The following is a 71,002-nucleotide window of genomic DNA, read 5'->3' as shown; positions in this document are numbered from 1 at the left end:
GGAGAAGAAACTCTGATTCTCAACCTCCGTTGCCTGGTGGGATATCTGGCTCCTTTTGGCTCTGCCTCTCATTCCCTTGCTCCCATATCTCTGCTGAGATACCCTTGCACAAACGTTGCTTTTGAAATCTAGACCACCACACCCACTGTTTTCCTAGCATTTAGATAATCAGTAGAGAAGGGACTAGGACAGGCCAAGGGTGTCGAGATGCAAAAGATACTAGCGCACCCAGCATATCCCTCAACTGCCCTGACTAAATCAAGACATCCTGTTTTTAGGTGACATGCTCTCGTGCAGGTCATATGACCGGCATGGGCGTGTGGCCCAGAAGACACGCTCCCGGTTTTTGGCTGCAACAAGGAGAGAGTATTTCAGCAACATGATAAATGTGCTGAGTGCTGACAGTAAGAGCTGTTCGGCAGTGGAATTTGCTACCAAGGAGTGTGGTGGAGTCTCCTTCTTTGGAGGTCTTTAAGCAGAGGCTTGACAGGCATATGTCAAGAATGCTTTGGTGGTGTTTCCTGCTTGGCAGGGGGTTGGACTGGATGACCCTTGTGGTCTCTTCCAACTCTATGATTCTAGTGCTGACATTCCCTCTCTGGAACAGCCACTAACAGGGGCGGGAGCTCCTGCACATTTGGCCGCTTCTAGCCAGGTCAAGGCATTTCCAGACAATGGTGATGTCTGCCTATTTCCTATTTCTGCCTCTTCAGCTCTCGGGATTGGACTTTGCCAATATCTGAAGGTGGATGTTTGGCAGGGTATTGCATAGAAGTTATTTTATTATTAATTAAGTGTGTGTACTGCCCTATACCTGCAGGTCTCAAGGTGGTTCACAAGATAAAATCACGATATAAGAACACAAAATACATAATTGAAACAAAAACAAAAACAACTCAGTAACTTCCTCCCTCCAACACATTTTAAGTTATAGCATCTGGGGAAGAGAACCAAAATGACAGCCTGCTACAAGAGCTGCAACAGGCACCCCATAGCCATCAACCTGTTTTCTCCTGCTCCAGAGGGCAGACCCTGGGCCAATGGATTCAAATTACAAGATAGGAGATTCCGACTAATCACCAAGAACAACCTTCTGGTGGTAAGAGCCAGATTCCAGAGACAGTGGAATGGACTGTGGGGTGGAACACTGGGGCAGACAAGTCACAACAGTTCCTAGAGTGTCCACTAGGAGGGGCTCACCTGGGGGAACACCTGACTAAGTTCCTATTCCTCCAGATATGCAGATGAGATGGATTAGCTGGGAGACAAAAGCCCCTAGCCAGCAGCCATTCTCTCTCTTAGCCTTCTCTCCTTCAACGGGAACACATCTCCAGAGAATCTCCAGTTAGGATGGTTATCCCTCTTGGCTTGCTGCCAAGAGAGAGACCACTTTACTAAGTAGTCTCCACATGTACCGGTACATATCTGTAACTTTTCTACGTAAGCCTGGCTTTCTGAGATTACGCTGTTAACTCAGGATGTCATGTGAGTAAACTCTATCTTATTTTAATACTATTGTGTCATGTATTTCTTTTAAAAGGGACAAAGGGGATTTGCCAGGAAGTATAATATTGAAGTATAATATTGTTGCAGAGGTTCTAACAAGCCTAACGCTCACGCTTTGCTGCGCACAAAAGGGGAATGTCACTCTGCTGATAGTGGAAGCTTGCTAACACAAACTTGGATAGGATCTATCTAATAATATATCCTAATCCACATCCCTAACATTCCCACATGGACTCCTTTGGAAGGTGGCGGCTTCTTCATTGGATGCTTTTAAGCAGATGTTGGATGGCCATCTGTCAGGGATTCTTTGGTTGCGATTCTTGCATTGCAGGAGGTTGGGCCAGGTGACCCTTGGGGGACCTTTCCAACCAGGGCCGTTTTTATCCGGGGCGGCAAGAGGTGCAGGGCACCCGGGCACCAAATTCGGGTGTGTTTGTGTGTGTGCCAAATGTATACCTACTGTATACCGGTCCCTCGATTGGCGGCAGTGAAAAGCAATGGAGCAAAAGCCCCAGCCCCCCCCCATTGCTCTGTTACTCTGTAGCGTAAAATATTCCCAACAAGTCAGGAAACAAAAGCAGTCTTTCTGCTGTGTCGTTGTTATAGGTGATCGATTTCTCCCCTAAAAAAAGGTCAACAACTTTGGCTCCCCCCCTCCCAAAAAAGCTCAATAAAAGTTAATTTGGGGGCGCTGGGTGGATCTATGCACACTGGCCGCACATATGCTAAAGACGGCCCCTGTTTCCAACTATTGCTCCCTCCATGTTCGTCATGACTCGCAGAGTTTGGGCATGAGAAAAGGCATCGTACTGACTTTGCAGCAGGCCAAATCTGTACAGGAGAGAGTCCTCTGACACATGTGGACGTCCCAGGGGCAGGGCAGGATATGGATGCTGGTAGAACTTGCAGTTCTGGAACAGCCCTGCTGCAAAATTATTTTCCTGGGAGAAACAGTTGAACTGAAAACCTCACCACGGTCTCTCTCCGCATCCCATTTCTCTCTCCAGCGCTTGCGGGGTGGGAGGGTGGGGGTGGGGAGAATGTCACTTGTTTATTGATGTTCCAGGTCTTAACACATTGGCTGGAAAGTCCTGGGCGCTCTGCCAGCACAGAGCAAATAATAATGAATAAGAATGTCACTGATTTCAGCCGAGAACAAACGAATTCTCAGAACCACTCAGAGTCCTGAGGAGGGAGCCCGGACTCATTACTGGTGACATTGAAACCTCCTTTGATAGCTATATGGCATTTTGAGTCATTTTCTCGCTCTCCATCCCTATGGGTTTGGCCATTAAACGGGGTACCATTCCTTTTTCTTGTGGTAGTTGCAAAACTTTGGAAGCCAGAGAGATTTTCTAGGAGGCAGACTAGGGGTGTGGAATATTATTCCACCCCCACCATCCCTGTTTCATTAATCTATTTGTTTTTGTTTTTATAGATCTCTCACATTTATTTCATAATCACTTAATCTCATAATCACTTAAATAATATTTATTTCATTACTCGTGCCAATTGTCTTTTGACCAGCAATTCGGCCAACTCCTGTGGCAGATACTAACAGACTAGTTTTCTACCCCTTCATGGATCAATGCCTTGTCGTGGCGAAGGGGCTTGAATAACTCAGAGAAGCTATGAGCTATGCCATGCAGGGCCACCCAAGATGGACAGGTCATAGTGGAGAGTTTTGACTAAACGTGATCCACCTGGAGAAGGAACTGGCAAGCCACTCCAGTATCCCTGCCAAGAAAACTCCATGGACAAAGACAACAGGCATATAAAAGTTATGACGCTGGAAGATGAGCCCCTCAGGTCGGAAGGCGTCCAACATGCTACTGAGGAAGAGCGGAGGACAAGTACAAGTAGATTCCGAGCTGATGAAGGGGCTGGGCCAAAGCTGAAAGGTCGCTCAGTTGCGGATATGCCTGGAAGCGAAAGGAAAGTCCGATGCTGTAAAGAAAAATATTGCATAGGACCAAACTGCGGGAGGCAGTGCAAGACAGGAGTGCCTGGCGTGCTCTGGTCCATGGGGTCATGAAGAGTCGGACACGACTAAATGACTAAACAACAACAACAAATATTTCTGTGGGTGATCCTGGCAGTTGCCATTTTATTTCCCCCATAATTCCATGGAAGTTGCATTGTTCTGGGGCATTCTGGGGAGTGGGGGGGGTGGCAGTCTGCACTAGCAGCTGCCTTATTTCAAACAGCTGCCATTTCCCCCCCCAGGAATTTCCCAGAATGCACGACAAGTTGCGCCATTATGCAGAAACAGAAACTCTGGAGCTGCTGACAGGCAAATGCAGCCCTTGCACACTCCTAGAAGCAGCATGGTGTTGTGGTCAGAGTGTCTGGGACCTGGGAGACCAGGGTTTGAATCCCCACTTAGCCATGAAGCTCAGTCGGTGACCTTGGGCCATTCAATGCCTCTCAGCCTGACCTACCAGGGTTGTTGTGGGGATTAAAGGCAGAAGGGGTGAACCATGTATGCCACCTTGAGTTCCCTGGAAAAAAACGTGGGTTATAAATGCAGTACTGTATAATAAATAAATGAGATGAATGACAAATGAGTGTGGAAAAGACATGGGCCTCTCCTATCACTTTCTCCAGGAATGGGAAAGCAGCTAGGGTGGTGCTGCTGAAGGGGAAGGCAGAGAAGAGAGTTAAGCAGCCTTTCTCTTGCTGTTCTTATCCTTGGAAGCCTATTTATGCATTGCCAGCATATGGTCAAGTCTGGCCCTTCGAGGGGCACTTTATAACAGAATATTTCACAAAAACAGCTGGTGTCTGATGTGTAACCATTTTTTTCAATTTTTTTTTTGAAATAGCTCAATATAGCAAAATCATTTTTTAGGGCATTCCGTATGCTTTTGGGGGAGGGGGAAGTCTCTCATATGAACAAATCTGGCCCACCTCACCTCCATGAGCCACATGGCACCTGTGCCTGTCTGCCTGACAGATCTGAAGACTCCTCAGAGGTGCAAATAAGGAATGGAATGATGCAGAGGGGTGAATTCCTGTTTTGCACTAAAGCAGTGTTTCTCAACCTTTTTTGGGCCACGGCACACTTGTTCCGTGAAAAAAATCACGAGGCACACCACCATTAAAAAAGTTAAAAAAAATTAACTCTGTGCCGCCCTATATTATAATTATGACTGTAAGAAACACTTGCCAAATATTGCTTTCCGGCGGGTGAGTGCTGTGTATTGGCGGCCGCCAGGCTCGTTTGCATTGAGCTTTGGGAAAGAGGAGGAGAAATATTGCTTTCCGGCGGGTCAGCGCTGTTTATTGGCAGCCGCCAGGCACGTGACAATGCAAATCGCCCTTCTCGTCGCCGCACGTCGCGGCACACCAGCCAGCGTCTCGCGGCACACTAGTGTGCCGCGGAACAGCGGTTGAGAAACGCTGCACTAAAGCATGGAACATTGTATGGTGAAAGGTGCAAAAAAAGGTCAGGAGGTGACAGCAGCCTGGCTTATGAAGCTACAAGAGACAAAGAAGTCAATAAACATAGATACTATTTATTTAGAGCATTTGTACCTTGTTCTTCAGCCAAAAAAAGACTCCCAGATTGGCATACATACAATCAGTTGAAACAAAGCAGTCCCTGACTGCAAGGCTGCAGTCTAAAAAGTAATAGTTATGAACCTGACTGTCCATACGTGGACACCACAGTTATTTGGGTAGCATTGATCACTTAGAAAAACAAAAATGGGGGAGGAGGAAGATAAACTCTCTTGCAACTTTGTAAAAAAAAGCTTCCAATGCCTGATCACCTAGAGGCCATTTTCACTCACCACAGGTGACCAGACAAGTGAATGTTTACAAAGAAGCCTAATTAGGACTCTTAAGATATATTATTATGCCTGTGCTGCTAAGGTCCCTTTAGCTGCCATTTACACCTCCTTGAAAGCTATTAGTGCCCCACTAGCAGTCTCTCTTTCTCTTCCAAAGTAGAGCTGAAGGACTGAAATCTAAAAGCTTTGCAAGCACCCCATGGCTCCCTTCAAAGAGCTATTTTGTGTGCTTTTTGTCTCTGGAAAATTTAGGGTAGCTTTTATAAAGTTTCCTTTGAAGAAGAGAGCATAGGAGGCTTCCCCTGTGTGTTTGCAATAGCATGCCTGTTTAGAAATGCACACATTGAGCAGGCATTATAAGAGGCACAGAAGCAAGCACACAGACAGACAAGGGGAGGACAGGACATCAGCATTAGGCCACAAATTCTGAAACCAATTCCCTGCAGGCAAAAAGCCTGAACATGCTCTCTCTTTCAACTCCCTTTTTTGCACACACATTTGCTGTTTAGACAAATGTGGTTTTGGTCTTCACCCGACCAGTTGTCTCCCATCAACAGCCTGGATTGGTCTGATTCAGCAGAGTTATTATGTGTTTATGAATTTCCATGAGCTTGGAATCACAGAAGATGAAGTAGATATAACTTTCAGAGGAAAGAAAAAGGCTAGCGCAACTAAGACCAGTAGAGAAACCTTTCTTGAAACAGGAATGTATCTGTGAAATTGCTCTCTCATCCGACAATGGAATCAATTTTCATGGCTCCAGAGCAGTTATAAATGGAGTTTGCTGTCAGATTAAACACCTTTGCTCCAACATTTAATGAAGAACAGGCTTGGTTTACTGCTCTGCATACACCTGAGCTATGGATATTATTTCTTAAATAAGCAAGGCCAGGGGGAAAATCATCCACATAGATTAAATTTAAACTTCATACAGAAGAGCTAAAATATATTGATTTTCTCATAAAGGCCACATAGATGAGAATCCTCCCCAGTTACTGAACAAAGCTAGGCTAAGATTGCTCGGCTGAAAAGCGTATAGTATTTTACTCAAGCTGTGAAGAACTTGCCCCCTTGAGGGCTGAATTAATTTCGGCCAGAGGTTTTTAAAAGAACAAATGGAGAAAAAGAAAGAAAATAGAAGAAACGGGGGTGGGAGGGGGAGAGAAGAGTATGAAGCCTTCACATCATCTGCTCTGGAAACTGGGGCATCCTAAGTGAAAGTATCAAAAAGTAACCTTTAGCTTCCTCTGCAACCTCCTATGGAAAAGGTTGTTTAGAGGGGGGAGGGGTACTCCATCTGGTGGAAAGCAGAAATACGGTAAGAGGCATGCAAACCTCTTTTTGTGCAAAATGCCCCCCTGAGTTTTTGCCTTTTACACCTGACTAAAATGTTTGGCAGTCGGTCCCCAACAAGGATGTTAGCTCTGCTCTGCAAGCAGGTCCCAGGTTCAATCCCAGGTAGGGATGGGAGAGACCCTTGCCTGAAATCCGGGAGAGTTGCTGCCAGTCAGTGTAGACAATACAGAACTATAAGGACTAATGGTCTGACTCAGTATAAGACAGCGTCCTGCATATTCCTGTGTTCATTTCAGGGGGGTGATGGGCCTTTTATTCACTTTTTACTGTGCTCGGTAGAGCAGATAATTTGTGCTGTGCTGTTTAATTTCCACGCTGGAATTCATTTATGCACAATAGCCCAAATGCAGATGTTTGGATGTGAATAACAGAATAAAGAATTTTAGAGTCGGAATGGTGGCTACTGTTCAGCTGTAGGACTCTTCAAACCAATACAAATTGCATGCTTCCTGGGGGAATTTCTGATGTGATCTAGAGCAGTGTTTCTCAACCTTTTTTGGGCCACGGCACACTTGTTCCGTGAAAAAAATCACGAGGCACACCACCATTAAAATGGTTAAAAAATTTAACTCTGTGCCGCCCTATATTATAATTATGACTGTAAGAAACACTTGCCAAATACAGTATTGCTTTCCGGCGGGTTAGTGTTGTGTATTGGCGGCCGCCAGGCTCGTTTGCACTGAGCTTTGGGAAAGAGGAGAAATATTGCCTTCCGGCGGGTAAGTGCTGTATATTGGCGGCCGCCAGGCATGTGACAATGCAAATCGCTCGTCGCGGCACGTCGCGGCACACCAGCCAGTGTCTCGCGGCACACTAGTGTGCCACGGAACAGTGGTTGAGAAACGCTGATCTAGAGGGCAAGGCTAGTAAGGCTGCTTACCAGCCCTTTCACAGTCTGGTGTCCACTGAATGATAATAATAATAATAATGATAATAATTGTTGTTGTTTAGTTGTTTAGTCATGTCCGACTCTTCGTGACCCCATGGACCATAGCACGCCAGGCACTCCTGTCTTCCACTGCCTCCCGCAGTTTGGTCAAACTCATGTTCATAGCTTCGAGAACACTGTCCAACTATCTCATCCTCTGTCGTCCCCTTCTCCTAGTGCCCTCATAATAATAATGATAATAATGATAATAATAATTTTATTATTTATACCCCGCCATCTGGCTGGGTTTCCCCAGCCACTCTTGAGGAAAACAGGGCCCAATTGGCATTTACACATTTGTAAGGATGCAATCTTGTGCACGTTTACCTAGGAGTAAACCCACTGAGACACACTGATGGTAGCTTGCATACATGCAGAAGGTTCCAGGTTCAATTTCTGGCCTCTCCAGACGAAATAACTGGATGCAAAAGATCCTGGAGAGAGATGCTGCCAGTCAGTGTACAGTACTGATTAGATGAATATTTAGGGTGGTATTCTGCTAAGTCATAGGCCTATTCCAGTCTATGGATCTAACTTAATCATGTTATGTAATTTCTACTCTGAGCAAAACTTAGATGTCTACCATCCACAGCCTTGATATTGTGCAAGGCAGCTTATGTTATTAGCTCAGAAGGTTTGGAAAGAGGGCTAGGCAAATTCACAGAGGATGAATCCCCGGCAGCTAATAACCATGATAGCTAAATGAACCTCCATGTTGAGACGCAGTGTACCTTGATCCAGATGCTGGGGATGAATAATAGCAGGGAAGGGCTGTTGCTATTCCTGTCCTACTTTGTAAGCTTGGCAGAGATATCTGACTTGCAACTGATCACAGTGGATAATTTTTTTTTAAAAAAAAGAAATCATAAAAAACGGATTTTTAAAAATTTAAATCAGATTTTTAAAATAAAATGCCTTTGGAGGAAAAATCTTTCTAAAGATAGTTGTCTATTTAAGTTACATTATAGTCCAAAGGCTATTCATCAGGTAATAAGAATTTGTTTTAAGTTTTTAAAGTGTGCAGTCTGTTGTTTTTTTAAATCGTTTAACCACACCAGTTAACAAACATGGATACGTATGCTATAATGTTATTGTTTCAGTTAAATAAATTGTTTAAGTTGTTATTAAGGAAATGCTTATTTTTCTCCTGCCAATAAAGTACAGCAGAAAAGTTGTCCAAATATAAACAATAATTTCATAATTATCTATGTATTTCTAATAGTATAACGAAATCAGTAATTTTTGATATAACTGTAAAAACTACTCTGAAAAATATTCCGAAAATGAAACCTTCATCTGGTTGTAAATATTAAGATTATACCAGCAAGAATGATTCTTTCTGTAAAAAAATTATTTATATCAAGTCTTACTGACTAGTGATTTAAATCGTGATTTAAATCGATTTGATTTAAATCAAATCCACCCAGCAACTGATGGAAACAAAATAAGACTAAAAGATGGATTGGTTCATCAATCTCTCTGTTTCCTTATTTATTCATTTTTATGCAGGGGTCAGCAAACTTTTTCAGCAGGGGGCCGGTCCACTGTCCCTCAGACCTTGTGGGGAGCCGGGCTATATTTTGAAAAAAAAAAATGAACGAATTCCTATGCCCCACAAATAACCCAGAGATGCATTTTAAATAAAAGCACACATTCTGCTCATGTAAAAACATCAGGCAGGCCCCACAAATAACCCAGAGATGCATTTTAAATAAAAGGACAGTCTACTCATGTAAAAACATGCTGATTCCCGGACCGTCCGCGGGCCGGATTTAGAAGGTGATTGGGCCGCATCTGGCCCCCGGGTCTTAGTTTGGGAACCCCTGATATAAACTAAGCTTATACTGCCCTTAAATAAATTGTGCATTCACTGTTCCTGGCATTGCCTGTATAGGCACCTCAAGGTATGAATCCGCTTTCTAGTGAGATAGGTCACTGGTTCACCTAGAGTAGATTCTGGGCATCTTGTCTACATCGACTGCTCACAGCTCTCCTGTGTTTTGTTTCATGTGGAAGGGCCCTTCCCATCACATGATACTTTTAAACTGGAGCTACTAGGGATCAAGCAAAGCATTCCACCATTAAGATGCAGCCCCACCTCTACAAAGGCTGCCAGGCTTTTCCAGGATACAACTGCTGCCACAAACATTCCAGATATAATGTAACGGTAACTGCCTGCCCTACAAACTGGCAATTCATAATTCTGTATCAATCACACAAGCGGATCAAGAGGCAAAGCATATTTAAACATTCCCCAAATCGACATGTTATTGAAATGAGCTCAAAACTGAAGCCTTTTTAATGCTCTTTCTGAACATCATATGAATTCATGCCTGGCCATCCATATATACTTTATGAAAGGATTCATGCGCACCATACATTAAAAGCACTGTGATACCCACTTTAACAGTCACAGCTGTGAACCATAGTTTCTTAAGGGTGTTGAGTTTCTAAGAGACCCCTATTTCTCTCACAGAACTCCAATTCCCAGAGTGGTTTAACAATCCCTCTTCCCATGGTACTCTGGGAATTGCAGCTCCATGAGGGGGATAAAGGTAAAGGGACCCCTGACCACTAGGTCCAGTCGTGACCGACTCTGGGGTTATTGGCCAAGGGAGCCAGCGTACAGCTTCCAGGTCACGTGGCCAGCATGACAAAGCCGCTTCTGGCGAACCAGAGCAGCACACGGAAACATCATTTACTTTCCCGCTGTAGTGGTACCTATTATCTACTTGCACTTTGACATGCTTTCGAACTGCTAGGTTGGCAGGAGCTGGGACCGAGCAACGGGAGCTCACCCCGTCATGGGGATTCGAACGAACCGCCAACCTTCTGATCGGCAAGCCCTAGGCTCTGTGGTTTAACCCACAGCGCCACCCGCGTCCCTAATAATGCTACAGCTCCCTTGATGCCTTTTTTTGCCAGGGGGGAGGGGGCGGTGAGCCATGGCTGTTATAGTGGCACCGTCATGTTTAAAATATATGTGTGGTGCTGGTGTGTTGTGTAGATTTCTAACATTTTTTAAAAAAAATACTTTTCAGCAGAATGGCTCAAAAATACCAAACAGCTGGGAGTGTCTCAGGAAAAACTGGAGATTCTGAGCACAAAACGTTTGGTTTAATTTGTGACTGCACATACAAAGATGTGATGCAGCAAACAGGCAGGCCTGGAATCAGATCTGGGAGGATTATACTCTTACCTTTGTTTGCAACAGTGTTGAACAACTTTTCAGAACTGGAGTCAGAGACCTAAAAAACAACAATTGAAAAGAAATACACATTAGATTGTTAAGTCAAGTATATACCAACATAAAGGTAGTGGGGGGGATATTTATTGTTTTACACTTCAAGGGCACAAAAAAGAGATTTTAAGTCGCAGACAGAAATAAATTATGGTGGAGGAGAGTGAAATATGAATCTCAAACCCTAAATGCCCAGAAGATGGTGCTATTTGGCCATTTCTTAATTCCTACAGTAGATCTGGCAGTGTTTTATGGGGTTCAGAGAGAGAACGCTCAATATTTCTGCCGGTCTGTTTTTAATTGTTGCGTATTCAAATCAGCAGCAGCATGCACGCACGCACAAACATATATTGTGTGTGTGTGTTTGTGTGTACTTTCTCAATACAATACGAACTCTAAGCAATTACAAACCACATTGCAATTCGAGAGAGATACTGTACGGCAATAATCATTTGTATCCCGTTCCATCCAAGCAGACCTGAGAAGGCATACATGAAGACAGACTCTCTGAAGTAGGTTAGACAGAGGCATGTTTAGCCTGCTCACAACTGAGCGCAGGATTTAAATTTCCACGCCGATGATAATCTGATCTCACAAACAACCACAACGGGGCCTCCATACAAACTCCTTGACTTCCTTTAAGACATCTTAGGCCAAGGATAGGAAAGCAGTGGCCTTCCCATCTCTGCCTTACTACCTGTTCATTAACCAGACTTGGAACATTTCAGAGCATCTGCACACTTCACATCGCTGTGCGCACCCATCGCTACTGTGGGATGTTTTATCAGACCAAGCCGCAGACGGTTGCCACCGTCTCAATTATACATTAATCTTGGTCAAAATAAGCAGGATTTTAAAAAAACCCATTTTCTCAATTGAATTGATAACCGCTATACTATGGCGCGTGTTTCTTCACCATGATGCCAAATTTGAAATAAAATGCGTACGGTTTTAATCAGCCATTCCGGAGCTTTGTTTACAAGAGAGCTCACTTGCTGCTCGACATTATACAAGCAGACTGGAAGCCACCTGAACACTAATCTCACCTCTTAAATCTCTCTAAAGACTTCCTGAAAAGCAACCCCCCCCCCAATAATAAGAGAAAAGCAGCCTCCATTGAGCAAATCTATGCAAATTGACACCCAAATGTACACGTTTTAGGATACTTTGCCAAACGACAAGCATCCAGCTAATTTGTTAGCACAGTCTTCCCCAACCTGGTGCTCAGCAAATGTTTTGACGATAATTCCCAGCAGCTTCAGCCACCACCAGCATCGCTGACCATTAGCCATGTTGCTTTGGGACTGGCAAGAGTTGGAATCCAGACAGCACATTGACTGTCATAGTGCAATCCTATGCATGTTTTTTGAAAGCGAGTCCCACTCTCTTCAGCAGAATACAGCGTACACACCAAACGGCAGGCTCCCACAGTTGTAGCCACAGGAATATAGCCTCTCTTTCTAACCAGTCTTGTAATTAACAATTGCCTTCTCATTTGAACCCTCTTATTTCACTCATGGAACACGTTTACTAATGCAAAATATATCAGGTAGTAGTATATTGCGGGGCTCAGATTTAACAGCTTCTGCGGCCGCCAGATTACGTTCCAGAGCCCTTGATTCACAAGCATAGCTACAGTCAAGATCCACCATCTTTTATGTGTCCTCTCCTCCTAGTGGTGCAGCAATAAAATTGCTAGCACATTTGCAAAGCTTAAGCAGGGCCTGGTATGGTTTCAAATTACATGGCGGTCAGGTGTTGAGAAATGTAACTCTACAATAAAAATATTTATATACCGCTGTATCATTTAACATCACAAATACAGCATAAATCATGTAGAATAATTAACACACCATCAATAACACAATTATAAAATATAAAAAAACTATTAACAAACTAAACAATAAGCAAAACAGCAATTAAAAAATAAGCTAAATATCACAATTACAGCAAAAGTGCGCTTTCCACTTTTTTTTGCTGCAAGCTGCTTTTAGCTTTTTGTGCATCAAAATTTATGTCAAGGAGATAAACAGCTAGGTGATTTTGCATATAAAAATAAAACAATAACAACAATATTATTACATTATTACATTACATTATTATATTACATTATTATATTAAAACAATAACAATATTATTATATTACTATACTATATTGAATATCAACATATCATTATAAAAATGCTGTTGTAATAAAATGTGCAGGTGATATTAAAATATCAATTAAAACCAACACCAATATAAGGTAACTACTGTATCAGTATCGACCAATAGGGATATTTCAATATGAATATTACAAAAATAAGCAAAACAAAATAAAACAACAATATATTGTTATATGACTATACTATATTGAATATCAACATATCATCATAAAAATGCTGTCGTCGTAATAAAATGTGCAGTTGCCAAACATTAAAATATCAATTAACACCAACACCAATATAAGGTAACTATCAATATCGACCAATAGGGATATGTCAATTTGAATATTACAAAATAAGCAAAACAGAGAATAGAAATATGCCAACCATCGCCAATGACAGCAAAAGTGCGCTTTTTCCGCTGCTGCTTTGGGCGCGGTAACTTTCCGGGTGTGTGGGAAAGCGGCATACAGTACTAATAAATGAAGCGCCAAATAATAATAATAATAATAATAATAATAATAATAATAATAAGGATGACGATGAATTAAGTAAAAAAAAAAAAACAACCCAGCGGCACTGCCCTGTTTCCCTCCCCGGCTTCCTTCCCTCTCCGAGCGGCACCGCCTCCCTGCCTTCCCGCCCTCAGAATCTCCCCGAAGAGCGGCTGGCGCGACCGAGGCCCAGCGAGGCTCCCGCCGCCTGAGGAGAAGCAGCCGCGAGCCCGCCTACCTGAGGCCGCCCCTCCGCGAGGGAGGCGGAGCAGGACCGGCTAGGCCCGGCCTCCTCGCCGCCCTCTTCTCGCTCGCCGCCCGCCGCGTCTTCTCCTCCTCAGCCGCCATCATGGCCGCCGCGGCCGCTTCTTCTTCGTCGTCGGCCTCGTCGTCGGCCTCCGGGGCCTCGGCTCCGTCGGGCTCCAGCACGGCGGGCTCCGGGGGTGGCGGAGGCAGCGCTTCGGGCCTGACGGCTTCTCTGACGGGCACCATGAACAGGAAGAAGAAGCCCTTCTTGGGGATGCCCGCGCCGCTGGGCTACGTGCCGGGCCTGGGCCGAGGGTGAGTGGGCCGAGGCCGGGTGCTGGAGTTGGGCAGCGGCCCCGGGAAGTGGGGGAGGAGGCGGCGGCCCGGCTTCCTCCTCGAGGCCTCTTCGAGTGGGCCCTCCTCGGGTCAGGCGTTTCCCTCCCCCCCCCCTTGCAGCGTTTCTTTGCTCGCCTCTAAGGTGCCCACGTTGCACATGGAGGGTGCCGCCCCCTGACCATACGCAGAGTGCCTTCTCCGCAGAGCAAGGCGCGTGTGTTTGCGTGGGGCCTTTAAAAGGCTTCAAGGGCCCGACGCCTAGAGCATGTGCAGAGTTCTTTTTGCCTTCCGATTCCTGCATTGCAGGGGGCTGTACTAGATGACCCTCAAGGATCCCTTCCAACTCTGTGATTCTGTAATAGGAAACGGCACGCTTCCCTGAATAGTACTCTTTTTTTCCATTTTTTAAAATTGGCAAGTTAGGAAAGAAAAGGAAACAATGAAAACATGCTGTGAAGTGCCCTGAGATCTATGGATGAAGGGCGGTGTACAAATTTAATAAATAATAATAATAATAAACTCACCCTATGGCTTTATTATTACTGTATTATTATTATTATTATTATTATTACTACTATTATTAATGTATATGCCTTTCATTTCTTGGAAAGTCTATTTATTGATGTATATTTTACATTTTTGCGTTTATAACCCTGCTTTTGGGAGACGGGTATTGTGTCTCCTCTTCCCCCACAAAGCTCAGATACCCTATGCATCCTAGGAAGCTTTTTTTAACACTGACTCAGCTAACTCCATTGTGCCCCAGTGCAGGAAAATGTTCAAAAACAAAGCCATGTGCTTTGTGTCAGAGGACGGTGACTCAGGTCTGCTTCCCTGGATAAGTTTTTGTTTGAAAATCCATATTGGATATCTATATTTTTAAATATTATCCAGACCTTGGTTGCAATGAAAAGTACCACAGCAGCAAAAGTCAGTAGATTTCTTGGTTTATATTCAGCCTTAGACACATTTTTGGTTTTCTAAAAACAAAAACAAACTTGGTCTGGGCACTTAAAGCTGCATCAGTGGCCCATGGGAAGCCGGGTTTGAGCACTGCAGTGCTGTCGCTACTTGTGATTCCCAGCAATTGGCATTCAGAAGTACTGTATGCCTGTATAGGATGGCCATCTGTTATGGATGCTTGAGATGAGATTCCTGCATTGCAGGGGGTTAGACTAGATGGCCCTTGGGGGTCCCTTCCAACTCTACAGTTCTGTGATTCTATGGGTGCCAATATTGTGCAGGTTAAGACACTCACTGGAGACCTTCAGTATTTTATATTCAGTGTATGTACGCACTTGCAAGATGTCCTAGTGTGATTAAAAAAAGGTGATAAAAGTTCAAACAATTTCATATGAGGCACACTGGTAACCTTGGAAAGTAAAGATTAGCTTTTAAAATTTGCAGGTGTTTTGCTGCCTGAGCATCCAGGGACCGTTCTCCCTTGCTACAGTTGAGGGGTTATTGGCAATCCTGGGTTTAGGAAGGACTTTGAGCGGGTTTCTGAATTTGAAGGACTGGTGCCCAGTCCTGTGCCCCAATTCCCTCATACTGAACTGGCTGCTTTCTTCCATCTAGTGCTACAGGTTTCACTACTCGCTCGGACATTGGCCCTGCTCGGGATGCAAATGACCCTGTGGATGACCGCCATGCTCCACCAGGGAAGAGGACTGTTGGGGATCAGATGAAGAAAAACCAGGCTGCGGATGATGACGACGAAGATCTGAACGACACCAATTACGATGAGGTGATGCGTCTGTGGCCTTAACTGTCCTGACTGACGTTGATGGCAATGTACATTGTGCTCAGACCATTGCCCCATTTAGCTTGTCTATTCTTACTGGCTGTGGTTCTGTGGGGTGTGGTTAGTGGTTAACGGGGTTATGCAGTTAACACTACCTTTTTGTCATTCACAGTTCAATGGATATGCTGGAAGTCTGTTCTCCAGTGGACCTTATGAAAAGGATGACGAGGAAGCTGATGCGATTTACGCTGCTTTGGATAAAAGGATGGATGAAAGGAGAAAAGAGAGAAGGTAGGAGGTGATTTTTTCCCTCCAACATTGAGAGAGATGCTGGTTGTATCTGGGGCCTCTGCACTGGAACCTTGCCTGTTGCTTCTCTGCTTATATGTTTGGCCTGAACCTGGGGTCCTGAAGTATTAAAAGCACTTGCTATCTCCCTTTTAGAAATAGGAATGGGTGCCTGCATGGTTGACGCCTGTGCCTTTTTAATTTTTTTAGAGAACAGCGTGAGAAAGAAGAGATTGAAAAGTACCGAATGGAACGGCCAAAAATTCAGCAGCAGTTCTCAGATCTGAAAGTAAGGAAAGAAAAATGTGTGTTCTCCAAAGGTGAAACCAGAAAATTATGGTGGGGAGGAGGGGAGTCAGAAAAATGTTTGTGTAGTGTGTGTGTTGGATATCAATTATTAAATCAATGTGTACCAGTGAATAACATAGGACTTCAGCTAGGGAGACTAGGTTCAAGTACTGCCTTGGTCTGACTCTCCAGACCGCTTGGAGTGTCTGTTCTTCATTTGCACATCAGGAATAACTTTTCAAGAAGTTGTGGATGAAAAAGAGGGAGAAATCAAAACTCTGTATTTCAGTGACACACTGATTTCAACTATGGCACTGTAATTGTGTTGTCTGCATTTTTTGTAGAGAAAACTAGCTGAGGTCACTGAGGAAGAGTGGCTTAGTATCCCTGAAGTTGGTGATGCAAGGAACAAACGCCAAAGGAATCCACGTTATGAGAAACTGACCCCTGTTCCTGACAGTTTCTTTGCAAAGCACTTGCAGTCAGGCGAGAATCATACATCTGTGGATCCCCGGCAAACGGTGAGAAAGGGGAAGAAAATACAGGTCCACCCGAGAGAGGTTTCTTTTGTAACATAGTTTTGTTCATTTTCATCTTTAAACTTTAACTTTGTTGCATTGAGATCTGTCTTTGTTTACGTTAGAGCATATGACATACAACAATTACATAAAATAAAAGATAAAACAACAATAGACACTCGGACAAACATTTCCGAGTATATTAACAAAGTTGCGTCAAGGTGCCTATACCAAAGTTATTACAATTATTACAGATAGGAAATGTAATGTTTTATTGCTTAGATTGGTGACCATAAGTAAAAAGCATTTTGTCTCAATAACAATTAGAATTTATAGGGAGGGGGGGAAGGAAAAAAATTAAAATACGTACTTCATGCACAGCTGTGCTGTAAACTGTGGGTACTGTTCCATCACATGGCTCATTATTTGTGTAATCATTAAAGTCACACCAGACTGCATAAAAATTGTCAGAGCAACTTTGGAGTTAACGCCTATGAACATTCCTCTGCTGATGGGAATGGAAAGGAAGTGGCTGCTGCAAGTCAGGGACATTATTTGCATTGAATTCTTATTTCCATCTATCCCTGTGAACCCAATATTTTAATCTAGACACTGTCTGGGTTTGGGCAACCTCTGAAGGGAGGAGAGCCAATTTCCTTCAAATCCTCAGTGTGATCAGAAGGTTCATGTGCTGCAGCTTTTGCAGGCCTACCTTTTTGGACTTCAGGTAGGGGATTGTTTATTTGTATGCTCCCCTGAATGAAAAAAATCCCCATACTGTTGGCCCAGTTCTGTGGAATGATCTTTCCCAAGAGGTTCATCAATGTTCCTCTGTTTTCATACTGCTCATCTGTCTTGAAAGGCTATTTGCTAGTTTGGAGGTAGGAACATTTCCTGGATAGTTTTACCATTTTGTTTGTTTCTGCTTTTCTAGATGTGTCTTATGGTGAGTTTTTATTACATTCTATAAATTACATTCCATAAATAGCAATGAGCCACCTTGAGTGATTGTGGGAAGGCTTTGTGTGGAATCAGTGTTGCTTCTAAGTGGATATCGTGGTTCCAACTTCCTGTCTGGTATATAAGGATAAGCTTAGAAAGTTCGCTAAGCCTTCAGTCAAATTATCTTTAATATGTAGCTAATTGGCTAGTTTCTGCTAGGGCAGCAAAATATGTCTGTGTAAAAGCTAGTTTCCAACATTCTGTCATGTTTTAGCCTTCACCCCAGTGATATGTCCCGGTGTCCTGCTTTACTTTCTCTAGTACAAGTGACTAGCTGCTATTCACTTTTAGGGAGAAAACTAAAGCCCTGATCATGGAGGCATTATTATAGTGACAGCAAAGCTTCCTGTTCCCCTTGCTGACCATCATTTTGTAGTGAGCCCTGGCAGTGTATAATCCTGTACACAACCCACTTACCACAACGATGAGAGTCCCCTCCCCTCCCACTAAAACTGATGGCTAATATTATGGTGGAGACTTGGGTGTTCTTTTTGCACTAGAGACTTTAAATTATATGGTTTGCCCCTTCCTTTTTTTATTAAAAAAACAGCAATTTGGTGGTCTGAATACTCCCTTTCCTGGGGGCTTAAACACACCTTATCCAGGAGGAATGACACCTGGGCTGATGACTCCTGGGACAGGTGAGCTGGACATGAGGAAGATTGGACAAGCTAGGAACACCTTGATGGACATGCGACTCAGCCAGGTAAGCATCAAGGAACAAAGCGGATTTTTGTTGCTTATTGAACCTGACGAACAAAATTGGGCCTTAGAACTGTCAGCTTTGGCATCCAGAAAAGTGAGCGCTTGCCATTGGGGTTATTTTTCAGGGTTATTCTCCCCACCCCACCCCCAAATATAGGGTTGTTAGAACAAAGAGTGTATGGGTTTTCCCCCCAATTCTGCACAACAAAGTGATCTTATTTTCTGAGTTTCTCTGTGAAAGAGCATTAGTAGCATTTAGTTTTTTAAAGTCTGTTTGTGTGCATGTTAAGTGAGGCTTGAGTGATAAAATTTAATGACGCTGGCTACAAAAGCTGGGCCTGCTGAAGAGGCCAGAGACCATCTTGGCAGTAGATTCTGGAAGACATGCTCCCTGCCTTGCTGGCTTTTCCCTTCCTGGCTTGGGAGGGCAGGGCCTTGATTGACTCCAGCTACAAAAGCTGTTGAAAACTCCCTTGGGCTGTGTTATTGTCTAGAGTGTTTTGTTTGGGTTTTTGTTGTTGTTAATGATACTAATTTTTGCACCTTTGTTTTTAGATCTTATTATAATTTATGCAGAAATCATTTCAGTTTGGTTGTGTGCTTTTTGATGTGTTTAATTTGTTTATGGTTTTTGTTATGTTTGTGATTGTGTAAATCTTGCCATGTTGTAAGCCGCCCTGAGCATGGTTTTAACTATGGAAAGATGCCATACAGATAAAATGATGATGGTGATCAAACACTTGATTAATCACTGGGTTTACATCTCCAGGTGTCTGACTCTGTGAGTGGCCAAACGGTGGTGGATCCCAAGGGCTACCTCACCGATTTGAATTCCATGATTCCCACACACGGTGGAGATATCAAGTAAGTCAGCGGGTGCACTGATTTGGCTATTAGATTTTCTCGTCACAAGAGCTGGGTTGGTGAAACTGTGGCCCTCCAGCTAGATGTTTTTGAACTACAGCTCCCATCTGCCCCAGACAGCATAGCTAATGATCAGGAATGATGGGACCTGTATCCCAGCAACATCGGGAGGGCCATAGATTCCCCACCCTTGGTGTAAGAAGGCCCCATTGCTTTGAGTGATCTGCACATGGTTCAGGGCCCAGCCTTTCCTTGTGACACAGAATGCACTAAGGTGGGAGGTACCAAACAGAACATCAACCCCCCTTCCTATTTCCAAAAGCAGGGATGCAAAGGACTGTGTGTCCCATAGGTCCTGTTTGGTCTTTGCTTAATGGGGCAGAGTTGACTAAAGTGGGATGTGCAGGTTTCCCAGAAGTTGGTGCCAGTGCATAGGCAGACACAGAATGCACACTCTCAAGTTGCCTCTACCTGGTTTGCCTCCAAGAGAGCATCTTTGACTCTTACAGATTGACAAATCAGCCAGATAATAATACATGCAAACATAGACCAGTTTGCTTCAATCCACACCCATGCCTCTTTCTCCTATAGCTCCTTGTCTTTGTTCTCGCAGGCAATTTTTAAAAATCTATCCATTCCACCATCTTCCAGACTCTGCTTGCCAGCTCGTTTCCTTTGTTCCTTTGCTTCATTCCTGTAACCTTCCCCACAAACCGTGGGCCTTGTTCTGTCCTCGCCATTTACTTTTATACCTTTGCCATATGATGACATTTTATTACCCAGGAGAAGTCTGTAGTGTTGGTGAATTGGTGTGATGCAGCAGCATGCTAAGTTACTCTCGGTGCATTTTCTCCCCTTGCCAGTGACATCAAGAAAGCACGTTTGCTTCTGAAGTCTGTGCGGGAGACTAACCCTCACCACCCGCCAGCCTGGATTGCTTCTGCGCGCTTGGAAGAGGTGACTGGAAAACTGCAGGTGGCACGAAACCTTATCATGAAAGGGACAGAAATGTGTCCCAAGGTGAGCATTTCATTTTCCAGGACTCCTTAAGTACCTGCGCTGGTTTCTTGTCACTTTGCACACAAAATAAATTCTCTATTGCTTAAATTGCAATCCAGTGTCTCTTCCTCCTGGTTTCCACAGAGTGAAGACGTCTGGTTGGAAGCTGCCCGCTTACAGCCGGGGGATACTGCTAAGGCTGTGGTGGCCCAGGCCGTTCGCCATCTTCCACAGTCAGTCCGGATTTACATCAGAGCAGCAGAGCTGGAGACGGACATCCGAGCAAAGAAGCGTGTCCTTCGGAAAGGTGAGAGAGAGAGAGAGAGAGAGAGAGAGAGAGAGAGAGAGAGAGAGAGAGAGAGAGAGAGAGCTGCCTTTGAAGTACTGCAGGGTGCTCCCTTTGAAGACAAGTTTGGAAATTACGTTTAGTTCAGGGTGCAGCTGCTGGGCTATTAACTAGGACTGAGCAAGGGGATTGCATCTCACAGTATTTAAACACATGCCTTGGCTCCTGGTCTGTTTCCCAGCTCACCTCAAAAAGTGTTGGACGGAAAAGTACTTGCCTTTTTAAAAGTTATGCCCTGGCTCCTTGTTAGACTGTTTTTACCCCACACAACACTGCTCAGTCACCAAGACCATTGGCTGGAGGCTCTCCTCTGTTTCCTCCTCTCTTTGGAAGTATGTTGGGTGCCAGGTAGGGAGAGGACCTTTTTGGTTGTGGTACCTTTTGAATTCCATCTCTGAGATAGCTCACCTGACACCTGCTTTAATTTTTTTGATGCCAGGTGACTCTCCTGATTCATTGTTCTTTCATCTGCTGGCTCTTTTTTGTCTTGGTGGTTTGATAGAAGGCCGCTTGGAAGTAAGGGATGGAAACAGGCAGGCAATAATGTACAACCTAGATGGCCCCTTAAACAAGATAGTCACGCAGAGTCTATTAAAAAAAAAGCTGTCATTATTGCAGCTGGGGATCCACAAATAGTCCTGGTTCAATACCATCTTTGTCCCCTCAGGGTGGTAGGATGATGGTGGTTGTGGGGTGTCTGATATCTGCTACTCGGCGCGGCTCGTATCCAAAGCCAAGGGTGCCGCCTGCCCCATGGGACTTGGGAGGAAGGCATGAGCTTGCTTCTGCTGCACTGAACTTTGCTGGAAGCAACTATAGTGGGTGAACGTGTAGCCCTCTGGTTATAGATAGGCGCTTGAAAGGAGAATATACAAAGACCAAACTTTTAAAACTTTTGTAATTAGTTAACATATACACTCCTATTTTCTACCAGAAAATGTTGGACTAAGTATTTACATAGAACACTAGTAAATTCTTACTTTTCACCCCAAAGGCAGTGGGGGAGGAGAACCTCAAGTTGTATTTTACTCCCTCTAAATATTGTGCTGAACCTTAGGCTTCCATTGTTCTCAGGAGTTAACAGAGTCTTATGAAATGCTAACCTTTCTGCTTGAAGCTGCTTTTCCGTATTCTATAAGTTGCTCTTCAGTGGCTTGGAGAAATTAGAAATGACCTAGCCACATGGGTTGGACCTGCTTATATAGGTCTTTTATCCCCAAAACTGGCACCTCGTCTCCATGTGGAGTGCTCACCTGTGGTTGAAAGGCCATCTGGTTAGGCCAGGCATAGGCAGCCTTGGCTCTCCAGATGTTTTGGAACTACAACTCCCATGATCCCTGACCACTGGCCCTGTTAGCTAGGGATAATGGGAGTTGTAGTTCCAAAACATCTGGAGAGCCAAGGTTGCCTATGTCTGGGTTGTTGTTGTTGTTTAGTTGTTTAGTCGTGTCCGACTCTTCGTGACCCCATGGACCATAGCACGCCAGGCACTCCTGTCTTGCACTGTCTCCCGCAGTTTGGTCAAACTCATGTTCGTAGCTTCGAGAACACTGTCCAACCATCTTGTCCTCTGTCGTCCCCTTCTCCTTGTGCCCTCCATCTTTCCCAACATCAGGGTCTTTTCCAAGGATTCTTCTCTTCTCATGAGGTGGCCAAAGTATTGGAGCCTCAGCTTCACGATCTGTCCTTCCAGGGAGCACTCAGGGCTGATTTCCTTAAGAATGGATAGGTTTGATCTTCTTGCAGTCCATGGGACTCTCAAGAGTCTCCTCCAGCACCATAATTCAAAAGCATCCATTCTTTGGCGATCAGCCTTCTTTATGGTCCAGCTCTCACTTCCATACATCACTACTGGGAAAACCATAGCTTTAACTATACGGACCTTTGTCGGCAAGGTGATGTCTCTGCTTTTTAAGATGCTGTCTAGGTTTGTCATTGCTTTTCTCCCAAGAAGCAGGCGTCTTTTAATTTCGTGACTGCTGTCACCATCTGCAGTGATCAAGGAGCCCAAGAAAGTAAAATCTCTCACTGCCTCCATTTCTTCCCCTTCTATTTGCCAGGAGGTGATGGGACCAGTGGCCATGATCTTGGTTTTTTTGATGTTGAGCTTCAGACCATATTTTGCGCTCTCCTCTTTCACCCTCATTAAAAGGTTCTTTAATTCCTCCTCGCTTTCTGCCATCAAGGTTGTGTCATCTGCATATCTGAGGTTGTTGATATTTCTTCCAGCAATCTTAATTCCGGCTTGGGATTCATCTAGTCCAGCCTTTCGCATGATGAATTCTGCATATAAGTTAAATAAGCAGGGAGACAATATACAACCTTGTCATACTCCTTTCCCAATTTTGAACCAATCAGTTGTTCCATATCCAGTTCTAACTGTAGCTTCTTGTCCCACATAGAGATTTCTCAGGAGACAGATGAGGTGATCAGGCACTCCCATTTCTTTAAGAACTTGCCATGGCCTAACCCATGTCTGGGTTAGGCCATGTAAATGTCAGCCTAGCCGTGCGATGAGTTACTCAAAAGCGGGTGCTTTGTGTCTTGATGGCCGGTGAGAGTAGTACGGTAAATGTGGTCTCTGGATCGGGTATTCATTTTGTGTTTGCTGGGCGTATGTGATAAAGCCACAGTATGTGAGGTGTTCTTCCTGATGTGTGGGAATTGAATCCTCTCCCTGCAAGAACATGCCGGTTCCTGCTGGGTAGTGTTTCAGAACATCAGGGCCTGTCATCAGGCATTTAGGGAAGTGCTTGGATTGAACCCCCTGCTGAGACTATAAACATGATAAGGGACAGCGAACATCCAACTAGTCAGAATGTTGTCGCAGTAAATTTCCAGGAAGCATCCTCTGCTGCCTCAGTTATCTTTTGTGGGCTGCTGTAGGTGTAATTAAAGAGCCAGCACCAGCTCGATGTTTTTTGAGAAGGTTTTGTTTCTTAGTGCATCAAGGCACCGACTGGTTTTTGCAGCTCTTCTGCCTCCTAAAGGCTTTTTCTGTCACATCTGTGAAAGTTGTGATGAGTGACCCACTTCGAAAAGCGTAGTCGAGATCGGAAGGTTCAGAAACCCAAGCAAGACCAATTTCCGTAAAGGCATACAAGAAACTTTATTAAAAGCCAAAGTCTGTAAAAAGGAAAAGCTTCAAACTATTACACAAATTAAGACTGCTCTGAGGCTAAAAAATAACAAAACTATATTATCTAGTTAGCTGACACTTGCACATAAATCTTAGTAGGCTGAGGCAAAATACCTTCTAAGGTCCGAACAGGCGCTGACCTTCCATGATGAGAGAACTACTTATGCTCGCCACCCAATCCTGGTTTTAAGGGAAGGCTGACTATGGGCGTACACCCTTTCCGCCCAAATAAATCAGCACCTGCTCCCATCATGTGTCTGTGATTACTGTTCGATACTGGCATTGAGGCCTTAATGAGAGACAGCTGTGTTTAAGCTCATTATTCTAGCATTTCTAACGAATTCCCACACAACCCGCATGCTAGTCTTAAAAGGGAGAATATCACCACACACCAGTTATAAGGAAATGAAAGATACCCCATTTTCTTCTTCTTTTAATGGTCTTACTTTGAGGTTAAGCAGCAAGTGATCTAGCTCTGAATTGTGCCCAGCCCTTTCCCCATCCACCTTCAATCCCTATGTAACTAGGTGACCTGGAAGGGGGCAGAGTGCACAGAGTTGGAACACATTTTGAGATTACACACTTGCTGCACGTGGCAGCTGGCTGGGTTGGAAGTGGTGGGTGGTTCTCGTGATGTTTTTAACCTGGGTGCTACAGAAATGAGTTCAGCATAGAGGATTATGTTCCACCTTTCTGCCTCCCAGACAAGGATGGGGCAAGTGGCATGCCCAGTGTAAGGACTTGAGCTTGCAACAGCTCTTTGAACTGGTGACCGGAATACCTCTTGAGTTCTATAAAAGATGCCAGATTAGGCCTGTTTGCTGGTTCTGACCAGCTGGACTTGGTCTTTCCATATTGTCTCACCCTGAGGCTCAGCAGAGTCAAATCCCTCTAGTTAACCAAGCTTTCTTCCCAGCTTCTGGTTGTCTTTCCTTCCTGGGAAAAGACGGTTTTTTTATTCTAAGGATTGACATCTAATTTGCGGAATTACGTAGTATTGGGATTGGTCTTAAACTAAAGACCCCTTGATCCAAGTGCTTGTTCAGCCAGTAAGCTCACTTGGTGCTTTTTCTTTGCCCATAACTATCTCACAGGGTGGTTGATATGATAACTGTCCTATTTATAGGTAGGTAGCCGTGTTGGTCTGAGTCGAAGCAAAATAAAAAAATTCCTTCAGTAGCACCTTAAAGACCAACTAAGTTTATATTTTGGTATGAGCTTTCGTGTGCATGCACACTTCTTCACTATCTGAAGATAGTGAAGAAGTGTGCATGCACACGAAAGCTCATACCAAAATATAAACTTAGTTGGTCTTTAAGGTGCTACTGAAGGAATTGTCCTATTTATGCCACCCTGGATTTCTATTGAGGAAGGGTTGGGCATTTAATAGGTAATAATCAAAGTTGTGGGCCATCCTTCCCCCACCATGAGCATAATTAACAATACATCCATCACCACAATTAGTGTAATTAATGCATCCATGCCTCTGCATTCAAAGTCGCATCCAGTGTCTCATGGGGCTGTAATGACATGAGTTAGTGACCGTTGCTGTAGACGGCAGCCCCGCATCTCTTTCTCTCCTCTCTCCCTTGGCAACTTTCAGCAATGTAAAAAAGAGTGATGAGACATCTTCGTTTTGAAAGTTTCCCTGCCTCAGCTTGCTTCAATGAGTTCTGTTTATTGGAGCAAGAGAAGTTACGGTTGTCCCATGTGTTTGTATGCATTGCTAAACATCACCGTAGGAGGGCAAGGGGGGACATAGAGCCACTCCCCCCTCCCACAACTAAAATGTGTACACGTAGTATGTCATTTTACATGAAGAAGATACAGATTTGTGGAAGCTGAAAGTTTTAGTCCCAAGGTCTCGTGATTTTTTTTGTCTGGCTTTGGTTGCCAAGACCTGGTTCTGCCTACACAGCTGAAGTGCTCAGCAGCAATTGGGGGGAAGGAGTGTTCTGGTTTGATAGTTTTATAGTTAAGGTGCCCAGGACATTATGACAATGCAACAGCCAAGTCACTCCCGCCAGCCTTCTTCCCAACCTTATGAGCTGGGTGGTGGTGAGCGGGGATTGCCATGGAATTATGGGGACGGTTTTCTCCCTCTCCTCCCCCACCCCACCAGAAGCTCCATGGGTGGAGGGAAGCATTGCTGTTTATCCTGCTCCCTAAATGGGGTAGCACATTCACCGAGGCAAGCAAAAGGGTGGAAACCCTGTTCAGGCAGATTGGGATTTTGCCCATAAAACAGTTGCATTCGGTTTTCTAGGTTATCCACATGCAGGAAGAAAGAGGACTCTCTTTGTTGCCACCTTGGGCATGAGGTTCTACAGTAGTGTTTGAAATTCCCATTGTTCTAGGCGCATTTTGTGATAGGGAATTTCAATAGCACGAGCAGTTTCTGAGCTCTGGGTGCAGTACTGCGTCTAAGATTTCAGATTAAAACTGCAGAGTGGAAGGAAAGGAAGACCTTTTTCTGCTTCCCTACTTCCGTGTACTTTCTGAAGACTGGAGAAGAGACCCTTTTAAGAATGTTAGGGTGGGCAGGCAGGGGAAGGACTACTCCATGTGAAAATTGAACATAATATTTTAGCTGCGGTTCATTCATTTTCAGCTTTGTATTCTTGTTATAAAAAGCGTGCCTAGATGTTCTGATGTTGTGCCCATAACCTAGGTTTAAGGTACCATTTAGCTCTTAGCTTTCATATCTTAGTTTCTAACACTGTTCTGCAGGTCTGCCTTTAGAGTCTCTTTTCATAAACAGAGGGAGAGACTGCTCCGGGTTGCTGAAGAAGAAAATCCTTGGGCTCAGCAGCCTTTTCTTTATTAAAGCCAGGCCTTAGCATTTTAAGGAAACTTTTCCAAAACAATCTGTTTTAGGAGCACGGTATTGATTGTTTTTTGGAAGAGTGTCCTTTAAAACTGCCCACAACTATTTTCAAAAGCAGCTAGTTGTGTGGGTCCATTTAGAGAAATGTTCCAAACAGGAAGTGAGAGGAAAAAAATAATGCCTTTTATTAGAACCAGCCCAAATTCACAATGTGCTGTTGAGCGTTTCAAGTTGTACAGAACTTCTTCCTCAAGCAGGATGTTAAGGCCAAAAAGAAAAGTAAGGGCGACAAGAGATTTAAGTATTCATTTGGTCACAGAGGAAGCCTCTGCAGGGTTATTAGGTTAAGATTTGATGTTTTTGCAAAAAAAAAGGGGGGGCCTCAAGATGATGCTTGCTAAGGTTAACAGTTGAGCTGTCATTCAAATCTGCCTCTTGCACTATTTGATGCTGTAATAACTTTGCTGTCTAAATGTAAGAAAGCTGGAGATGGAATTTTAGAAAACGTCAAAGCTACAGAATAAATAGAAGCTAAATACTGTGTTTCCTCCCCGTTAGGGCAAGTTGCCCTTTTTTAGGACAGCATATTCCCACCTCCCAAATCTAGTATGCCACTGACAGTTTTGATTTTAGTCATCATTGGCAGTTCACCTGCACTCTTCAGAAGTTTTGCCCCTTGTGGTGAATCTGCAAGCAATGCTTTAGTGATCGTTTCCAGGTCATCAGCCTACTTTGGATGCGACTCCTTCAACCTAACTTATCTTTTGTTTTCCTTTTACTATTTTCTAGCACTGGAGCATGTTCCGAACTCTGTCCGCTTGTGGAAAGCAGCTGTGGAGCTGGAAGAGCCAGAGGATGCCAGGATAATGCTCAGCCGAGCTGTGGAATGCTGCCCCACCAGCGTGGAAGTAAGCTGGCAGATCCCCCCCATTCACCGCTTCAGGCTGTGCTCTGGGTGGTCCTGTAATAAGACTGGGATGAAAAATCTCAGATGACAACTCTGGAATTTGAGGGCGGGGAAGACAGTGGCCCCCCAAATGAAAATCAACTGGGTGTGGGTTTTTTTTGCCACTCCCCAGTTTTGCAGTGGGAAGTACAATGGATAGGTTTCCCCACCTCTAAAACTCATATGAGAACTGAATGGGAGATCAACTTACAGGGCTACTGGAAAGAGTTATTTTTTGCTACCACTGCAAGTTAGGGGCTTAGACATAGCTGAACTGAAGCATGCGCACCCATTATTTTAGAGTGCTTCAGTTCGGCTATGGTGCATCATTAAAATCAAGTCTAAGCCCGTAATAACATAAATACAATCCTGGTGATTTCTCATCTATATGGATCTGATTTCCAAATGTAAAAGGGCAGGGGGAGGAGGAATAACAGAATCATAGAATTGTAGAGTTGGAAGGGTCTTTAGTCTAACCCCCTCTAACACATGGCTCCTCCATCCAATTCAAAACCATACCAGACTCGCTTAGCTTTGCAGATGTGCTTGCTGCAGCTTCCCCGCCCCCCCCCCCGAATATGCTTCAGTCATACCATCCTCTTGCAAAAAAGTTAAATGAGCGGTAATCTGTAAATCTGAACTTCTAAAACAGAGCTTGATTTTCAAATGCTTATTGTGCTATTGCAGACTTAATACAGGCAATCTCTTAACCATGCCATAAGAGTGGTGCAACAGGCTCTGGTTTGGCTTGTGATTCCTCCCATGTTTTCCTTTTCTAGTGCAAATTCCCCTGGAGACCTTGGCTCTGGTTAAGTATCACGTCAGCACCAGGGTTACTCACAGTAACTCCAACCAGTGTTTGAAGCTGCTTAGCAAGCTTTGGTTATGACAGTGGAATGTAGCAAAACACCCAATTAGTCTCCTTTGGGTATGTTCTGGTAGTTGAGTGATTGATGGATTTTTATATTTCTTTTCCTGTCCTTGAGATGTTATGTGAGATTTTGCTGGAGATAGACTACTGGTAGTTAGTTAGCTGGGGTGTGAATAATTTTTGGGCTTTTTCTTGCTGTTTTTATAAATTCCATTTTTTATTTCACTTTTGGCTATTCTTGTTGTCATGAGTTGTGGCACCTTTTACTTCCCCCCAACCCTCTCTCCTGACTTCAGACAGAGGGATGGGAATAGCAACACCCAGTCACGTAGCTGTGAAACTTAGACAAAACAAACTATGCTGCCACCATCCTTCCCACGCTTGCACCTGGGACGAGAGACCGAAGGGAAATCTCTCTACCATTTACTTAGGCTGCAAGGCTCCTAGTCTCCTCTTTAAGAAGCAGACAGAAATTCAAGTGGTTTGGTTTTCTGTAACTGAAACCCAGGCCCACTCTTGTGCAGCCCATGGAAGGTTTAACTTCCCAAAGTGTAGTACACAACCCTGGTCCACTATTACTGTGGCACCAGACTTTAAAAGCGGTAAGCGACCAAATGGCTTAAGGGACTGAACCAGTTCTCCCCCCTAGACAAAGCACATAAGATCCAACGATATTCCTTTTCCAGGATTTATTTAAAATATAAAAATTAAAATAATGGTGCACATTTCTTAAGAAAGTTACAAGCATAGAAAATAATAACAAAAGCATACAATTGATCTAACTAAAATACATATGTCAGTAGATAGTACTGTACTGTATCATGTTGCAAGGTTTCAGGCAGACAAGGCCCACGGCCCCCTCCTTCTCACAGCTTCATAGGCTCCGGCAGGTTGGCAAAGTGCAAAGTTCTGTTCTTGGAGGTCCCCTATTTATCCCAAAATACCCCACAAGGGGTTCCGGAATTAAACCAATGAAAATATTACAACAATTAGCACCCACCAATGATCTTAGGTGTGAGGCATAACTCTCAGCTGTCAGAAGTTAGGTACCTTAATTGGATATTGGAATATCTAAGGGCGACTCCCCTATTCTTCCCAGCCTAATTGATGGAAAGCAGACTCTCAGGTGAAAGAGAGTTTCTTGATCTATTGTCCTCCTCCCATTACATGCCACAAGCCAGACCATTCGGATGTAAATCCGGGCAATAGATAACACTTGGGACCCTTTTTACAACCAGAGGCAATTAACACATTCCCTAACACAGGCATCCCCAAACTTCGGCCCTCCAGATGTTTTGGACTACAATTCCCATCATCCCTGACCACTGGTCCTCTTAGGTAGGGGTCATGGGAGTTGTAGGCCAAAACATCTGGAGGGCCGCAGTTTGGGGATGCCTGCCATAACACATTCCCTATAGACAGCTATATGGAAGGGAGTGGAGAAGGTACAGACTGGTGTTTTTAGAAGCCCAGTATGCCTTGCTCTCTCCCAGCATGCATGGTTACAGAACCAAGGAACCAAAGTTGTCTACTCTACAATTCCTATTCTATAATTCATGTACCGATTATCATGACACTTGTCATCCATTATTTATTTTTTTAAAAGGGGGAGAGAGAAAGAACAGACTTTGGAGAATCAACTGCTGTTACATCTGCATGGTGATAAGTTCTGTTGCCTTAATGACAATCCTTTTTGCCCTTGCAATACAGCTGTGGCTTGCCCTAGCGAGGCTGGAAACATACGAGAACGCCCGCAAAGTCTTGAACAAGGCCCGTGAGAACATTCCGACGGACAGGCACATCTGGATCACAGCTGCCAAACTTGAGGAGGCCAACGGGAACACTCAGATGGTGGAGAAGATCATTGACCGAGCCATCACCTCGTTAAGGGCTAACGGGGTGGAAATAAACCGAGAGCAGTGGATTCAGGTACAGTCATACCTTGGTTTACATCTGCTGCGGTTTGAGTACTTTCAGTTTGAGTACTCCACGGACCCGGAATTGTTTACTTCCAGGTTCCGCAGCGTGCGCATGTGCAGAAGCAATTTGCGTTGTTCGCGCATACGCAGAAGCGCTCTATCGGCGCTTCACACACACGCGCTATCGCCGCTCCGTTTAAGCAAATGGCTCCCCAGAACCAATTCTTAAATTCTTAAATAGGGTACTTAAATCAAGGTACCACTGTACTGCTTGGGATTGTCTCTTTGGAAACCCTATTTAAGAATGACCTCGTTTTTCACTGTAACATGTGCTCAAGGTGGATGCTATGGGTATAGCTCAAGGGACATTCAGAAGATCTCACCATGGGTCTGAGTGTGTCCCATTTTGTCTACGAAAGCTCAGACAGGAATAAATGTGTCGGCCCTTAAGGTATTCCAGACTGGCATCTGCCAAAGATGGATAGAGTGGGAAAAAAGGCAGGAGAAATCCCAGATGTTTACCAGGAGTAATTGTGGTGAGATACAAGGAGTGCAGTGGAAGACGAGAGGTAGATTTTTAAAATAAATAAATAGGCTTTAATCCTATCTACACTTACCTGGGAAGGAAGCCCCATTGAATACAGCAGGATTTATCGTATTTTTAAAAATATTTTTTATTTAAACTTTTCAAGATACAATACTATAAAAACTGACTCTTGCTTCACTGTCAAGTCCCGAATTTCCCTTGCCCGGCATGAATTGTAGTGATGTTGCTTCTAGGATGCCGAGGAGTGTGATAAAGCTGGGAGCGTGGCGACGTGCCAGGCAATCATGAGAGCCGTGATTGGGATCGGGATTGAGGAAGAGGACCGGAAGCACACCTGGATGGAAGATGCCGACAGTGTAAGTTCAGATCCCAAGTGCAAAAGTTTGCTAACCCTGGTGTTCTGATGTGTGCAAAAGCTCTGGTCCACAGCTGCATTTTGTGGAACTTGACTGCGTAACCTGGTGTGAATATGTTTAAGAAATGTTTCTTATTTCTTAACCTAGAGGGCTCTTTGGTTATGCATACTCTCTCAAAACCTATTTTGAGTACAGCATCGACTGCCTCATCATAACAGATTCCAAAGTGTCTGGATTCCAAAAAAGCAACTTGAGTTGGGACTACATGCCCCTCCGTGAAGCCCTTGTAAAGAGGAGATTTGCTACGTTCTCACTCGTTTCTCGTGTGTGTTTTGCATTGTGGCTATTGCATCCAATTTTAGGGCAAATTGCAACGTGATACTGCTTCTTAGTCTGGGGCAGTTATCCTGGACAATGATCAGCCTGATCAGAGTGATCCATGATCACTCTGAATTCTTAAACTGGACCGGAATCCACACACATGCACACACTGACAAGGTGGGGGGAAATCAACCCTCTTTACCATTCTAGAATCATCTGGTTGAAAGAGAAACTAATACACAGAAATCCCTTTTGAGTATGCACACACAAAAGTCATGAAAAGACAAATCCATAAATGTTGACCAACTTTGCTCTTTGTTGCAGAAGCCCCAATAGTTTTGTGTTCTTGTGTTCCCACAGTGCGTCGCTCACAATGCACTTGAGTGTGCCCGGGCAATCTATGCCTACGCCTTACAAGTCTTCCCCAGCAAGAAAAGTGTGTGGTTGCGAGCAGCCTATTTCGAAAAGAATCATGGAACCAGGTATGTCACATTCTTGGTTCTGCATGATCCCAGCTCATCATGATAGTTACTTTTGCAGGGTGTGTGTTTGCTTTCACCTGTTGCATCCTGGAGGGGAAACCCCTTTTGTAGATAAAAAGGTAAAGGGACCCCTGACCATTAGGTCCAGTCGTGACCGACTCTGGGGTTGCGCACTCATCTCGCATTATTGGCCAAGGGAGCCGGCGTACAGCTTCCAGGTCATGTGGCCAGCATGACAAAGCCGCTTCTGAAGAACCAGAGCAGCACATGGAAACGCCGTTTACCTTCCCGCTGTAGCGGTTCCTATTTATCTACTTGCATTTTGACGTGCTTTCGAACTGCTAGGTTGGCAGGAGCTGGGACCAAGCAACGGGAGCTCACCCCGTCACAGGGATTCGAACCGCCGACCTTCTGATCAGCAAGTCCTAGGCTCAGTGGTTTAACCACAGCGCCACCTGGGTCCCTTTTGTAGATAGGCCTATCCTATTTAAGGAAGAAGCTCTCTGAATATCCTTCCATGATCCTTCTCATAGGATTCATTTTTTTAAAAAAGTATTGGTTACTGTGATCCATAATACATTTAGTAGACTGCTTGAAAGATGCTTATTAACAGCGTATCTTCTGGAATATGCAAGCTACCCTTGCTCTGCTTCTTATTACTCACCTTCTCCACTTATGTAATGAACCACATTGGAGAGTGTTTTCCAGAAGCTGATTTTGTAGTTTTAAGTGGGCAGCGGTTTGTGTCGTGGTACAGCTTTTCCTACAGCCTCCTTGATTAAATAAGTGAGGAAAGGTTATGGCTCTGGGCTCTTGTGACGGTAGCAATGGCTTATACTGGCTGACAATACGCGGAGCTCAGCATTCTGGGTCACTGGTGCTCTCATTCGTCCCCGCAGGGAATCCTTGGAGGCTCTCCTGCAGAGGGCCGTGGCTCACTGCCCCAAAGCCGAAGTCCTCTGGCTCATGGGAGCCAAATCGAAATGGCTTGCTGGAGACGTCCCTGCCGCCAGGAGTATCCTGGCTTTGGCTTTCCAGGTGAGTGCGCGTCTCTTTGCATGGCTGTGTCCATTACCATGGGGACAAGACGTGATGTTACAAGCAAGAAGCACTCTCTGTGTTGAGGGATTGTATTTTGTTCCATGGCAATGAAATGTAGCGGAATCCCATAGCTGGAATTTCTTGATCACCAGAATCAATCCACTATGTGCCCTTCATATTTAAATAAAATGTTGGCTGTAATATCCTGACTTTTCTTTACCCAATATTTTGGTCTTTCCACTAAGTCTCTTGGAAATTTGGATAAAAGATTAAGCATATTGCTTAATCTTTATCACAAGTGCTTCAGCACTGAGCAGCAGCCTTCCTCAGTGACCGTTTTTTTTGCAAGAAACAGTTGAATTCTAAAGATTTATATATCACCCTTCAGTGGAGCATGCAGAGTGGTTTAGAAAAATGAGATAAAGATACAATAAATAAAAATAAAAAATGCATTAAAAACTCTGGGGGAATGAAAAATGCTTGATACCTAACAGATTATCATGTTGGCAGCAGGGGGGCCTCTGGGGAGTCTGCAGAGTGCTACCATGTTTTAGCATTTCCTGCAACATTACAGGGATGAAGGTAGCCTTGCCAAAAGGTCAACACCAAGCAAGTGGCTGTTTTCAGGTCTGCACCAGTGCTGCCTGTACATCTCGATGAACTTGTTTGCACTATTAGAAGTTGCACCTGCCCACTGCTCTCTCCTACCGTGACAAAGGCCACCACATCAGGAGACTGAGCCTGGATCTTGTGGGGTTTTCTGTGCCAGAAGCTGGTGATCACAAGCCAGTAGTGAACATATTTTATACTCTGCTCCTCATAGGAAAACTGCCAGCTGGATTATTTTACTTGAAGAGCTCTGTTTTGAGTGTGTTAATGAATTCTCAGGATTGGCAGACAAATATTTCTGAGTAGTCATTTGCTTGTTTAAAAGCAGTTGTTTAAAAGAATTTTGCCTGGAGGGAAAGTGCCTAACTAAACCAGCAGCACCTCGATTTGAGGTTCCCAAGGAAGGAACCCAAAGGAAGTGTGAAAAAAAGAGGGTTTGCTTTGTTGCTGGCATGGTCAGACAAGGCAAGTCCACAGCTGCCTCCGCTGCTCCCATTGGAAAGAGGAGGTTGGCATCACTGTCTTGTCCCAATTGAAACAAAAGTGATGTAAGTTGGGTGGGGCCATCAAACGGAGAGTCATGCGTCGATGACTGTGTGTTTCCTTGATGAGGCCTGCATGTTTTGCAAATCATTATTTGGAAAATTAACATGTTTCTTAATTTTTATATAAATGTTTGTGTGTGTGTGTAGTGCCCCACATTTCTCTCCCCCCCCCTCTCTCTCTCTCTCACACACACACGGAGGAGTGGTAGGATATTGGCATGAGAAATAAATAAACAAACCCTGTGTTTGGTGCGTGTACCATTTCAGCACTGTAGCTGATCCATCAGAGATCCATTGGCAGCTTCCACTGAGGAAATCAGAAGGTGGTATCTGACTCCTGAACTGCCAACAGGACTCTGTAGCATTCGGCTTTCATGCACCACACTCTGTGAATAATATGAAGTGCTACCTCTAATGGAATAGAGCAAGAACAGGGCTGGTGGATGTCGGAAGAAGCAAGCAACATCCTTTTAACGCCCACCACTGCTTTCCTTTACATATATTTGTCTGCCCTTCTGTTGTCGTTATCCAGGCCAACCCAAACAGCGAAGAGATTTGGCTGGCTGCTGTGAAGTTGGAATCTGAAAATAACGAATATGAAAGAGCAAGGAGATTGTTGGCCAAGGCTCGTAGCAGCGCCCCAACAGCCAGGGTAAGCTATTTCAGCGTTGAATGTCCCATCAGATGTCAAAGAGAAAAACAGCTACCAGATTTTTAGAAGACATCCGAAGGTAGCCCTGTTTAGGGAGGCTTTTAATGTTTAATAGATTATTTTATTTTATTTTTCTGTTGGAAGCCGCCCAGAGTGGCTGGGGAAACCCAGCCAGATGGGCGGGGTATAAATAATAAATTATTATTATTATTATTATTATTATTATTATTATTATTATTATTATTGAAACCACCACCACCCAGCCCCCAGTGAATGTATGAAACTGCCTTTACAGAACTGGACTCATTTCTCTTGTCTAGTCTAATGGTGATGGTTTGAGCAAAAGGGTCTTTTCCAATCCTTCATCGTTAAAGTCTTTCAACTGGAGATGCTGGGGACTGAGCCTGGGACCTTTGGCAAGGGGAAGCAGCTGCTCTGCCACTTAGACATGGGACCAGTTACAGTCTGGGTCTTTTCAATGGTTTTGCTTGAATTGCCTTTTAATTTTTTAAACATCTTGCTTCCCGAGGGTTCGTTGCCCAGTAGAAACTCGATTAAATTGGTTGAAATGAGCAGCCAAACAACAGTACAAAAACTTCTTCATGGGGCATGATAGCTCTCGCAAGCTGTGGGTGCGTTTGGACTGGAATACGTGTGGTCTGGCTGTGACAGTCTTTGAGATGATCTCTCTCTCTCTTCCCCTCCATCCTCTTAGGTCTTCATGAAGTCTGTCAAACTCGAGTGGGTTCTTGGGAACATTGCTGCAGCTCAGGAGCTCTGCGAGGAAGCGCTGAAGCACTACGAAGACTTCCCTAAACTGTGGATGATGAAAGGGCAAATAGAGGAGCAGGAGGAACTGATAGAAAAAGCCCGAGATGCCTATAACCAAGGGGTAAGGGCACAACCTGCTTCCTTTTCCTCCTCCCTGCCTCCTCCTTATTCCTTGGGGAGAAGATGGAACGCTCCTGCAGTAGCCTCTGCAGTTGAGCGTCCCTGTGGAAAGCCAAACAGGAGCAGCAGAGGTCAGGCTCCTGGCTCAGACCATTGCAGCCACTGCATCAACCTTGCAGTCAGTGTCAACATTTTATCAGACACATCAGCAGTTCTTCTCTCACTCCCACCCCAGTATTCTTGCATGCCTTTGCGTTACTGTTTGGCTTGGACAGATTTTGTCCGTGACGATTAATGAGTCGTTCCAGGAAAGTGACTGACTAGCGAGGCTGCTCTTAAGTACCTGATCAATAAACCAGGCTCTCTAAAGATGTGCCCAGCTCAGACTTGTTAACGGGAACAGTTTTCTAAGGACAAATAAATTCTTGTTTCCCGCACCCCCATTCCATGATGGTGCAGAAATAATTCCGCCTGCAATGAAAAGAGTCCAATCCAATAAATACTTGCGGTTTGTAGCCACAGGTCTTTTCAGCAACCGAAGTGTCTGTGACTGCAGTTGTGTCCGCAGTCGTGGCCTCTTGAGTAAGGCTTTATTCCCTTCCAAACAGCTGAAGAAGTGCCCCGGTTCCATACCCCTTTGGCTGCTGTTGTCCAGGCTGGAGGAGAAGGTCGGCCAGCTCACCCGAGCCAGAGCCATCTTGGAGAAGTCTCGCTTGAAGAATCCAAAGAACCAAGACCTGTGGTGAGCAAGAGAACCTACGGATATTTCGCGTCTTTCATTTCTTAGAAATCTCCTGCAGCTTTTGTAACCTCTTGAAACGTGGGGCTCTTCCCTCCTGCAGGTTGGAATCTGTGCGATTAGAATACAGAGCTGGACTGAAGAACATCGCCAATACGCTGATGGCCAAGGCTCTACAAGAGTGTCCCAACTCAGGTGACGGAGGGGTCATTTCTCTTTCGTGTGTTGGCCTTTGCTTAACCTTTGAGTTCTTTTAGAAACACAACCCTCTCAATTAGCATCACAACTTTAGGCTAGCTGGCACGCCTCTTCTAAAGCAACCTCAATGTGCCCACCCTTTGTACTGTGTGAGCCCCCCTCACATGACACCTGTCTGCAGTTTTTCCTTTTCCCTGTCCTGGCCATTAGGGACAACCATACAGTGTGAGAAGGATCTGCGGTTATTCTCTCAATGCAAATAGCTATTGGGCAATCCATGGGTTTGAACTTCGACATTGCCATGCCTCTTTCTGGTCCACTAAGCCCCAGTCTATGTAGGCCTCATTCTCCTTCGAAACTCATCAGACGTCTACCAGATGGTGCATGTTTCAGTTTCCTGACACATCTCCCTCTGGAGGCTTGTACTCAGTCTTGTTTGCTTATCTCTGAAGAGATGAGAGCTGATGCTTGAGAGAGGCTTTGTTTGGGTCTATCTGTGGCAGTTAAAATTCTCTATGTGTGGTCCTAATGAATGGCTGGCTTGCCCACACCAAAAGAGCCCAGAGCAACCTTAACGCTTATCTTCCATGCCAAACCTCCTCCTATGGAGAGAGGGCCCTCCTTTGATACTAAGCAAATAAAGAGATTGAAAACGGTCAGTTCAGCCCACTGGGGCTTATTTCTTGAATGTTGAGAAATGAATGCAGCGATGGAAAAAAAAGTTCTTTTGTAGTAATCACTGGGATGTTTAAAATGTTTCTTTTTTATCTACGTAGTAATTAAATGAAGGAAGGGGCTGATTTGGGGAGGTTGAGTTGGTTGCAGATGTAGGATATGAAGCCCTTTAAAACAGGCATAGGCAAACTCGGCCCTCCAGATGTTTTGGGACTCCAACTCCCATCATCCCTAGCTAACAGGACCATTGGTCAGGGATGATAGGAATTGTAGTCTCAAAATATCTGGAGGGCCGAGTTTGCCTGTGCCTGCTTCAAAACACAGTCGTGAAAACACATCTGTGTAGGTCTCCTTTGCAAGATTCAGGTGTGCTGCTTGAGCTCATCCTAGCTACCCAGATGGGGTGGTGACCTCAGCACAAACCAAGCCCCTCCCAGCCCACATGGGATATTTCCCCCTCAGCCCAACCCCACCAGGTGGTGCAGAGCTGCTATGCTAGCTTCCTGGCAGGTACAAAGGGTCACTGTTGCTTATCTGGGGGAATGAGCTGGTGTGGAGGTCAGCGCAGTGCTTGAGTGTTGCATTTGCTGTTCCAGTGTGCTTGCATCACACCAACCTCCCCATCACCTTCCCAACCTCCCCTCCCCAGTAAGCAACAGCGGTTCACCTACTGGCAAGCTAACATTTCAGCTCCACTCCACCTGGCGAGGTTGCTGCTGAGCAGGGACATGCAAAAGGGACAGGTGAGAAGCACCATTCAGAAACACACTGTTCAGTTTGGGGATCTCAGCAATCTAATCCAGGCATCCCCAAACTTCGGCCCTCCAGATGTTTTGGACTACAATTCCCATCTTCCCTGACCACTGGTCCTGTTAGCTAGGGATCATGGGAGTTGTAGGCCAAAACATCTGGAGGGCCGCAGTTTGGGGATGCCTGATCTAATCCCTTCTGTTTGTGTTGCCAGTATTAGCATCTGCAGAGGTTTTAGTCTTCAGAGAGATGCAGAAGTACCGAGCATCTGCTGGCAGCAAATGTATGCAAAACTGCCTAAATTAAAACGGTGGAGTCTTTTTTTTGTGGGAGCCTCCTGGCTTGGAGGTTATAATACCTGCTGTGAGCGAGCGGTAGCAACTTGCCATTGTCTGTTATCCGGTCCGATTTCAACCTTCTTTGACTTTTAGGGATCCTATGGTCGGAAGCAATCTTCCTAGAGGCAAGACCCCAAAGGAAGACCAAGAGTGTGGACGCTTTGAAGAAATGTGAGCACGACCCCCACGTCCTCCTGGCTGTGGCCAAGTGAGTAACGGTGTCTGCAATCTGACTTGCAGGGTTTATAAAGCCTTCTTTGGATAAGAAAGGTCTGGTACATTATCTGGAATCCTAAGTAGTTCAGGATGATCAGGTCCCCCCCCCCCCCCGGTGGACTTTGATTAAAGGCTGAGCAATTAAGAAGTTGCATGAAGTTAGGAACAGTGGGAATATGCTCTGCACAGCTCTTCTTTCCCCTTGCCTCCTTTTCCTTTCATACTCCCAATTTCAGGAAAAAAAAACATTTCCCATTTTTAAAGACTTGTGGTAAATTACAAAAATTATGTGTTGTGTTAAAAACAACCAGTAAGCATTGTACAAATCCCGGATCTTCCTATCTCCAGCTTGAGCAGCTTTTAATAAGTTGGAGCAAACTGCATATGATTTGATTTTGATGCATAGGCTGGAGTGGCTGACATTGGCTTATTTACTTACTTACTTAATTCCATAAAATTTATACACTGTTTGATTGTAAAAACAACAACAACCCACAATTGAAGTGATTTACAAAGAGATAAGACAGTAAATTCACAACCCTCCTTGAAAATGTGCAAAAGTTTAAATATTAAAACAGGTTAAAATTGCCCCAGCTGTCTAAGGTAGGCTTGTCTGCACAGGAATGCTTTTAGCCCATTTGTCAGCCATTATCAAGTACTGCAGCCGCTTTGAAACTGTGTTCTGAGAACATTGGAGTTTTCCTCGAATGGAACATGAGTAGAGGTGGACACAGTCTTCTAACAAAGGCAGCTTGCCCTCCTGATATTCCCCTGTAAATGGCACTAGGGAGCATTGGCTGTGCTCTAGCATGCTCTCCCTGTACAGACCCAACAGGCCTGGCCAGCATTGCCCCATGGGACTGCAGCATTTGCCCCTCAAAACCGCCTGCAGTTTGCTCGAGTTCTGCTACAGACACTCAGGAATGGGGTTGTTTAGTACATGACCCGATCAGCACTACTAATTTGTTCAAGGTTTACTTGGCTGTACATAAAATGTATCTTTGAAATGATTCCACACACACACACACACCACTTTGTTAACTTAAAAAAATCCCAGGGCAGATGGATTAAAGATAGCAAAAGGTTAGAAAATTGCACGAATGGAGATAGAAATTTTCAAAACCACTGGAATGCTTGGCTTGGAGACTCTAAACTCCAAGACAAATGGGTAGGTAAACGAAGAGTCCATAAAAACCACCTAGCTTTTGCTGGTCATCTAAGCAACGTTTCATTGCCCTAGTGACCTGTGTCCCTGCCTTGTGATATGGTGCAACCCATAATAATCAATGGGCTTGCAAATGACTTTCAAGAGCATCAGATGTGAATCTTGCAGGTAGTGTTTCTTTCCTCTATCATGCAGCTCAGCTTTCCAGGCAACCTTTCTATCAAATCGCAGCAAATGAGATTTGTTGGTCTTGACTGAGCCTGTCTTTTGATGTGCATAAATTGACCCCTGTCACAACAAAACAAAAGCCAGTGCAGCTGGTTCATTGGGGGACAAATCCTAAAAGTGCACAAGCAGATTTTTAGAACGTGCAGGCAGAAAAGCTCTGGAATTAAGCATAGCCCTTAGTTCTCCCTCCACAGCTGCGCTCCAAGTCTTCGGCTGGCTGCTTCCCAGGTGGATTTTCCGTAGTTAACAGCTGTGCTCTGTTGGAGAAGGGGATCTAATTTGGTTGCAAACTTCAGCATTGTACACAGTCCACCAAGCATGTCTCTTGACGCAGCTCCCATTCATTTCCACCGGGCATGCACAGGAACCACTTCTGCGGCACTGTGCCCATCGTTCGTTCGATCAGCAATCTAAAAAAGTCTTCCATTTCCTAATCCCCTTGCTTGTTGGCAGCAAGCCGAGTTAGGTCTGTTTGTGTGTTTGTGGCAGAGTTGCGGGACCTATCGCCCTCCTAGTATCGCTGGGCTTTCAGCTACCGTCAGCTTTGGCCATGCTGGCTGTGGCTGATGAATATTGGGTCCCGGCAGTATTTGGAGGGTCACTGCTTCTCTATCCCTTGTTTATGGGACTGCTGTGCAGGTGTTGAATGGAGTGCTGCAGGGTGGATGAGCACTGCACAAATAAACTAAAGAGGGTCCATTCTGGCTTGGCTAGAGATGATTTACTGCCTTCCCTGGAGCGACTCATCTTTTAAAAGGCAGCTTAGCATTTGCATTTTATCTCCTTGCAAAGGCCAATATAATATTCTGAAGAGCATCCCAAAAGTTGTTTCCTCTGCATAGGCTGTGTGACTAGATACTGGTCAAGGCAAATGCCCCGATGCAAAATGTGTTATCAGAAAGGTGTTGCTGGTCTCCCCAGTTCATCTCCTTCCTAACTCTCTTTCCTTCATAGGTTGTTCTGGAGTGAACGTAAAATAACCAAGGCTCGTGAGTGGTTCCATCGGACAGTGAAGATAGATTCTGACCTGGGGGACGCCTGGGCTTTCTTCTACAAATTCGAGCTTCAACATGGCACAGAGGTAACTTGAAGGGATCTGCCAATCTTTAAATGGACCCGCTGAGGAGATTTTGCTGATTTGGGGCACCTCAGTTTCCTGCTGCTTTCCATTTCCAAGTCTGCAAAAGCTGAGGCTGAGCAGCATTCCACGTTTCTTGGGAAGGAGCTTCAGTGATCTTCTGTGGAGGGTGAGCAAGGATCTCACGGGAGTTCCTTCACCTGCTCCACATCTCTCCCCTTGGATAGGGCCTGCCTTTCTCAAAAGAGCACTTCTTGATGGATGTAACTCTCTTCCTTTCAAGTGCTTCAGCAGTTCTCTGGCAAATGCCTTTTTAAAAAAAGGAAGTGCTGGGCAATGTACCTGCTACTTCAAACGTGGAAGCAGGGTGCAGTACTCCCAGCCTGTGATTCCACAACTCCTTGGGCAGATCTCAGAGGATCCCCTTTGCAACGGTGAGCTTTTCCATTGGCCCCAACACTGCTAATCATTTCAGCAACTGAATGCACATGACTGAGGACTGTGGAATTCTTAGAGAGGGGTGGGTTGGCCTTCTCAGCTCAGTGAAACTGAAACCACATAATAGGGCAGAGTTTAGCAAGAAACTTGTGTTTCTTTCTAAGCTGCAGTCCTAAATGCACATTCTGGTGAGTGAGCCTCACTGAGTGCAGTGGGACTTCATTTCTGAGTAAAGATATCCAGAATTGCACTGTTCTTGGGGATCCTTTTGGACGTAAATGGTTAAAGCTGACTCCTCTGCTGTTTTCTCCCTGCAGGAGCAGCAAGAGGACGTGAGGAAGCGTTGTGAAAACGCAGAGCCGCGCCATGGAGAGCTGTGGTGTGAGGTCTCCAAGGACACCAGCAACTGGCAGAGCAAGATTGGGGAGATCCTGGTGCTGGTGGCGGCCAAGATAAAGAACACTTTCTAGAGGAGAGAGGAGGCTTTGTTGAGCCACACCGTAACCTCTTGGCTTGGCTTCCACACCTTGGACGTCATCCCCTCAGGCTATGGCTCCTGGAAGGAGTCTGGAGGGCAGAGAAAAGGGGGTGACACTTTTCCCTGGTCAGCTTTAAAAGGAAAGCCAATCCCTCCCCCAAGCGCTTCTTAATGAGCAAAATAACTATTGTGTAGGGAGAGAGCATTATTTACTATCTTAGCCATCCTGAAGCATGAATAGTGGGAACCTTGGCCTGTCAGCTGGCAAGCATTTTATTTCACTCTGCCTGGACTCCACCTGGTGCGTTACCTCTGAAAAGCAACTGAGCCTTTTTAGTTTTCCAGTACTCAGTTTGTCTTATTGTGTCCTCGATGAAAGTGACTCCTAGCTGTTTAGGGCATGGCAGCCTGCGGAACACAAACAGTGAAATATAACCCGTTTTCAAATGAGTTTAGCTGTCCTGGTGTTCCACAAGGGGGATTCTCTCTGACAGAGAATGTTAGGGATCTTCAAGGAAAGCCGAAGACCTTTTCCGGAGTTTTCAGAACTTCTTGTGTGGGAAGCTATGATGTTGAAACCAATTCAGGTTTGCTGCGTAGATGTGACCCCATTGAGGCCTGAAAGGCAACGATTGCTCAAAGACCCACAGGTGGCAGTTGAAAGGCAAAAGTTGAAAAGGTTGACTTCAGGATGAGACCCGTTTGGAGCTCAGTGGGGTTAGGACAGAACCTCAACAAAATGCCTTTAGCTACATTAAGGTAGAGAGACTATTCTCTCCGGAATTAAGACATGTCATCTTTCTTAAGAGGAAAGGTATCACAGGAGTAGAACAGCAGTTGAAAATAGACTTTGCAGTCCACATGCTTAACCATAGAAGTCGGTGGCATAAGGCTGGAAAAGCAAGAAGGGAACCCTTTTCCGTGTCAAACAGAAGAGGCGGCTTTTTGGGAGGACAGAGGTGGGTCGGCGAGGTCTGTGGGTTGTACACAAAGCCCAGCAGGAATGTCACCTGCAAACACCCCAGTGAAATGAATGGGTGCAACACAATTGTCCCAACAGGTTCGTGTGAACCTCCCATTCATTTCACTGGAACTTGCATAAATTTGTCCCAGTGATGGACGTGTGTGGCTGCCCTGGATGAAAGTCTTTTTTCGTGTAGATGGATTTTTTTAAAAATAAATAAATCCCAGCTTGACTCCTTGCTTGAGTCCCTCCCACGACAACACACCAAAGCTTTCCCATCCCCAGATGAAACAACCCAGCATCCCTGACACTTTTCTTTCCCTAAAACGTCTTCTGTGTTAAGATATTATATCTTGAGTGTTTCTGGATGAAACCTTGGTTGGTTTTTTTTTTAAAAGAACATGAACCAATGATGGTTGTACATAGTAAGAAGCTGTAAAATACAATCCTGTTTCGTTTTGTGATACTTTTTTGACTCCGATCTTTACTGCGTGTGAGAGATGAGTGCGGTTGTTTGGAGTTGACCAAAAAACGTAGGTGGGGGTAGAGGCAGAGGGTTAACTATAGGAAAACCTCTAAAGTGGTAGACCCCCTAAATGGGGGGAAGGGGGCATGGATGTTCAGACATTCAGTAGACTAGCCTTTTTCCAATGCCTTGCCCTCGAGATGTTTCGGACTGGAACGTGCGTCACCCCCAACCATGGAAGGCACCAGGCGGGGAGAGACGTCACTTGACAACACAGCAGGAGTAGCCCATGTCATGCCTTTCAGATGGGAGATGTTGTCCAGCAATATCCAGAGGGCGCCACATAAGTTTCCCCAACATACGCCATGGGGCTCTGACTAGTCACACTTCTAATGTTTCCAGGTTTCCCTTCTACATTCAGAAATGGCATGGAGAGAGGGTAGGGGCTAAGGCTAAAGCCGCCCCATTCTTCATTACGATCTCTGTGCAGGCACACACATGAGAACCTGCATGGGAATCTTCAGAGCCTAAAGGTGTTTGGCAACTGGGTCTGCCCTCCATGTCTAGTGTGTGTGCCTTTAGAGGCGGACCCCAGTTCTCCCAGCCCAGTTTGTCTGCGACAGCCATATCTATAATACTAAGAACATCTTTTCTTTTGTGTGATCGCCAAGTGAACTGGACCCGTGTTGTCTCTCTCTGTGTTCTTTTCTCAGTGCTCAAGAGGGGATAACTGCTAGAAGCAATCGAATGAATGCTGAATGGGGCATGTTAATCTTCTACTTCGGCTAACAAGAGGGCTCTTTCACTACACCACTTTTGGGTGGCGGTGGTTTTGTTGTTGCTGATCTTGCAGTGCCAAAAGGCGCCCCCCCCCACTCTTTTATGTAGCTTCACTCCTTGTTGGAGGTGCCAGATTTGGGAGTACAATCTCGGGGAAAGGAGTGGGAAGCGAAACCCGGAAAAAGCCTTTTCTGAAGATTCTGGCAAAATAATTGGGTTCAAAACAATTAGATTCTCCTGGATCCTTCTCCAAACGACTGGGTGGCATGTATTTTTATGCCCAAACTTGATTTTTATATTGTAATTAGAATATCGAAAGTACAGCCCTGTTCGTTTGTTGTTGTTTTTTAAAAAAACCACAGCACTTTTCTGTCAAATGTAAAGGTAAAGGGACCCCTGACCATTAGGTCCAGTCGTGACCGACTCTGGGGTTGCAGCGCTCATCTTGCGTTACTGGCCAAGGGAGCCGGCATACAGCTTCCAGGTCATGTGGCCAGCATGACAAAGCCGCTTCTGGCGAACCAGAGCAGCACACAGAAACACAGTTTACCTTCCCGCTGTAGCTATTCAGTTCTTGGTCCTGAAGGGGAGATTTATTTACCTCCAGCCTCCTCTGCTGGTGGAAAGAAAGAAGCACATCCTCCTTGACCATCATCTCAGTGACTTTGGCGTTTCCTGTGAAATCCTTGGGAGCCTTCGCCAAGCTTGGTCAACCCAGGATTCTGCCTTCAGTATGTGTGTTTGTGCCATAAACCGCAATGCCGGCTGAAGGCTGAATCATGCACACGGCGGTGAATAGATCCAACTTGCTTGCAGTGGGCTGAAGCCCAGCTAAAAGACTGTTCCACTGCTGTATCTCCAAAGATGGTTTGGATTGGCCCAGATCCTGCTGATACACGTGTTGCAGGTCTTGAATTGTGGGTGGTGGGAATAAGGAGCGAAATGGACACTTGGTGTATAAACAAGATCTGCCAGAGGAAAGAACTGCACCTCAGTGGTAGACAATGCTTTGCTCACGGAAGGGCCCAGGTTTAGCCCAGCAGGTAGGGCTGGGAAAACCTGTCTAAAAGCTTTGAGACATACTGCCAGTGTTGACAATTTAAGGCAGATCCTGTTCCTAGAGGTCACTGGGGCCTCCCTCAGTTTGGTCAAACTCTTTTTGGTAGCTTTGAGAACACTGTCCAACCATCTCGTCCTCTGTGCCCTCAATCTTTCCAAACATCAGGGTCTTTTCCAGGGAGTCTTCTCATGAGGTGGCCAAAGTATTGGAGCCTCAGCTTCAGGATCTATCCTTCCAATGAGCGCTCAGGGCTGATTTCCTTCAGAATGGATAGGTTTGATCTTCTCGCAGTCCATGGGACTCTCAAGAGTCTCCTCCAGCAGCTGAGCTACTCCCTGAGCTACAAAGCCCTAAATGTGTTAGTGGCCTTCACCCTTGCGAGCACAGCTATGTCTCCTTGATCACTTGGGTTGCTCTTTGCTAGACCTCTCCCAGTTTTAACCTATTTCTCGTGAGACCATCACAACTGCAGATGTGAAAACCACAGAAGTCTGATTGTAGTGCCCCTACGTTATCTCATTGTTCTGGACTTTCAAGGAATATAAGACAGCGTTTCTCAACCGGTGTTCCGCGGCACACTACTGTGCCGCGAGACGCTGGCTGGTGTGCCGCGACGAGAAGGGCGATTTGCATTGTCACGTCGCTGACCCGCCGGAAAGGAAGCCGGCCGGGTCACGATGCGAGGTTGAGTATTGGCGGCCGCCAGGCACGTGACACTGCAAATCGCCCTTCTCGTCGCCGCACGTCGCGGCAAAATTTAGAGTCGGCATCCAGCCGGAGGCCAGAGAGGGCGCCGCCGCCGCCGCCTGGGGAGGAGGAGGCAGGCGGGGAAGGCTGCGCAGGGCTTCCCTTCGCCGGGCCAGAGCGGCGGCGGCTGCCTGGGGCGGCTGGGAGGGAGGCGGCGGCAGCTGCGCGCCCGTGTCTGCCCGTCTGGGGTCTGTGTGTGCCGTCTAACGTGTCCCCGCTCGCTCCGCAGGCTCTGCGCCTGGTGGGTCTGCCTGGCTACCGCGCAGCAGTTCTTCAGTGGCATGCTTTACGTCTCCCCTCCAAACTAAACTAAATATAGGGCGGCACAGAGTTGGTGTGCTGCGGGATTTTTTTTCATAGAACAAGTGTGCCGTGGCCCAAAAAAGGTTGGGAAACACTGATATAAGAGTAATACAAGGCCACTCTGCAGTTCTAGGCCCTAGCTGTGGAAGTGACCAGTTTTAGAAACACAGAAATTTGCCTTACAGTGAATGAATCGCACTTCTGGTCCATCTTGCTTAGAGGCTCTGCAAGGAGTCCTTCCCAGCTGTATCTGGATATGTCAGGAATTGTGGCTCTTCAGCCAACTACAGTTCATTGGACTACAACTCCCATCGGCCATGCTGGCTGCGGTTGATGGGAGTTGGAGTCCAAAAATATCCAGATTTCCCATCCCTGTCCTAAAGTTACGTATCTATATCGATGGTTCTCAAAGGGTGTGGCAAGTGTGTCAGGCTGGTGTGGTGAGAGAGGATGGCACAGTGTGGCAGGAAGTTCCAATGGCAATCAGAAACATTTAAACATTTCAGGGTAGCATAATATACCGTAATACCATTTTATTTTATTTTGTTTGTGGAATATGGATAGATATCTTTTCAAAATGAGAGCAAGAGCATCAACTGATACAGAGGACACCCCTCTCTTCAAGAGGACTGGCTATTCTTCTGCAGTTCTCGACAATATATTGTTGTGAACAGGAATTTTGAACTCTGGCCAATAGGAAAGATCAGAAAAGAGAAAGGCCTCTTTGTGTTGATGAGGAGACGACAGTTTGTCTCAAATTAGACTTAATATAAACGAGATGACCTGGCAAAAGCAAGCTCATGGATCTCATTGAGTTTGTATGCACACTAAAGGTACATATGTAAGAGGCTTATTTATAATTATATTTCAGGAATTATTCATACCATTGTGTAGCTGCATCATTTTATACTTTCTGGATGTCCCATTATCATATAAAATAGTTTTGTTCTATGTTATAAATCAAGTACCGCTAGGAGTTGCTTTTTTGTTTCCCAGTGTATTTTTTATCAATAAAGAAATTCAGTGCTGCACGAGCAAAATTCTGAAAGTGTGGCCCAGATTTTTAAAAGACTGAGAACCACTGGTCTATATCAGTGATGGGCAACCTTTTAAGCTTGGTGTGTCAAAATTCGCCAAAAAACCGAGCATAACTCGGGTGTTGTGTCACTTCGAGAAAAAAAACATAATTTTGTGATATTTATAGTTTAAATAACAAAAATGTATAATTGTAATATATAACTGTATTTAATAAACCAAAAACTAATTATTTAACCAAACCAAACCAAAAACCCCTTATTTATCACAAAGTGCCCAGAGTTGTTGAGCTTTTTGGGGGAGCTGCTGACCAAAGTTTTGGAGGGTTTTTTGGGGGGGTGCAAAAGTTGCTTTGCTTTTTTTGGGGGATGCCACAAAGCTGCTGTGCATTTTTTGGGGGGAAAGAGAACAGAAATAAATGATGAATAATACCTTGGCTAGAACTAACAGGCAGCACTGACATAGTCTGCCAAAGCGCCAAAAACCCCCAGCACAGAACGGGTTAAAAAATGAATGCTGTTACACCCAATCATCGTCTGCCGAAGCACCGGAAAAAACAGCACAGAAAGAGTTAAAAAACCAATCTCTGGCTACCAGCAGCAACAACAACAACAAATGGGCCAATGGGGCGCGTGCCAGCAGTGAGGGCTCTGCGTGTCACGTCTGACACGCGTGTCATTGGTTCGCCATCACTGGTCTATATTGTGCCTTTGAAAACGTAGTTAAAAACAGCGCAACCCATTGATTGCAGAGCTAAGGAGCTACAACGCATTTGACTTAATGCGCTCATTCAAAACAAAACCATTCATTGCCCTTGTCTAAAGGTTCTCCTTTGTGCAGAAACGTCCACATTAGAGTATACTGCTATACAGTGCAACTTTTTTAAAAAAAGCTTTCCCTCGCTGAGACCTTGCCAGCCTCAACACCAGGGGGCAGTAGAGAGCTGTCCAGCGCCTCTTCTCCCCCTGAAATCTATACAGATGTAACTTTACGCTCCGTTCGGAATTTTTCGTTTAACAATTCTTTTAAAAAAGAAAGGAAAGTCTCAGCCTCCCTATGGTCAATTCAAACAGTGCCCTATTTATGTGACTGTATTCAGTGAGGGGTTGGGGTGCAAGCCCACTCAAAAAAGGGAGACAAGCGATACTTGGCGAAATTGAGGTATGTGCCGGAGATGAGCTTCATTGGGGTTGCTTAACCCCACAGGAAAAGGTTTGGCGGTTGTGAAAGAGGGCAGGCCGTAGCTCAGTGGTTACAGCACCCGCTCTGCATGCAGAAGGTCGCAGGTTCGATACCCAATGGCCTCTACAGGGAGGACAAGGTGTGTCGTCCCCCTTTCCGCAACTCCAGATTGCTGCTGCCAGTCCCGGTGGACAATATTGAGGCAGATAGACCCAATGGTCTGACTCGGTGGAAGGGGGCTTCCTGTGCCCCTTCGTTCACCTCTTGCAGGATAATTGGGGGTTGAGGGACGGGACACGCACAGTTATGGATCCTGCCCCCGGTGAGCATGAAAGGGGAATGTGCAGTTGGTAAAAATGATTATTTTGCCAAGGTTTCATTTTAAATAGTGAGAGTCTACCCCGCTCTTTTTGAGCGTATTTTGAATAACACACTGAAAATCGGCGTGAGAACCATCCACAAACCCAATCATAACAGAGAGCAAGGCAGAAACCTGATACTTTACCTGGTGCTGTGTTTTGCTTCGGTCGGAAGTCTTGGCATTCTAGCCAAATCAGAAAGGTGAAAATGGTGGGTGAGGGAAAGACTCTCATTCACTCATTCATACCCAGACCCTAAAAGGCAGCACTTTCTGACTATTGCTTTATATTTAATTATATTTATTTTACTAGTTCCCCTCCCGTGCCTTTCACAGCGGCCCAGCACAGAGACATTTTCGCAGGGGAAGGTTTTGTATGGTGTTTATTTTCCTGGCAAGGAAACGACTGTTGTCAAAAGATTCCCCTGCTAAATTTCCACAACTATCCACTTAAAAAACAACAACCAAAAACCAAAAGCAGGCACGCAGTCAGTTAAAAGAAGTGAGGAATCTATCGCTAAAGCAGATAAGCAAGAGCATTCTGGAGTGTTAAAATACATACTGAAAAAGGGTCTGAAACGAAAAGTCTGGACACTTCAAGACTGGCGTTCAGACACATTATGACAAATCCAGGTTGTGCAATTAGTGCTGCAAACCTGATTTCTCAAAATTCATTCATCCGTTTGTTTGTGTTTGGATTGTGTCTTTTCCCCAGAACCGGGGCAGGAGACAGCTCACAAAATTTAAAACGAACACGGATAAAGCACAGATAATTTAAAACTTTGCAAAAAAGTAGGTAAGCTACAATGGAATTCAAAGCTGATGTAAAAAGAAATCTATTTTAATGTAGGTAGTAAAAAGGGGTGTGTGATGGGGAAATGCACCTGAAAGTGTGGGAGAGAATAATTGAAAGGGACTCTGAGGATCATCTAGTCCAACCCCCTGCAGTGCAGGATAAGACTTCTTTGGCAACGGCATTGAATCTCTCTGCAGTCGGATCAGCATGAACGCTCACTGAATAACCAATGTTGCCTAATCTTCCTGAAAACAAATCAGGATGAACGCTCCATAGACAGGCAGCCTTCGGTTTCCTCCTTCCCACAGTTCCTTGGCTGTGTTGCCCAAGCTTCACAGCTCTTCCTTAAAAAGAGACCTTGTTTTGCATGTGCAGCACAGATGAGCGCAAGAAGGAGCCCGACAGGATCGGGCCAACAGCCCACCTTGTCCAGTCCTCCCCCAGTGGCCGATAAGATGCTTTTGGGAAGCCTGCAAACAGGACCTGAGCACTCGAGATCGCGGACAACCGGTGTTTGTGGGTTAGGCTCCCTCTGATCTTGGTGTTTTCATAGCTGGTATTCATTGGTAGCCTTTATCTTCCACGAAAGACACACAAGCCTTTAAAAACCACCTGATTTGGGTGGCCACGAAGGCAGATGAGGGTGTTTTCCAGCCCAGGGATGCTGCGGGATTTTGTTTGGCCTGCATTTTGAGGCAGAACAAACCAATTCACAGGCACACAGGACCTCCCCCCCCCCCCGAACCATGGTGCGAGATATAGCACAGCAATCGGTCAGCTATCCCACTTCTCCAAATGCTGTGATGTGATTGTTGGCTGTAAGAACATGCACACATGAATGCAGAAGATATGAAGAAAATGCACTCTTTTTTCCATCTTCTGTTTTGTTTTTTTACAAATTATTATTTTGTTGAAAAGCAGGGGTGGGAGGTTGCCAATTTCAGTGGAGGGAGGGAGGGAGGATGCTTAACCCTTCCCGCGTTTCTCAAAATCGGTGGTGGGGACTGGAAGAAGACCAGGAAGGGAAGGGAATCTCCCCCAACCCCAGTGCTGCTGTTCTCCCAGTTACAGCCTTCGCTCTTTTGTGCTCAGTCAGAGGGAGTATGGGAGTTGCAAGTTGCTAGCTTAGTTCTGAAAGGGTGGAGAAAGCAGGGGTGGATTTCCTCATCGCCAAATGTCCTCGGAGGGATGATGGCATGGAAACTCAGGACGGAAGGAAGGAAAGAGTGGAGGGGGGAAGGAGAGAGAGAGAAGCGACAGGGAGAAGGGTCAGAACAAAACAACCGGAAGAAGGAAACTGGAACAGGAGAGGCTCACCAAAATAGCAGCCGGGGGGGGGGAGGCGAGGGACGTTTCCTCCCAGAGCAGCCATGGGGGGCAAGTGAGGGGCTGGGGTTCCTGAGGAAGGCCCAGGAAAGCCTTCAAGGCCTCTCTGCATGCACCTGCGCCCAGCTGGAATACTGCATACGGTTCTGATTGCCCCTTGGGAAAAGATGGTCTTCTATTGTACTTATATTGCACTTTCTCCCAGCCCGTGCGTGATTCTACAGATTGCAGAGAACAGGGCAGCTGAAATGCTGGAATGAGAATGGAGGTGGAGTTATTCCCTACAAGGAGAGACTGAAGCATCTGGGGGTTTTCTTAGGTGAGAAAGCAGACAAGGGGGAAGAATGATACTGGCAAGTTCTGCAAACGCAGTGAGGAATCTGGAAATCACGTCCGATGAGGAATGCTCGATAGCTGCCTGCAAATATCCGAAGGGCTGTTTTGGAGCAGATTGGGCAGACATCCCAAGTGCAGGACTTCGAGCCAAGGGATGTAAATTGGAGGGAAGCAGTTTGGGGCTAAACATCAGGAGAACCTTTCTGATGGAAAGAGCTCCCCTCCTAACAGCAAAAGCAGTGGCACAGGCTGTCTCAGGAGGACTGCCTTTGCTCTGGGCATTTAAGTAGAGAATGGACGCTCATCAGCCGCAGAGATTGTAGTTGCATCTTGCCTTGCAAATCCTGCTCTGAGCGAACGGGTAAGGTCTAATTGCCCTCCAAGACCCCTTCCAACTCAACGATCCTATCACAACCCTTTGAAGGTCTGGCTGAATTGATTTTATTCCATTTGCCACGACTCGGTGTTTTTATTCTTCCGTTTCCCTGGCTCATGTGTGATTTTTTTTTTTTTTTTGGTTTATTTTTCATATTTACTTGAAAGATTTACTCCCCGGATAAAATAGAGGCTCATTAGCTATCCTGGATCATTCCTGCCGGTCCTGAACTGAAGGGGTAGCATGTACATGCATTTCCAATTAAATAGAAAATAAATATCCTCCACCTCTTCCAGCTTTGCAAGCGCACGGCCCGGTGATTGTGGTTAATAAGAATTCATGGGCCAGACTTTCGGCAGACAGTCCTGATTTTTTGGAGCCGTTTAGGGAGGGTCCATCTGTTGTCCTCTCACTGGCTCCAGACAGACAAGAGGAATTCCGTTCAGGATGCGACGGGATGGGACAGGCCGACAGAGGGCAGGCAGGCAGGTGTGTGAAGTACAGAACAAAGGGAAAAGGGAATAGAGAATCCCTTGGGCTCCGATTGGGTGTGTACGTGTGTGAAGAGAGAGACTTTGGATAAGGGATGACTGTCTGCAAATCATGAGCAGGCAGCCCCCATTACCTGCCCTGCCCAGCATTTTTAGATAGGTATCCTGGCCACCAAACCTTGCAGATCCAGTTCAAGCTTCACATAGTACAGGCCTCCTCAAACTTGGCCCTCCATATGTTTTTGGCCTACAACTCCCATGATCCCTAGCTAGCAGGACCAGTGGTCAGGGATGATGGGAATTATAGTCTCAAAACATCTGGAGGGCTGAGTTTGAGGAAGCCTGATATAGTAGGTTAAGGCCGTGCTCATGGAAGACAATCTTACTCGGTTACGAGCGATCACCAAAGAAGACGAAGTTAAGAGCCTGCTGGATAGAACCAGTGGTCCATCTATTCCAGCACTCCATTTTCACAGTGGCCAACCAGATTCCTGTGTGGAATCTGCAAGCAGGATTCGAGCATGAGGACACCTTTCTATGGTTTCCAGCAACTGGCATTGGGGAGCATTGCTGCCTCCGACTGTGTAGGCAGAGCAGAGCCATCCTAGCTAGCAGCCATCCATAGCCCTCTCCTCCAGGAATTTGCCAGTGTGGTGTAGTGGTTAAGAGTGGTAGACTTGTAATCGGGGGAACCGGGTTTGCGTCTCTGCTCCTCCACATGCAGCTGCTGGGTAACCTTGGGCTAGTCACACTTCTCTGAAGTCTCTCAGCCTCACGCACTTCACAGAGTGTTTGTTGTGGGGGAGGAAGGGAAAGGAGAATGTTAGCTGCTTTGAGGCTCCTTAGGGTAGTGATAATGCAGGATATCAAATCCAAACTCTTCTTCTTCTTCTTCTTCTTCTTCTTCTTCTTCTTCTTCTTCTTCTTCTTCTTCTTCTTCTTCTTCTTCTTCTTCTTCTTCTTCTTCTTCTTCTTCTTCTTCTTCTGCCATCCAGGTTGGCAGCCACCACTGCTTCCTGAGGGAGGGAGCTCCACAGTTTCTCTGGCTTAACAGGCTTATTAACAGGGTTTTATACAGCTCCCTTGCAGGGCTCTTAATCGAGGCCTGCGGCAGGTTGTCTCCTACACCAAAGGGAAGGCTGAGGGAGTGGGGGGGAAGCTTATATTTAGGAGGGAGCTACGCAGTTCACACCATGCCTGAACTCCTGCAATGCCTCTTTCTATTCCTACCCACCAGGCATGGATCAACAAAAGTGTTAGTTGATGTGTTTGTAGGATGTTCTCCTCCTTCCCAGAACCGCCATCAGCCAGCTATGGAGACCAGCAACTGTGGATTATTAGGTGTAATTTGTAATCTGTCTTGGATAGGTCCAGATTCAGCTGGGGTGTCTTGTGCCCAAGTGAAGGTTTTTTTTTAATTTTGTTGCTGTTTTATTTTTCTAGCCCCTTTCAACACAGTACTTCTAGATAAAAGCATTTAATCCAATAAACCTGCGTCCTCAACTGGAGAAATAGAGATATAGCTACGAGACATCGGTTGAAGGGTGAAGCTGTCTTCTACTCTGGTTTCTTTCAGTTTCTGATATTTCAGTTCTCCACATTTCCCCACAGGCATACCATCCTAGTATAAGGGATTCCACAGCAGACTTTCGACCTATAGCATGGACCTCTGCTTAAAAACCTCCGAGGAAGGAGAGCCCAGAACCTTCTGAGGGAGACCACTTGACTGTCAAACAGCTCTCACTGTCAGAAAGCTCTTTGTGATGTTTGGTCGGAATCTCCTTTCTTGTAACTTGAAGCCATTGGTTCGAGTCCTACCCTCGGGAACAGGAGAAGACAAGCTTGCTCCTTCTTCCATGTGACACCCCTGACCAGCCGTGTGTCAGGAGTATGGGCAGGAGTCAGGCTCTGGGGCCTGTAGTGCTTTGCAGGACTGGGGCATGCCTCAGCTTGTCCTGGAGAAGCAAGGCGTGGCCACACAGGTGAAGTCCTCAGCTTGTGCTGGGGAGGCAAGGAGTAGTCACCCAGGTGAGGCCACTTGAGATCTCACTGCACCTGGTGGCAGGAGCTGGGAGGGATAAAAGCCCAGCATTTCCCTTCAGCTCTTGGCCACAGCAACGCTATCCCTGCCTGGTTGCATCTGGCCTCCTGTTCCTTGGACCCTTGCCTTGTTGCCGCCGTGCTTCTTGGACTCCTGCCTCGCCTTCGCCTTGCTCCTGCCCCGTGGACCTTCGCCTTGCTTCTTGTTCCTGGATCCTTCGCCTTGCTCCTTGCTCCTTGGACCCTTGCTTCGCCTTCGCCTTGCTCCTGCCCCATGGACCTTCGCCTTGCTTCTTGTTCCTGGACCCTCGCTTTGCCTTCGCCTAGCTTCGTACCCCGTGGACCTTCGCCTATGCCTTCGACCCTGCTTCTTCACCACCATCTTGCCTCTGGTCCTGACGCCCGCCGACCCGACCGTGACACCGTGTCTCTCCAGGATTTGAGACACGGGTCTTTCTGATCTCTGCTTGGCAGCCTTGAGCATCACACCGGGGGCCTTCAACATGTAAAACAATGTGCTATAGATACCAATTCCATTCTAGTTGGCGTTCCTCTGACGCACCACCTCCCTACCCTCTGGTACTCTCCATATACCACACAGACTCCTGAGGTTTCCTCCCCCTAGGCCTCCCCTATGGCATTGCATCTCCACCCATCCTCCGTTGCCTCCTGCCTCGAAAGGAGACGGGATTGTTTTTCAAGAGAACGATGCTCCCCCCCCCCAAACGGTGGAGTCAGCGCTGGTGTTCCTTTGTCAGGCTCTGCACAGCATTTTACGGTGACAATTAACAAAACAAACACAGGCCACTCTCGGGTCTGTTTGCGATTATTTGCCTTAACGATTCCCCAGCCTCGCTCTCGGGCCTTTTCTCATGCGTGGCCCTGCGCCAAGCGGAGGGGGACACAGTTGTCGAGTACGTCTTCCAGAAGCTCTTCTGCTTTTTGGTGGCGGCTTCTGGCTCCACGAGAAGGACCTGGAACGCCCCGGCATCTCCCAGAGCGCTGACAGGGCGCCAATGTGCCGTCAGGCCAGTCCCTGGGGCGCCTCGCGAGTGTGGGAAACTTCGCTCCCTCGCAAAGACCTCCCCGCTCATGCGTCGAAGTGCCGCACGCCGAATTTTCAATATCTGCAACACACTGTGCCCAATTCTCCTCACCCTCTGATGCATATATGAGTATGTTCAGGTTCCAGTTCCATTAAAGAGTCTTTTGATGCAAAATATCAATACGGCATTTGGTGTAGAAGTCTTTTAAACAGTCAGATAGAGGCCACAATAATCCGAAATCAGACTATATTGATACCGCGTTTGATGTAAGAGTCTTCTAAAATAAGGTACAGTGGTACCTCGGTTTACAAACACAATTGGTTCCGGAAGTCTGTACTTAACCTGAAGCGTACTTAACCTGAAGCGAACTTTCCCATTGAAAGTAATGGAAAGTGGATTAATCTGTTCCAGACGGGTCCACGGAGTACTTAAACTGAAGCGTACTTAACCCAAGGTATGAGTGTAATTGGTTCCGGAAGTCTGTACTTAACCTGAAGCGTACTTAACCTGAAGCGAACCTTCCCACTGAAAGTAATGGAAAGTGGATTAATCTGTTCCAGACAGGTCCGCGGAGTACTTAAACTGAAAATACTCAAACCGAGGTGTACGTAAACCGAGGTATGACTGTAGTGTCCACAATAATCCAAAGTCAGAAGCCAGGACAGGGCCCTGTTTTGGTGTCTTTAGCCTTCGTCAGCTAAGTTTAAGGAGGTCAGAGAACAATTGGGTACACGTTGACCTCCTTAAACTTAGCTGACGAAGGTTAAAGACACCAAAACAGGGCCCTGTCCTGGCTTCTTTCGATTATTGTGGACGCTACCTTATTTTAGAAGACTTACATCAAACGCGGTATCGATATTGTGAGGGACAAGGGATACAGGGAAGTCCCTCCCATCTTAAGTTCCAGCCCATCACCAAGCGCTGGAGAGAGTAAGGAGAGCTCTGCCTCCAGCGGAGAGTCAGGAAGTGGTGTCCGAGGCTCAGGCAGGGTTGTGGAGCCCATGCCCCAGGTGGGACAGGAAGTTGGACGCACAGGGGGGAGGCCAATCCCCCCAACTCCCGAATTGCGACGCAAACGTAGGGGGAAGAGGTTGGGTCTGCCAAAGTTGTGGTGCTGGAAGAAAACGCGCCAATCGCCATTCGGAGGTTCTGACACCTCACCTTAAGGATGCATTTTCATTGCTCTGAACACTGTAAATAATCAGCACTTAATAAAAGCCTTAAAAGACTATGCTGGAGTCGTTACTCTAGAGTAGCCATACCAGGCCCTCTGACAGATATATTCTGACTTCGGATTATTGTGGTCTCTATCTGACTCTAAAAGACTTCTACACCAAACGCCATATTGATATTTTGCGTCAGAAGACTCTTTAATTTTTTGTTTTTATGGGATAGCATCCAACTTCATTGTAATTACACAATGACAATAAAGAAATCTAATCTAATCTTTAATGGAACTGGAACCTGAATTATTCAATTAGAGACTATTGAACTGAGAAATTTGCAGTTTGCGAATATTATTTAAACATTAAGTTTATTACAGAAATTGTATGGTTACATGTAATTTTGTTTTCTATGTTCACAATTGGTTTGCTAATAGGGATTATTCTCATTATTGAATGGTATTGTTGGCCTGAGTTATTGGTCTGATTCTTATTGGTGTGTATAACAACAATGGTCCATGGGGTCACGAAGAGTAGGACGCGACTAAACGACTAAACAACAACATAACAACAAGAACTCCAATTTATCTAATATATGTGTATGTTGGCATCCATCTGGGGAGACAATGGAGTATGCCTCTAGGGGTAAAGTCAAACCACTTTATTTGCAGCACCGAAGTGACCTCCCTGGGGCACAAGTCTGGGCTGTGTAGATGGAGGTCCTGGGTTGCCCAGGTGACAAGACTCTCAGCCTCTCTGATGTGGTCCAAGGCTCTCTCTTGTCCCACCACCAACCATGCCTCTGATGCTGATGGGGCGAGATAAAGTGCTTAACACCTAGGCAGGGGTGTGTGTATGTATGTATGCAATTTCACGTAAAATACCACAACCGTAAAAATGTCCATTAAAAATGTCCGCAGTAACTCAAGTTGCCCTCCCTTAACGTATCTGCTACCAAAGCCCTGGCCTAGTCATTATGTCTAGTCCAAGAGAAGGAGAGGCCAAAACAACTCATCTTAGAGCTGCTAAAATGGTCAGGGGAAATCAACCTAGATGCCCCAGCAGCTGACAACCCTGTGCTGCTGTTAAGTATAGCAATTTAATTCTCTGAAATTGTAAATGCTTGCATGCATTACTATGTGTTTAAATCTGATGGGTTGGTAGCTGAATTCTAGAGAGTTCTCTAGAAGTTCTCATATGACTGGCTAACATTGGTCGCATGAGAGATGTTTAGTGAAGGAGAGGCTCCATTTTTATGTGAAGCAGGATGACTGTGTTTGAGAATCCACTGTGAACACTGCTAAGTTGAACAGAGTGTTGGAGTGCTTCTTCTCTACTTGGAAGAAAGAGAGCTAAGTTGCAGGAGAAGGTGAAAGCAGAAATATTTCATAGGAGCTGCACGGCATGGCCTAATTGAGATGCAGAGTGCTGAGCTCTGGAAAGAGAGGAAATTTAGAAGAAGAGACTGTAAGCCTATGCTTGGAGAAGCATGTGACTGTAAATATTATGCTGTAATTCATCTATACGTTTTTGCAGGTAAAGTTTTTGAATGTTAAAGTCTGGACAGTGATTTAATTTCCAAAGAAAGGTGTCAGTCTTGTATATGATTTGAGCTTCTTGGGTGCATTTTCGCTGCCCTCACTTCAACAGCTACCTCTGAGTTTGGGTCAATTGTTTCATCTGCCTCCAAGCAGGAGGCACGGTCCTACTTCAAATCTTCCAGCCCCGACAGCATGGCACTCCAGGAAAACCATGGCATGTGTTACTCTCCCACTCAGTGATGCTGCCCTGCTGTTTTATTTCTGCTTTGCAGGCACAAGCAGACAGACCCTCAAGCTTTGTCCTTCAGGGGCACCAGGAGGTCCCCTCCAGCCTGCTCGACACTCGAGTTCTCCGTTGACTATTGGATCTTGAAGTAAAGAGCGTCGTCAAAGCAGAGTTGGTCAGGCGGCTGCGCTAAAAAAGGCAGTTTCAAAAGCAACCCGGTGAAGTAGCCACCCACAAGGGACATGAGTATGGAGACGCCGAGACCCGCAGCCTGGTGGAGAGCTTGCTGCATGGCACTCCTTCCCACGCTCTCCCCCGCCGAGGTTGCCTCCAGGGTGACGTTCTGTGGCAGCAGGCCACGCTGAGGGAAGACCTGGCGAAGGCCAAGCCCGTAGGCCTCATCCGGCACCAAAAGGATGGCTACGATTCCGCCCACGGCGCCAATGATGCCCGGTAAGCCGTGAAGGTTGTGGATGCCACACTGGTCCTGGAGGCGAACTCTAGCGGCCAAGAACGGTGACATGTACTTGAACCCAAGGATGCAGGCTAGCGAGGAAACAATGCCCAGGGCAAATGCCCCAGCTGGCGAAATGACCATGTCTGCTACTGCGCCAATGGCCACCCCTCCGGCCAACGTGGCATTCTGCAGGTGACACAGGTTCAGTTTCCCCTTCTTCTCCAGGAGGCTGGAGGTGGCAAAGGAGGTCAGGGCGCTGGCACTGAGAGTAAGCCACGTGTGCAGCACAGCCCTGTGTTGAGCATCTCCTTGGTGGGCGAGGACAGCCACGAAACTGGGCCAGAACACCCAAAGAAACATGGTCCCCACCAAGGACAGGAGGTCGGAGATGTAAGATGGAGTCTCCATTGGGTGCCCCAGCTGCAATCCTGGCCGGTAGAGAGCAATGGAAGTGCCCAGGCCAAAATAGCAAGCAAAGACGTGGAGGGTTATAGTTCCTCCTACATCCACTGCCTGGAAATAACTCACGATGAGCCACTCGCAGGCCACGTAGAGAGGGATTTCGCACAGACTCATGAGAAGAAGCTGGATGGGGCTTGTTCGGCCCAGGATGGCCCCAGCAGAGATGAGGACTGTCACGGCTGCAAACTCGGCCGTGAGGATGTTGTAGAGGCCAAGGTGGACTCTCCCATGTTGGCCGTAGTGTACGAAGCCTTGCACGACCAGGGCCCACTGGGTGGAGAAGTTGGCCAGCAGGAAGTTGCAGGCCACGGCGCTGACTCCGTAGCCCTTCATGAAAGCCAGCAGCAAGCCCAAGCCCACCAACAGCATCAGCTGGATGTCCTGGAAGAGGGGGAAGATGGCGTAGATCTGGTTGGCGGATGGGTCGCCGTCGGCAGGCTGCCCGGCGGCGTCCGTGTGCACATCGTATGTCACAAAGAGGGCGAAGATCACCAGCACAGCTCCCTGGAAGAGGAACAGCAAGGCAGGCAACCGGCAGCGGAGGCTGGTGGAGAACACTTTGGACATCTTCCAGCAGGAGACACCAAGAAGATCCTGCAGAAAGGGGAACACAGTCAGGGAGAAGAAAACCACAAGGTAAGCCACATTGGCAAGCTCTGTAGTCAGAGGTAATTAAAAATGCCCGCCATATTCTTGTTGGCTTCAGATCTCTCTTTCTGCCAACTCTCTCTCTCTCTGGTACCGCTTTCTCCTCTTTCTTTTCTGTAAACACTTTCATCACTTTTTGCTATCCCTTTCTAACTCTCTCTTTCTTCTACTTCTTCTTTATCTCTCCCTTTGCACCCCTTTCTTGCTCTCTCTTTCTTAGACCTCTTCTCCCTTCCCCTCTCTCTCTGCCACCGTTTTCTCTCTCATTCCCCCTTTCTGCGATCCCTTCTCCTTTTCTCTCTCTCTTTCTGCGAACTCCTTTGGTCTCTTCCCGCCAACTCTTTCATACCTTCTCTTTCTTGCACCCCTTCCCTAGCGGTCTTTCTTTTCCACCTAGGGTCCTGGATCACATCCCCACTGCTAGATTGTAGCTCACTACACAACACAATAGGATGTTTAATCTTCTTCTTTTTTGAAAAAAATACCACCACATGGGAAGACCCATGGGAAAGAAATAGACTGATAATTTCTACATCCAGTAGTACTCTGATCTGAATGCTGTGCTTAAGGTACTATCACTGTTTATCTTTTATTAGTGGCATTAAACATTAACCAGTGATAGATTCGGAACTGTTCGGAAACTGAGCTTCTTTTTCTGCAGCACTCGCAAACTGCACGTGTTTTTTGATTTCTTGAACCATTGAAAGACACGTGTGCAAATACAAACGTTGCCTGCTGCCAAGGCTGCCACCAAGATGCATGTGTGCACTGTTGCATAGGCTTCTGGCATTACTGACAAATGGCAAATAGACCTAAGGACTAAGAAAACCTGTGGGGTGGGGTGGGTGGGTCCTGGCCTAAAGCCCAACTTGTTCAGAATCCTGTCCTCACAGGGTTCAACCAGATGCTCATTGGAAGCCAGCAAGCAGGACCTGAGAACAACAACACTCTCGTGTCCAATTTTCACTTCTAAAAACAATAACATAAACTGAAACCCATTTATCCTTCAAAATAAAAGAAATCCTTCCAGTAGCACCTTAGAGACCAACTAAGTTTGTCATTGGTATGAGCTTTCGTGTGCATGCACACCTCTTCAGACACACTCACGGAAGCTCATACCAATGACAAACTTAGTTGGTCTCTAAGGTGCTACTGGAAGGAATTTATTTATTTTGTTTCGACTATGGCAGACCAGCACGGCTACCTACCTGTAACTAGATCTATCCCTCGATATCTGCAGTACTCTAAATGCTGCAGTGCAATTCTCCAAGCCAGTAATGAATGCATTAGGGATAGTGTGTATAAAAATGCTCATGCAAATGAAAGTAGCACACGAAACACTATTTTACGGGGAAATGGCTTGCATAAATGTACACATTAAGCAAAATTGCATACAAAATTAGGAGTAAAGCACACTAAAATCCTGAAGGGCTTTAAAATAAATACTGCATTGTCAGATAAGGTTTTTAGACTCAAAAATCATGTCAAAAAACTTGGGTCGTCCTATACCCAGATACTGTAGTGGTGTGGAGGGGAAGCTGCGGACTGCCCACTGCCAGCTAGGGAGCTTCCCGCCTGCAGTGGCTTGGTGGGGGGGGGAGGAGCAGCTTCCCACTTTGCCAACCCCCAGCAACATCCCTGGCAGGATGGCACATGTGCAATTCCCCCTAAAAAAAGCTCAACAACTTTGGGCCATCTCCCCTCATTTTCTTTTAATTTAATGCCCCAAAATAGGGGGCGTCTTATACATGGGGACGTCTTATATACGGAAAAGTACAGTGATGCAAAAGTACAATTCTCTCTCTTTCTAAGACTGCAAATCCTAGAGTTTCCTGCAGGGTATAAGGAAACAAATGATATGCACCCTTGCAAAATCCAGCTGTTATTGTGACAGAATTCGTATCACCTTGGGGGAGAATTTTGGTCACCGTCATACATTACTGGACTGCAGCTCCCATCAGCCCCGAGCAGCATCACCAATGGCTACGTAAGGATGGGAACCGTGGCCCAACAAATTATCGAGAGTACTAAGGTTAGGGAAGGTGACCAGGGCCGGCTCTAGGTAGACCCCCGGTGGCGCAGGGCACCACGGCGCCGGCCCACCAGCAGGACGCCGTGTGCTGCGTCCGCCCGCTGGCTGGCCGGTCCGCCGTTTTGACGCGCAGCTGCGCCCACGGCAACCGCGCTGCGCCCGCCCACCCACTGCGCTGGGAAATGGGGCGGGGGGGTGGCGCCGGAGGGATCCGTTGTTCCACGGCGCCAGGGGCGCTTAAGACGGCCCTGAAGGTGACCCTCCGTGACTCTACTTGCCTGACAGCAGGAATTTGCAAATTCAGAAGCTTCTGAGCAGTTCTGTCTTCTAAGCCAGTTTGGGGTTTTCTGCACCTGTTGCAGAAAGAGGAAAGGTGCCGTTACGTCTTGAGAAGAAAGAGTGTTCCGATAAGGTTTGAAAGGACACGGACAGCGCTTACCTCAGATTTGTAATCAATACGACGTGTCTGCTGAGATGGGCACTCGGCACCTGATCCCTGTTTTCCGGGAATAGCCAATGGGTGGTAAGGGGAGAGGGATTCTGACGGTCGATCCCACTTCCATGTGATGGTTGGACAGGTGCGACCAAACCCATGCAAGGACTGAGAAATGATTTGTCCTCACCTGTTCTCTGCCTTGCAAGCCCCAGAGGGCAAAGTCTCCCCTTGTGTCTATTCGTGGTGATAAAGATCGGCATAGACATGCAGCTGCCCTCTAAGAGAGGGAGCATAACCCTTTCATCTCCAGCAGCCCTGCGCTGCTTTACTTATCTCACAGAAACAGGAAGAGCTGTAGCTCAGTGGGTGAACATCGGCCAGGTTCAATCCTGTGCAACCCTTGCTAGAGCTGGGGAAAACTCTTGGGAACCCCTGCAAGTTTGCAGCATGTGCCCTCCCTCAGGAGGATAGGAGAGGGAGGGAGGGGGGGAAGGGAGGGAGAGAGAGAAGGTAAAGGACCCCTGGATGGTTAAGTCCATTCAAAGGTGACTATGGGGTTGCGGCACTCCTCTCGCTTTCAGGCTGAGGGAGCCAGCGTTTGTCCACAGATAGCTTTCTGGGTCATGTGGCCAGCAGGACTAAATGGCTTCTGGCACAATGTGACGGAAACCAGAGTGCACAGAAACGTCGTTTAGCTTCCCACCACAGCGGAACCTATTTATCTACTTGCACTGGAGTGCTTTCAAACTCCGAGGTTGACAGAAGCTGGGACAGAGCAACAGGAGCTCACCCTATTGCAGGGATTTGAACCGCTGACCACCTGATCAGCAAGCCCAAGAGGCTCAGTGGTTTAGACCACAGCACCACCTGCTCCCCTCAGAAAGAGAGAAAGTCTGAGACTGACTATAGAACAGAGCCTCAGTAGGATAGTGGGATAGAGCATGATATGTATTTTAATCCCATAAGGGTTCAGAACCTCTCATTTGGTCTACATTTACTATGACACAGAATTGCAGAGTTGGAAGGGTCCTGCGGTTCATGTAGTCCAACCCCCTGCAATGCAGGAATCAACACTACTGAAGTTGTTGTTTAGTCGTTTAGTCGTGTCCAACTCTTCATGACCCCATGGACCATAGCATGCCAGGCACTCCTGTCTTCCACTGCCTCCCACAGTTTGGTCAAACTCATGTTGGTGGCTTCAGGAACACTGTCCAACCATCTCGTCCTCTGTTGTCCCCTTCTCCTAGTGCCCTCAATCTTTCCCAACATCAGGATCTTTTCCAGGGAGTCTTCTCTTCTCATGAGGTGGCCTAAGTATTGGAGCCTCGGCTTCACGATCTGTCCTTCCAGGGAGCACTCAGGGCTGATTTCCTTCAGAATGGATAGGTTTGATCTTCTTGCAGTCCATGGGACTCTCAAGAGTCTCCTCCAGCACCATAATTCAAAAGCATCAATTCTTCGGCGATCAGCCTTCTTCATGGTCCAGCTCTCACTTCCATACATCACTACTGGGAAAACCATAGCTTTAACTATACGGACCTTTGTCGGGAAGGTGATGTCTCTGCTTTTTAAGATGCTGTCTAGGTTTGTCATTGCTTTTCTCCCAAGAAGCAGGCGTCTTTTAATTTCGTGACTGCTGTCACCATCTGCAGTGAACTACTGAACTAGTGAACTACTGAAGAGTTAATGCTATTATAAAGTTTTAACCTAGGTTTGTTGACACTTCTGAACTACATCAGTGGGATATTTATTTTCTGAGCCTTTCCTTGAAGTTGCTGGATTTTTTAAAAAAAGTTATGTTGTTGTTTTTCCTGGGATCAAATCAAAAGCCGGAATGGCTTTGTAATTCCGGGACTGTCCCAGGAAAATTGAGACACCTGGAGAGGGTGTTGAGGGCAAAATTTGCTCTTAATGTCCCTAATCCCATGCCACTCAATTCTGGTGTCTGTTCCAAAGGCAGATCATCAAACTCTCCAGAGATACTTACTGGCCGCCGCCCTCATGAGCTTCTCGCCTTCTCCCAGAGGGATGGGGAAGAAAGTCTTGCACTTAAAGCCTCAACGGAGCCAGCCTTTCTCTGAATGCTTTCGGCTCCGCTGGGGCCTTTTATAAAAGTCCCATCAGGTTAAACAGGTTCCCGCTGACCTATTGCCAGTCATTAGTGAGAGCACTCCAGAGCCGGTTTGTCTCCGGAATGTGCTTCAGGGATGTTAGTCCCACTTAGAAGTTGGCAGAAATAATCTCCCCCACCCTGACCGCAATTCAAATATGAATGCTGTTGTCAGGGACTAGTTTATATTAGCATTGTAAATCATAATTGGGATGGAATGCTCCGCAATTACAGCCTGGCCAAAGCACAGCCTGGCATTTCAAAAATTAAGAGGATCTGCCGCTGGTCGAAAATGCACCAGTTTCAGATCCTTGCCTTTTCAAACTTTCATTTTAAAGGGGGATCTATGTTTATAGGGCTAGAAAAAAGGCCCTTTCTGAAGCCCTGGAGAGACATTGCTGGTTAGAGTAGACCAGTTTCTGTCAACCTGGTGCCCTCCAGATGTTTCTGCCCTCCAGATCTTTCTGCATGCCAGGGATTGGTGGCCTGGAGAGGTCACTCGATCCAAGATGGCGTTGTTAGAGGGCACATGAAACTAACCACAACTACCTTGAATTTCTGCTTAACCCTCAAGAAAGAAGGGCATTTTCACTGGCCAGTTGTAATTCAAATCCATCAAACCTCCTTTGAGGAAGGTTCTCAGGCAGGGTGGAAGGAGAAAGAACTTGCCCATGTGAAGACCACCTGGTGGAAACCCTTACACATATGGTTCTTAATTGTAGACTATATGCTGATCTCCGCCAGCAATTTCTAGATCAACTCTGCATCCCCAAATGGAAACCAGAGTTGGAGGCCATACATTTTCTATTACTGGGGAATGATCAGGAGCTCACCATGTTAGTGGCTAAATATCTCTATTTGGTTTTTTGTCGATGAAATACCCTGCAGACGTCTGATCTCCCTGGAGACCTAGAGATGTGACGAGAGACTGCTCTGCCTCCTTTCTTCTAGCAAATGTTTTGTGCCACTGGGGAAGTGGTAATTCTGTATTGATTTGCTTTGGATACTTGTGTGTGATGCCAATAAAAGGTTTGATGATGATGGGCTAACTCACTCATCTTACACTCCCATTGCCCGAGGGTCCAGATTGTACAAGATCCTGGGTGTGCACACAGGATCTCCAACATTTCTCCGATGAAAGTAGGGACGTTGCATCCCATAATGATAATTTTACTACTTATACCCCACACATCTTACTGGCTTGCCTCAGCCACTCTGGGCAGGTTCCAACATATATAAAAACATAAGAAAACATTAAATATAAAAAACTCCTTTCCCTATACAGGATTGCCTTCAGATCGCTTGGGGGCCGGATAACTCCATACCCTCCAATGAAAACAGAGACATTCTACCATACCCTCCAACGAAAATAGGGACATCCTAAGGAAAAGTGGGACATTCCGGGATCAAATCAGAGACTGGGGCGGCTTCTCTAAATCAGGGACATCCCTGGAAAATAGGGGCACTTGGAGGGTCTAGCACAGCTGCTCTCAAGTTACATTTCAGTCTCCCTGGTGCCAGCCTTACAGTGCCCCAGCGGGTAAGGACCCACCTTCTTCCAGGATGATTAAAAAGGTGGCACCCTCCTCGAAAAAAGGCTGATGCACGGTCAGGGTGGGATTTAGGCTGGATGAGGCCCTAAGCTACTGAAGGAAATGGGGCCCTTTATATCAACAGCTGTCCTTTGTCAACAACAAATTGTTGCTGTTTTTTGTGTTGAATATATGTTATATGGTCATTTATGGACCTAATACCTAATAGGTATCTAAAGCCATTTGTACACAAAGCCGTCTTTCCTATTGGGCTTACTGGTGCGTTGCGCCAGGGCTCCGGCCTCTCGGGACACCCAGCAAGTGGGGGAGCTGTGCGGCTTTGTCGGCGGCCTCCCCTTTCCCTGCACGCCCGCCAGAGCGGGCGTGCAGCTTCCTTCCCAAGCCTCCGCGGGAGGAGAGCGATCCCTGCAGAGGCTTAGGATAGACGCTGCGCCCCGCCCACTATATGGCTGGCGGGCGTGCAGCTTCCTCCCCAAGCCTCCGCGGGAGGAGAGCGATCCCTGCAGAGGCTTGGGAAAACGTCGACAACTCTGGGAAACCGGGGGGGGGGGGCACCGGAGTGATCTTTGCACCACAGCGCAGGACATGCTTAATACGGCCCTGTTTGCACATAACAAAATATGTCTTATATCAAAGTAATTGTTGAACTGAAATACAATTAAGAAGAAGTACCCAGGTGGCGCTGTGGGTTAAACCACTAAGCCTAGGGCTTGCTGATCAAAAGGTCGGCGGTTCGAATCCCTGCAACGGGGTGAGCTCCCGGTGCTCGGTCCCAGCTCCTGCCCACCTAGCAGTTTGAAAGCACATCAAAGTGCAAGTAGATAAATAGGGACCGCTCCGGCGGGAAGGTAAACGGCGTTTCCGTGCGCTGCTCTGGTTCGCCAGAAGCAGCTTTGTCATGCTGGCCACAAGACCTGGAAGCTGTCTGCGGACAAACGCTGGCTCCCTCGGCCTATAGAGCGAGATGAGCGCCGCAACACCAGAGTCGGACACGACTGGACCTGATGGTCAGGGGGCCCTTTACCTTTACCTTTATATATAGTTTGAGAACCAAGGTACTGTACCACTGTATATACAAATGATCAAACCAGTGATATTTTAGGGAGCAGGCTAGCAGGCGGGGCCCATGACTTACATCATAGGAGCATACACATAGGAGTTTTTTTCCTTTAATTTTTTGGGGGCCCCCAAGAGAGTGGGGCCCTAAGCAACAGCTTGTTTAGCTTATACGTAAATCCGGCACTGTGCATGGGCATGGGCTCGTGCAACCAGTTTCCTCTTGGGCCGCACAGGATGTGCCTCCCTGGCAATTGGTCTCGCCTCTCAGGGCAGGCCCCCCAGGCACTCTAAGGAATATCACCCGGTGCAAGCAGGGATCCCTGGGCTGCAAAAGGCATGGCTGGTCTGGAGAGAAGGAAGCCCTGGCTGCTGCCAAGATGGCGGGCAAGCAGCCAAGAAGATGTTACAAAACAGCCCGGAACAATGCTCCTTTGCACACCCACCCACCCACCCACCAAATCCACGCCCCCTCACTATGATGCATGAAATAAACAAATATATGCCCCCCACATGCTCCATGTTGTTAGCACATTTTGTTTCATATAATTTAAGCGGGCAATAGGATTTTATACACACGTGTGCAAAGACGGGCCTCGTTTGCAGAGCCGGGAAGTGGGGCTCGGAGAAGGAGCCCTCTTTTTGAAAACCTGCCACCCTCGTTCTTTTTGTCCCACGCTCCCTCGTGGCTTCGTCAGAACCCGCAAGCAGGGCCTTTGAAGCTCAGGGTGGAAGGAGCACGACATCTGGAAGAAACATGGATTAATGAAAACATAATCCTCAAGATGAATCCTGCCCACCTCCTCGGCGTTTTGTGTGTTCCACAGCCCTCCTCCGACGCGCGCCACTGAAGTCATTCGTTTGCCCCTGAGAGGGGTCGGTCCAAGTTTTCTTGTCTTCTCTTAAGCGTCCTGATGGCTATTACTTGCAACTGTCACAAACTGTCACAAACTGTGACTATGGTGCCTAGCGGGAAGCTCCGGCCTGGGTTGACACTTGATCCCGTGGCATGGCTAACTGCTTCAGACCTTGCCCATCAAGCAGGTGGAAATTGTTGCCAGGGGCCTGACAGTGTGTTTGTGTGTTTGTGTGTGTTTGTGTGTGTGTGTGTGTGTGTGTATTTAGGGTTGCTATATTTCAAAAAGTGAAGACCTGGACACAAAAATTGCTGAGCTTTTTTGTTTTTTGCCAAGTTGTTGAGGTGTTTTTTGTTTTTTGGCTACATCTCAACATTTAAAAAACATAGATTTCGAGCTGCTTTTAAATGAAATTCACCAAGGTGCACTTCTACCTTGTTTCTCCGAAAATAAGACACCGTCTTATATTTATTTTTCCTCAAAAAACACACTCTGGCTTATTCTCAGAGGATTTCTTATTTTTTTACTCCTCCTCCTGCCGCGGCCGGCATTGCTGCTGCGCCTATCACTATGTCTTATTTTCGGGGTATGGCTTATATTCCTTGAATACTTAAAAATCCTGCTATGGCTTATTTTATGACTACATCTTAAAATGGGGGAAACAGGGTAATATGGGCTGCCATATGTCTGGATTTTACCAGACATTTCAGCCATTTTCACCCATACACTGTTAACCAAGGCCAAATACTGGGCATTATGGCAACCCTATTTTATTTATCATTATATATATATATATATATATATATATATATATATATATATATAATGACAACTAAGTTTGCCATAGGTATGAGATTTCGTGTGCATGCTATATATATAATAATAATAATACCTATGACAAACTTAGTTGGTCTCTAAGGTACTGCTGGAAGGAATTTTTTAAATTTTGTTTCGACTATGTGAGATCAACACAGCTACCTACTTGTAACTAATTCTATCTTTTGGTACTTCTACATCTATTATTCCTAAAAGAAAGACTTCTGACTTTTTATTTTTAAAAAATCATCATTCCCCCCCCCCATTTTATTATACAGTACAGTCGTACCTCGGGTTATGAACACCTCGGGTTACGAACAACTCGGGTTACGAACTGCGCAAACCCGGAAGTATTTTCGGCCGCACGAACATTCTGCGTGTGCGCGGTTTGCGCAAGCGCAAAGCACGAAAATAGCGCTTTGCGCAAGCGCAAAATGGCGGTTCGGGTTACAAACTTTTTGGGTTACGAACTGCGACCCGGAACGGATCGTGTTCGTAACCCGAGGTACTACTGTATATCATTTCCCAACAGTGTTCGGTTTTATTACATTTGCATACCCTCCAACATTTCTTCAATGAAGATGGGGACGTATTATTCCATAACAACAACAACAACAACAATAATATTTATACCCTGCCCATCTGATTGGGTTGCCCCAGCCACCCTGGGCAGCTTCCAACATATATAAAAACACAATAAAACATTAAACATTTTTTTAAAAATCCCTACACAGAGCTTCCATCAGATGGCTCGGGGATCGGATAACTCGATACCCTCCGACATTTCTCCCATGAAAATAGGGACGTCCTAAGAAAAGTGGGACATTCCAGGATAAAATCGGAAACCAGGACGACTTCTGTAAATCCGGGACAGTCCCTGGAAAACAGGGGAAATTGGAAGGTCTGCTGTTCCTGGAACCTGTTTCAGTGATAGTGCAACAAGTATGAGCAGACCAGGCAGGGCCAGATTGAGGTTTGATGAGGCCCTAAGCTACTGAAGATAATGGGGCCCTTTATATGTCCAGCTGTCCTTTGTCCACAACAAATTGTCGCTGTTTTTTCTGTCGAATATATGCTATATGGCAGGGGTGGACAACTTCCAAGAGACTGCGATCTACTCACAGAGTTAAAAACTGGCAGTGATCTACCCCCTTTTGGGGGGTTCAGGTCAAAGTTGAGCTTTTTTTTTTAGGAAGGAAAGCCCTGTTTTGGGGGTCCATGTAAAAGTTGTTGAGCTTCTTTAGGAAGGAGGAAAGCGACATTGAGCTTTTCTTTTAGGAAGGAAAGCCCTAGTTTTGGTGGTTCAGGTCATTTTAGGGGTGCAGGGCAAAGGTGTTGAGATTTTTTTTAGGGGAGCCAAAGTTTTTTTAGCTTTTTTGGGGGGGGGAGCCACTGATCTACCGGTGATCTACCACAGACGTCCAGTGATCTACCGGTAGATCACGACCTACCTGTTGGAAGTGCCTGCTATATGGTAATTTATGGACCTAAAGCCATTCCCACATAACAAAAGATGTATTTTCATCAAAGTAATTGTTGAACTGAAATACAATTGGAAATGTACATCCAGGGTTTTTTCCCCCTTTAAAATTTTTTTGGGGGCCCCCAAGAGAGTGGGTCCCGCCTTGTTTAGCTTGTTTAGCTTCTACGGAAATCCAGCACTGAGACCAGGGGCCGTTTCTCACATGCCTTCTGGATTTGGGGGTCGGAGGAGGGAGAGAACGGCATCTATCTGCAGTCGCCGAGGACACCTTGAAATCAAAAGGAAATGTCAGCCGTGACTCAACAGAGAAATGGAAATCAACAACACGGCTTCTTTTCCTCAGGCTTCTGTCCATTGATGCCACCTGTCCACACCATTTCTCCAGGATGTGATGTTTTTTACACACACACACACACACACACACACACACACACACACACACACACACACACAAAAACACACACACACTATCACACACAGAGGGAGACCCAAACCATTTGCATCCCAGGTGCAACAGCTCCCCTAGGGACATAAAATGAGGCAGGACACCCTTTTACTCCCTTTATAGTTTCGACCTAAGATTTCAATTAACACCCCCCCCCCCCATT

At 46.1% G+C, this 71,002-nt stretch overlaps 2 protein-coding genes across 2 annotated transcripts; one reads left to right on the top strand and one right to left on the bottom strand.

Annotated features, from left to right (window-relative positions):
• The first annotated feature begins 13,764 nt into the window (after positions 1 to 13,764).
• PRPF6 (pre-mRNA processing factor 6) lies at positions 13,765 to 43,603 on the top strand. Its single transcript, XM_035122786.2, has 21 exons — positions 13,765 to 14,024; positions 15,624 to 15,792; positions 15,962 to 16,080; positions 16,288 to 16,366; positions 16,710 to 16,886; positions 18,436 to 18,591; positions 19,360 to 19,454; positions 20,318 to 20,474; positions 20,598 to 20,760; positions 27,555 to 27,673; positions 30,293 to 30,511; positions 31,282 to 31,404; positions 32,086 to 32,207; positions 33,107 to 33,245; positions 34,935 to 35,054; positions 35,770 to 35,946; positions 36,554 to 36,687; positions 36,788 to 36,879; positions 38,739 to 38,853; positions 41,209 to 41,335; positions 42,088 to 43,603. Exons 1-21 carry the CDS (start codon positions 13,813 to 13,815, stop codon positions 42,238 to 42,240), a joined length of 2,967 nt encoding a protein of 988 aa, XP_034978677.2. The 5' UTR covers positions 13,765 to 13,812; the 3' UTR covers positions 42,241 to 43,603.
• A 13,348-nt stretch (positions 43,604 to 56,951) lies between these two features.
• Positions 56,952 to 62,708, bottom strand: LOC118088977 (ammonium transporter Rh type A-like). The gene is made up of 3 exons (XM_035123259.2): positions 62,523 to 62,708; positions 62,362 to 62,436; positions 56,952 to 59,997 (listed from the first exon to the last, which is right to left on the bottom strand). Exon 3 carries the CDS (start codon positions 59,968 to 59,970, stop codon positions 58,618 to 58,620), a length of 1,353 nt encoding a protein of 450 aa, XP_034979150.2. The 5' UTR covers positions 59,971 to 59,997; positions 62,362 to 62,436; positions 62,523 to 62,708; the 3' UTR covers positions 56,952 to 58,617.
• Positions 62,709 to 71,002: the final 8,294 nt, after the last annotated feature.

The sequence above is a fragment of the Zootoca vivipara genome, chromosome 7, assembly GCF_963506605.1.
Source record: "Zootoca vivipara chromosome 7, rZooViv1.1, whole genome shotgun sequence".
NCBI lineage: Eukaryota > Metazoa > Chordata > Lepidosauria > Squamata > Lacertidae > Zootoca > Zootoca vivipara.
The sequence above is the reverse complement of the archived record's forward strand: the minus strand, read 5'-3'. Positions and strand labels throughout refer to the sequence as shown.

What these genes read in the sequence shown, in the direction of transcription:
- PRPF6 (XM_035122786.2), top strand. Translation starts at nt 13,813, where the DNA reads ATGGCCGCCGCGGCCGCTTCTTCTTCGTCGTCGGCCTCGTCGTCGGCC. An exon ending in CTGTGGATCCCCGGCAAACG is followed by an intron (nt 16,887 to 18,435) that starts GTGAGAAAGGGG and finishes TTAAAAAAACAG; the next exon opens with CAATTTGGTGGTCTGAATAC. An exon ending in ACACACGGTGGAGATATCAA is followed by an intron (nt 19,455 to 20,317) that starts GTAAGTCAGCGG and finishes TCCCCTTGCCAG; the next exon opens with TGACATCAAGAAAGCACGTT.
- LOC118088977 (XM_035123259.2), bottom strand. Translation starts at nt 59,970, where the DNA reads ATGTCCAAAGTGTTCTCCACCAGCCTCCGCTGCCGGTTGCCTGCCTTG.